General features: G+C 39.9%; 2 protein-coding genes across 2 annotated transcripts; both read left to right on the top strand.

The window, feature by feature from the left end:
- Positions 1–36,815: 36,815 nt before the first annotated feature.
- On the top strand, positions 36,816–37,828 carry LOC104681934 (olfactory receptor 7E24-like). The gene is given in 3 exon segments (XM_030918651.1): positions 36,816–37,229; positions 37,231–37,257; positions 37,259–37,828. Coding segments are annotated over 3 exon segments (1,011 nt in total).
- A 14,061-nt stretch (positions 37,829–51,889) lies between these two features.
- Positions 51,890–55,661, top strand: CALCA (calcitonin related polypeptide alpha). The gene is made up of 4 exons (XM_010388369.2): positions 51,890–51,899; positions 52,934–53,028; positions 54,062–54,223; positions 55,163–55,661. Exons 2-4 carry the CDS (start codon positions 52,943–52,945, stop codon positions 55,359–55,361), a joined length of 447 nt encoding a protein of 148 aa, XP_010386671.1. The 5' UTR covers positions 51,890–51,899; positions 52,934–52,942; the 3' UTR covers positions 55,362–55,661.
- Positions 55,662–72,089: the final 16,428 nt, after the last annotated feature.

Genomic DNA, 72,089 nt, shown 5'->3' with positions numbered 1-72,089 from the left:
GTGCTTATCAGTTTAAGAAGGTTTGGGCTGAGAATACGGGGTTTTCTAGATATAGAATTATGTCATCTGCAAACAAAGACGATTTACTTTGTCTCTTCCTATTTGAATATGCTTTATTTCTTTCTCTTGTCTGATTGTCCAGGACAAAACTTCCAATACTATGTTGAAGAGGAGTGATGAGAGAAGATATACTTGTCTTGGACCAGTTTTCAAGGGGAATGCTTCCAACTTTTGCCCATTCAGTGTGATACCAACTGTGGGTTTGTTCATAAATGGCTCTAATCATTTTGAGGTATATTCCTTCAATACCTTGTTTATTGAGAGTTTTTTAACATAAAAGGATATTGAATTTTATTGAAGGCCTTTTCTGCATCTAGTGAAATAACCATGTAGTTTTTGTCTTTAATTACAATTATGTGATGAATTTCATGTGTTAATTTGCATATGTTGAACCAGCCTTGCATCCCAGTGATGAAGCCAACTTGATTGTGGTGGATAAACTTTTTAATGTGCTGCTGGATTCAGTTTGCAAGTATTTTATTGAGGATTTTTGCATTGAGGTTCATCAGGGATACTGGCCTGAAGTGTTCTTTTTTGTTGTATCTCTGCCAGGTTTTGGTATTAGCGTGATACTGGACTCACAAAATGAGTTAGGGAGCACTTCTTCCTTTTCAATTGTTTGGAATAGTTTCAGAAGAAATGGTACCAGCTACTCTTTTAACCTCTGGCAGAATTCTAAGTCTGGTAGAATTCAGCTGTAAATTCATCTGGTCCTGGGCTTTTTTTGGTTGGTAGGCTATTTATTACTGCCTCAATTTCATAACTTATTATTGGTCTATTCAGGGATTCAACTTCTTCCTGGTTGAGTCTTGGGAGGGTGTATGTGTTTAGGAATTTATCCATTTATTCTAGATTTTCTAGTTTATTTGGATAGAGGTGTTTATAACATTCTTTTTTGGGTTGTTTGTATTTCTTTGGGATCAACAGTCATATCCCCTTCATCATATTTTGTTGTGCCTATTTGATTCGTCTCTCTTTTCTTGTTTATTAGTCTGGCTAGTGGTCTATTTATTTTATTATTTTTTTCAAAAAAAACAACTCTTGGATTCATTGATTTTTTGAAGGGTTTTTTGTGTCTCTATCTCCTTTAGTTCTGCTCTGAGCTTGGTTATTTCTTGTCTTCTGCTATCTCCAGGGTTTGTTTGCTCTTGGTTTTCTAGTTCATTTAGTTGTAATGTTAGAATGTCAATTTGAGATCTTTCTAGCTTTTTGATGTGGGCATTTAGTGCTATAAATTTCCCTCTTAGCACTGCTTTAGCTACATTCCAGAGATTCTGGTATATTGTCTCTTTGTTTTCATTAGTTTCAAAGAACTTCTTGATTTGTATATTAATTTCATTATTTACCCAAGAGTCATTTAGGAGCAAGTTGTTCAATTTTCTTGTACTTGTGTGGTTTTGAGTGAGTTTCTTAATCTTGAATTCTAACTTGATTGCACTGTGGTCTGAGAGACTGTTTGTTGTGATTTCAGTTCTTTTGTATTTGCTGAGAAAGGTTTTACTTCCAATTATGTGATCAATTTTAGAGTAAGTTCCATGCCATATGGCACTGACAAGAATGTGTATTCTGCTGTTTTTGACTGAAGAGCTCTGTGGATATCTATCAGGTCCATTTGATCTACAGCTGAGTTCAAGTCTTGAATATCTTTGTTAACTTTCTGTCTTAATGATTTTTCTAACATTGACAGTGGGGTGTTAAAGTCTCCCACTATTATTGTGCAGGAGTCTAAATATTTCTGTAAGTCTTTAAGAACTTGTTTTATGAATCTGAGTGTTCCTGTATTGGGTGCATATATATTTAGGAGAATTAGCTCTTCTTGTTGAATTGAACCCTTTACCATAATATAATGTCTTCCTTTGTCTTTTTTGATACTTGTTACTGTAAAGTTTTTTTTTTTTATCAGAAACTAGTTGTATTTGTCCATTCTTACACTGCTAATAAAAACATACCCAAAACTGAGTAATTTGTAAAGGAAAGAGGTTTAATTCACTCACAACACAACATAGCTAGAGAGGCCTCAGGAAACTTACAATTATGGAAGAAGGCACCTCTTCACAGGGCAGCAGGAAAGAGAACGAGCACCAACTGAACAGAGAAGCCCCTTATAAAACCATCAGATCTCATGAGAACTCCCTCACTGTTATGAGAACAGCATAGCAGAAACAGCCTTCATGTTTCAATTACCTCCACTTGATCATGCCCTTGACATATGGGGATTATTACAATTCAAGATGAGATTTGGGTGGGGACAGAGAAACAAACCATATCATTCTGCCCCTTAGCCCTCCCAAATCTCATGTTCTCACATTTTGAAACACAATCATGCCCTTCCAACAGTCCCCCAAAGCCTTAACTCATTCCAGCATTCACCCAAAAGTCTAAGTCCAAAGTCTCATCTGAGACAAGGCAAGCCCCTTCTGCCTGTGAGCCTGTAAAATCAAAAGCAAATTAGTTACTTCCTAGATAAAATGAGCATACAGGCATTGGATAAATATACCCCTTCCAAATGGAAAGAATTGGCCAAAACAAAGGGGCTACAGGCCTCATGCAAGTCTAAAATCCAATAGGGCAATCATTAAACTTTAAAGTTTCAAAATGATCTCCTTTGACTCCATGTCTCACATCCAGGTCACACTGATGCAAGAAGTGGGCTCCCACAGCCTTGGGCAACTCCATCTCTGTGGCTTTGCAGAGTATAACCCACCTCCTGGCTGCTTTCATGGGCTGGCATTGAGTGTGGCTTTTCCAGGCCTAGACATCCATGCATTTCCATATAGCCTTTGAAATCTAGGTGGAGGTTTTCAAACTTCAATTCTTGTTTTCTGTGTCCCCACAGGACCAACACCACATGAAATTTGCTGAGGCTTGGGGCTTGTACCCTCTGAAGCAATGCCCTGAGCTATACTTTAGCCCTTTTGGCTATGGCTGGAGCAGCTGGAAAACAGGACACTAAGTACTAAGGTTGCACACAGCAGGGGGGCCCTTGACCCAGCCCAGAGAACCATGTTTCTCTCCTAGGCCTCCCGGCCTGTGATGGGAGGGGCTGCCATAAAGGTGTTTGACATGTCCTGGAGGCATTTCCTCCATTGTTTTGGCAATTAGCATTTGGCTTCTCATTACTTACACCAATTTCTGCACCCTGCTTGAATATCTTCTCAGAAAATAGGTTTTTCTTTTCTACTGCATCATCAGGTTGCAAATTTTCCAAACTTTTATGCTCTGTCACCTCATGAAAGCTTTGCTGCATAGTCATTTCTTCCACCAGATACCCTAAATTATGTCTCTCAAGTCCAAAGTATCACAGTTCTGTAGGGCAGGGGCAAAAAGTAACCAGTTTCTTTGCTAAAGCATAGCAAGAGTCACCTTTGCTCCAGTTCCCAAGAAGTTCCTCATCTCCATCTGAGACCAGCTGAGGCTGGAATTCATTGTCCATCCATATTACTATCAGCATTTTGGTCAAAACCATTCAACAAGTCTCTAGGAAGTTCCAAATATTCCCACATTTTCCTGTCTTCTTCTGAGCCCTCTAAATTGTTACAGCCTCTGCCTGTTACCCACTTCCAAAGTCACTTTCACATTTTCACATATCTTTACAGCAGTGCCCCTCTCCTGGTAGCAATTTGCTGTATCAGACCATCTCGCACCACTAATAAAGACATACCCAAGACTGGGAAACTTATAAAGGAAAGAGGTTTAATTGACTCACAGTTCAGCATGGCTGGAGAGGCCTCAGGAAATTTACAATCATGGTGGAAGGCACCTCTTCACAGGGAAGCAGGAGAGAGTATGAGTGCCAAGCAAAGGGGGAAGCCCCTTACAAAACCACCAGATCTTGTGAGAATTCCCTCACAATCATGAGAACAACATGGCAGAAACTGCACCCATGATTCAATTATCTCCACTTGGTCCTGCCATTGACACACACGGATTATTACAGCTGAAGATGAAATTTGGGTGGGGAGACACAGCCAAGCCATATCACTAGAATTGCAACCCCTGCTTTTTTCTGCTTTCCATTTGCTTGGTAAATTTTCCTCCATTCCTTTATTTTCAGTCTATGTGTGTCTTTGCATGTGAGATGGGTCTCTTGAATACAGCACACCAATGGGTCTTGACCCTTTATCCAGCTTGCCATTCTGTGCCTTGTAATTGGGGCATTTAGCTTATGTACATTGAAGGTTAATATTGTTATGAGTAATTTCATCCTGTCATGATGCTAGTTGGTTATTTTGCAAACTTGTTTAGGTAATTGCTTCATAGTGTCATTGGTCTGTGTACTTCAGTGTGTTTTTGTACTAGCTGGAAACAGTTTTTCCTTTCCATATTTAGTGCTTCCTTCAGGAGCTTATGCAAGACAGGACTGGTGGTGATGAATTCCCTCAGCATTTGCTTGTCTGAAGAGGATCTTATTTCTCCTTCATTTATGAAGCTTAGTTTGGCCAGATATGAAATTATGGGTAGGAAATTTCCTTTTTAATAATGTTGAATATTGACCCCCAATCTATTTTGGGTTATAGAGTTTCTGCTGAAATGTCACTGTTAGTCTGATGGGCTTCCCTTTGTAGGTGACTTGGCCTGTCTCTCTGGCTGCCCTTAACATTTTTCCCTCATTTTGACCTTGGAGAATCTGATGATTATGTGTCTTGGAGTTGATCTTCTCATGAAGTATCTTACTGGGGTTCTCTGGTTTTCCTGAATTTGAATGTTGGCCTGTCTTGATAGGTTGGGGAAGTTCTCCTGGATGATACCCTGTTGGCATATCCTAAATGATATCCTTCTGGCATATGGAAGTGTGTTTTCCAACTTGGTTACGTTCACCCCATCTCTTTCAAATACCCCAATCAGTCATAGGTTTGATCTTTTTACATAATCTCATAGTTCTCAGGGGTTTTGTTCCTCCTTCTCTTTTTTCTCTAATCTTGTCTGCCTGCCTTATTTCAGCAGGATGCTCTTCAAGTTCTGATATTCTTTCTTTTGCTTGGTCTATTCAGCTGTTGATACTTGTGTTTGTATTGTGAAGTTCTCATCTTGTGTTTTCCAGCTCCATCAATTTATTTATGTTTCTCTCTGAACTAGTTATCCTGGTGAACAGCTCCTGTAATGTTTTATCCTGGTTCTTAGATTCTTTGAAATTAGTTAGAACATACTCCTTTAGCTCAGCAAAGTTCATTTTTGCCCATCTTCTGAAGCCTACTTCTGTCAATTCCTCCATTTCAGCCTCAGCCCAATTCTGTGCCCTTGCTGAAGAGGTGTTGAGATAATTGGGAGGAGAAGAAGCACTCTGGCATTTTGAGTTTTCAGTGTTTTTGTGTTGATTCTTTCTCAACTTTGTGGGTTTATCTACCTTCAATCTTTGAAGCTTCTGAGATTTGGCTGGGGTTTATGTGGGACCTTTTTCATTGATGTTGTTGTTGTTGCTGCTTTCCATTTATTTTTCTTTTAGCAGTTAGGCCCCTATTCTATAGGGCTGCTGTGGTTTCCTGGGATTCCACTCCAGACTTTATTCGCCGGAGTCCCTCCTGTACCTGGTGGTATCACCAGCGGCGGCTGCAACACTGCAAAGATGGTTGCCTGCTCCTTCTTCTGGGAGCTCTGGCCCAGAGGGGCACTCACCTGATGCCAGCTAGAGGCTTTTGTATGAGGTGTCTGGAGACCCCTGTTGGGAGTTCTCACCCAGTCAGGAGAAATGGGATCAGGGACCTGCTTAAATAGGTAGTCTGGCTGCCCCTTGGCAGAGCAGGTGTGCTGTGCTTGGCAGGGATTCCCCTCTTCCAGACTGTCCTGACTCTCCAGAGCCCACAGGCAGACTAAGACTAAGACTGGTGATTTGTGGATACCACAGCCACCTCTCCCCTAATGGCTGCATCAGATTTTGATAGCCCCTCCCCCAATTATAATTCTTATGTTAAACTGTTGTGTGTCACAGAAATGACCAGATTTCTTTTTTAATTGCATTTTTAATGATGGTTGTCCTGAGAATTTTGTCACCCACAGATAATTGTTGTCTTGTTTTGATTCTTTTCAAAAGGTGATTTATAATCTGATAGAAAACTCTGATGGGTACTCTTGAATACAGGTCTCTGACAACTTTAGAAATTGTGCTATTGGAATAGAGAAAAAAAACTTCTAAGACTCTCACGGAGAGCTGATATGTTAAACATAGCTAATCCTTTTATTTTTCAGAATTAAGATAACATTTTTCCTTTTGAGCTATTTACAACTTTTAGTGATAAAGTATACTCTTGTAAACAAAATTCACAGCATATTGTTTTCTCTCCTACCTGATTTCTCCAGAATTTAGAAACTATTTGTGAGTATACTCAACTTATGGCAGCATAGTTATTTTCATAAGTGTAATAAGAATCTGTTTTCTTTTGTAACAGAACACTATTGGAGATGCTGGTTATTTTACCAAAGATTTGACTGGAATGGTGGGCTTTTTATTTTTTATTTTTTTAGGAATCAAACTTGGCTTATAGAGCCAGTAAAACCCTATTGGGTGCCAGGCACGGTGGCTCACACCTGTAATTCCAGCACTTTGGGAGGCCAAGGTGGGCATAACACGAGGTCAGGAGATCAAGACCATCCTGGCCAACACAGTGAAACCCCATCTCTACTAAAATACTAAAAAATTAGCTGGACTTGGTGGTGGGCACCTGTAGTCCCAGCTACTTGGGAGGCTGAGGCAGGGGAATCCCTTTAACCCAGAAGGTGGAGGTTGCAGTGACCCCAGATCACACCACTCCAGCCTGGATGACAGAGCAAGACTCCATCAAAATCAAAAAGCCCATTGGGATAACTGGCCTCATACCTTGTCTACACAGTCCCTGTACAGGATTCCTGGCCTATGGTAAGTAAAGAATGTCACTTTCTGACAGACCGAGGAACCCCCAAGTTATCCTGAGATCTCAAGATAAGAAGAATTTATCCAACTAATCTAGGTATTTGATGTCACAAATTTGTAACTAGGCTCAAGGCTTTAAAGAGTGTAACCTGATTTAGCCAGGCCTGATGGCAAGCACCTGTAGTCCCAGCCACTTGGGAGGCTGAGCAGGAGAATGGCATGAACCCCGGATGCGGAGCTTGCAGTGAGTGGAGATCGCACCACTGCACTCCAGCCTGGGCAACAGAGCAAGACTCCATCTCAAAAAAAGAAAGAAAAAAAAGAGTGTAACCTGATATTCCTTATGGAACAAACATTCAGCAAAGCCGATTTTTAAAAGTTTAAGATTAATTCTACAATTTGTATGGAAAATAATTATTCCTAATGCACTTTATGCAAATAATCAGGCCAAGCATAATAAAGCTAAGATTTATATTGCAAGTAAACTTGCCCTACTATGATTTGTCTTTAATAAAAATGGGGACTGGAGAGAGAAAAAATGTGTTGCAATAAACTATAGTATATCTGTTGTTATTTGTTCTTGAATTTTTATTATTTTCTGTAGTTTGAACTAAATCCTGAATTCTTTGTGGGTTGCAAGTCCCCAAACACTCTCAGATTTTTTTTTCACTTTTTCTGACTTGAACTCAGTGAAATGGCTACTACCTTTTACCTGAGGCCCTGAAAACGGAAGCGTATTCTTTGTAATACAGGCAATAAAAACGTGTCAGATTGCCACCTCCTTCCTCCTCTATAACTTAAGAGGCTTAGCCCATTTACAATGAACTTCCTGATACATAAGATAGCTGTTTAGCTGAACTGATCTAGTCTCAGGACTAGGAAACTGACAAAAAAAGATATGGGATGGTATGTTTAAATTTGCTCTTTCCTGTCTATCCCAATCTGTTTAACAACCTCTGACCCAAATCTCTCTCTGTTAGTAACCCCATGTCGAATTTGTTCTCCGAGTTGTTCACCTGGATCCCCCAGAGTTTAAGATCAATTCTACAAAAGCTTCTGAAGCTAAGACTTTCAATGTTTATCCTGGGACTCATTATTTACCTTATAGTTCACTGTTCTTTGCTAAAACTATAGAACTATAGATGAAAATACATGCTTGCATGCCCTTGTCATGCAAGCTGTGAAAGCTTAATGAGGCACCCATGAGTATATGCAGACAGCTGCAAAGCAGTTCCACTCCTCTTACCTTGGGGTCAACATCTATCCCCCTGTCAGCAGGAAAAGCTTAGAGCAGTTTTCATTGTTTCCAACTTCATAGCCCACACTTGAAGAATAAGGTGTTATAAAATCCAAAGGGAGGGATTGAAACGACCTTTGCAAAAATCATAACTGAGAAAATTATTACAGTGAAAGAGATCTGACCTACCCAACTCCATCTTGCCTTAATTTCCAAGCTGTCCTAGGAATATGCCAAACTAACTTTGGGAGGAACTTAGATTATAAGTTAGCTTTGAAACAAAGATGATAACAGACCTTCCCAAAACAAACCCCTTCCTGCCTGGGAACTAGACTGTCTTTCCAGGACTAACAAATTCACCACAAGATTAGAAATTATGGTTTAAGACTTACGCAGCTGGAGGCTGCAAGATTCTAAGCCTCCCAAATTGCTCCTGGCAATAACATCACTATTGTAAAACCTCAGATCAGTGCTTGTGATATTTTGTAGACCCTGCATTCTGATGCACCAGCTGACCCCACCCACACCTGTAATCTGGCTCAAACAGTTCTGCAACCCCACCCAGGAACAGAAGACAGCAAGAAAAACTCACTCCAACTTGACCAATCAGCACTCCCCACTTCATGAGCCCCTACCCACCAAATTATCCTTAAAAACTTCAGTCCCTGAGTTTTCCAGGAGACTCATTTGATTAATAATAAAACTCCTGTATCCTGCATAGCTGGCTCTGTGTAAGTCTTTCTCTATTGCAATTACCCTTTCTTGATAAATCGGCTTCATCTGGACAGCAAGCAAGGTGAACCTACTGGGCAGTTACACTCCTCATCCTGTTTATCAACTTTTAAAAATTAAAAGGTACTTATAAGTCATTCAATCCAATGAATTTAGTCATAGCCAGAGTTTAGTTTATAGCTAATCTGTGATGATCAATACAACTTAAACCAGATTTGTACCTGAGTTAAGCCTGAAAAAGATCTTCAAAATATTTGTCCTCATTGTTCCTAATTCCCCTTATCAAATTACTTAAAATATTAACAACAGCAAAATTTGTAAGAATCATTCAACTTAAGTGTTTGAAATCTGGGAATTTTTAATTGGCATCTATAATGTATAAATGCAATTTTTAAAATAAAGTGTATACTGTATTAAATCATCTATGCCTATACACATATCAATTTGGGAACTGGATGTTCATAGATGGGGTGGAAATTAAATCATATATCTGGACAGAGGGATGTTTTTCCAGTCTTGTTTGTTTGTTTGTTTGTTTGTTTTTTGTAAAGCACCTAACAAATGAGACTAATCTTCCACATTTCCAATGTCTGACTGATTTCTAGGTCAGAGGACCAGAAGGTAGGTGGAAAATAACTCACCTAGGGTAAAGAACTAACTGCTTAGACAGAGTCTCATGAGATGGTATCATTGTCCAAGGTTATAGTGTCTTTTTCTAGTCTTCATTTTATCCATAAACATGAGCTGGTGGATCTCAGATTCTCAATAAATGATAAATACATAAGCTAGAAGGTCAAATTTACTAATTTAGACTATCAGTCACACTCTATACCCAAATTCACTGATCAGATCTTCCATGAAAACATGTTAATATACAATGGAACATATACCTCCAAAATGAATGGTATACTGTGTCTGCTTCCTGGCAGCTAGTTAATCAAGAGGCAATTTAAGAATTGTTGATAATTACTTGGCAAGCACAGAAATGTATAAACCACAGAGAGATTTCATTCAAGCCATAATAAAACCTGATTTTTAAAAAATCTCAGTCCTACAACAGAGATATAAGTAACAATTTGGTTTCTCTTCATTTTCTAGACAACACTGTATAAATGCTGCCAAAATCTTCCTCTTTGACACCATGTTTGTCATATTTCATGCCAACACTCCATTCTTTTGACATATCTTTCTTTTAAGTATATTAATACTGTAGAGTCCTTTTTTACCTGCTTATAACCTAGAAGATTTTCTGTATTTTAATGTGACTATGCATAGATAGTATTGATTTTATCAGTAATATTGGAAGAAGGTACTGCTCTTATGAACACTATATAACACTGGGATAGTGCACCATTCACTGGTTTTAACTGATTCTTTTTAAGATTTTATCTTGACTAATGGGTCTCTGTAGTCTTGCCCTCACCTTTTAGCCCTGTGCAAAGAAAGGGGCAAAGAACAGAGCTTGATTATTTTCTTTTCTTACTTCTTATACGATATGCCCTAGGATTGCAGGTTCTCCCAGGATTAACAACCACAGAATTCTGAGGACGGGTTACTGGAGCTTTTGAAATCTTCTGCTATGTGGACCGTTCTTGTAAAGCTACCATGGAAACAGACATCTCATTATTTTTGAACAGTACTGTTTCACATTAAATTAACTGCCATAAGAAAAGAAGAAACTCTCTTTTGTGTGAACATAGAAAAATAATGAAGTTTTGGTCAAGTTATATTTTATCCACAACCACAGGTCAAAATAAAAGTCCTAAAATGTTTGAGTCATCCTGGATCCCATGGCTTACAGAGTACTATTTATATCCTAACAAATTGTATATCAACTTTGCATGTGAAAAGCCCAGTCTGCCCCTCTCCCCAAAAGCCAACAGAATCATAGATTTGCCATCTGACATTCTGATAAAAGCATACAGTAAATATGATGAGTATTGCAAGGAGCACAAAGTGGTGACTCCCAGTCTTTCCAAATGTTTTTGTTCTGGATTTTTCCTCCAGCTTTTAGAACAATGTCTAGAACCTGATAAGTCTTCTTTCTATATATTGGATGATGAATGCATGAATGGATGAAAATTTCAATGGCCACTTACATAATAGTGGTAGCAATGTTACTTATTAATCTGAAATTATTACTAAAGTACATGTGGATTCCTAAACCTTTTTAAGTAACTCCTTGGATTCCTTGTGGTCTGCAGTCCCAAAATTAGAAACCACTTGTATAAAAGGTGTCCTTACTTTCATATAATCTAAGACTGGATGTTATCCAAATCTGTCTAAATATCTGATCTCATTTAGATTTAGTCATTTTCAAACTATTCAAATAGCTCATGTATTTCTATAACGTTTTTCCACTGGTCCCAGGAAGACTTTTCTGAATTATCTAAAGATGGGATGTGTCAAGTGGTAGTTAATTCCTTAGCGAGCCCGTAGTTGCCACAAGGACAGCGACAATATCTCTCCTCACTGCCAAAACACATTCCAGTACAATAGCACACAATGGGTACTCAATAGCTATCAGCGGAATTATTTTTAAATCACTGGATTTATCAAGAATAAGTTAGCTATCTACTAGACAGTAAATAGAATAGATTTAGGCATTGAAAGCATGTTGGACTTCAGATAATTTGTAAGGGCCTTTAAATCAGTATAAAACACATCTAAGAGTCACATAGCAGTGTGACGCCATTCAAATGGAGTCTCTTTTCTAAATTAAATTCCTAATTCCTTCAAACTCCTTTTATATGATGTAACTTTGAATCTCTTCACCATCAAATTTGACATCCAGAATCACAATATTGCAACAGTTTAAAATAAAATATGGGTATCACTCATCTTAACTACTTACAGTACTGTAGACTAAGATTGCATTAGCTCCTTTGACAACAATATGTATTCTCAACTTTGACTGCAAGTGATAGAAAGCCAACTCAAATGAGCTTAGGCAAAAAAAAAGTCACTGAAAAGATAGGAGATTTTGAAGGATAAAGAGTAAAGAAAAGAATTTTGGAAGAAGTTTGTACAGAGGATGATAACTGAGATTTTAACCCATTTATGCTGGAAGTTGCAATTTTTTTGGTGAAAAATCAGACCTTGGTGATGACCTTGAGCAGTAGGATATAAATAACTCCCACTAGCTTAGCGTTCCAATAATGGAACACTAGGCATAACTAGATACATCTTACTTTACTGCACAGAATGGGGAAACTGATCTGACAGTTGACTAGAACTTGAAAGGTGTAAATTCTTCCAGCACACTCATGCTGGGAAACATAGTACTGACAGGTGCCATATCTCACATGTTATTAACAAACTCTCTCTCCTTAGTTCTGAGTGACAAATCTTGGGAACAGAGGTTGGCTGTCCAGTCTTTATTGCGCCACCTGGGCAAGTTCGCTGCAGGTAATTTAGATAAGACATGACCAATGGAGACCTAACCCTGTGTGTTATTGTTGTTCTCAGAGAGAAGAGGGAATAGTCAGACAGTTGTCCCAATTAGTATCCACTACACTGTCATTTTGCCAACGTATCTCAAAATCAAGAATCACTAAAACCACCAAATATTTTTCACAAATGTATCTGCTTAGCCATGTCTCCCCCAAGCTTTCTGTATAGATGTATAGTTAGCTTTTGGGGACATAATTGCAAGACGCTACACTTATTCATCTTATGTTTAATTTATTAGTGACAACTAATCTCTCAAGCTTCTATTCACGTGCACTTTTCCCAAGGCCTGATCAAGAAACACCAGTTCCCAATGTGCTGAAAAGAGGAAATATATTACATTAAAATAACAACAAATTGTCAAACTAATGAATATACAGAGAAAAGCATTTTGTAAAAGATGCTATGTAAAATACATAATTATGAGATCATACATTGTCAGGAATATTTTGCATGCTATGTTTTATGACAGAATGAATTGACTCAGTAGAACGAGGTAATTTAACTTAATAAGCATCAAAAATATGTCTCAGCCAGCAAGACAATTCAAGTCAATGGCATAACAAAAAGAAAGAGACACTTTTAATATTTTTCTAGCACTAAGAATGTTATATATGGGATAGATTTTGAAGGAGGTGCGTACAGAGGATACTAACTGAGATTTTTAAGAGAATGGTTACAGCAATAAACAAAAGAGTTTTTTTTTTTTTTTTTCGAGACAGAGTCTTGCTCTGCCACCCAGGCTGGAGTACAGTGGTGCGATTTTGGCTCCCTGCAACCTCTGCCAACCAGATTCAAGCAATTCTCCTGCCTCAGTCTCCCAAGTAGCTGGGATAACAGGCATGCGCCCCCATGCCTGGCTTATTTTCGTATTTTCAGTAGAGGGGGGGTTTCACCATGTTGGCCAGGCTGGTCTCGAACTCCTGACCTCATAATCTGCCCACCTCAGCCTCCCAAAGTAGATTTTAATTGATGAGAATTTCTTGGGCATGATGCCTGCCAGTTGCCTCTTTTACACATATGGACATGACCAGAATAAATAAGCCAAATGTTTGTGAGTCTTTACTGGTTTTCTTGTGCTACTACCCAGCTTTCATGCAGGATAAATGCCATGGATTGTTTATGACAAAACTTGCTCTCCAAATAACTTTCGCGAATATTTTGGATTTCCAGAAATAATGCAAGCCTGAAACTTTAGTAACTCTTATTATTCACTACTGAAGTTGAGGAAGATAGAGCCTACCAAGAAAAGGGTAGGATAGAGAATACAAATAAGCTAAAAATATGACACTGCTTTAAGCCAAAATTCTTTGTAAAGTTGTTCAATATTATTTAGTAGGGATACAATAAAACTAATTTTCCATAAATAAAAAATAGTATGCCTTTTTATGCTATAAAAGCTATGTTTAATGTAACATTTTTGTTTATTTAAAGTTAAAATATTTGAAATTGTGTGTTTTTTTTTTGAAATTACTTCTTGAGAGGTATTTTTAAGAAATGAAAAATTCAACAACAAAGTGAATCACTTATTCCTAGTAAAAAGCACAATACCAGGCATTTTAATAGCTTAGGAATTTTAGTTGACTAGGACAACAGACTTAAGGCGTGTCAGCTGGTTGGCTTGGGGTTAATGGTACACCCTGTACAAAATTTGTCCAAAGGTGAGAATGTTCTATTTCTGTGCTATCCAGTACAGTAACATGTGGATGTTGAGCTCTTGAAGTGTGGCTAATACAACTGAGCTGAGAAACAGAAATTTTAATTTAAAACATAGGAAATTAAAATTTTAAATAGCCACGTGTAGTGGTTAGTGAGGAGCACAGCTACAGCAATTGAGGCCAGCAAGGTGGGTCTTTTTGTTTTAATTTCCACTAGAGGGCACTATCTTCTTCAGCAGAAGTAAGAACCATGTGCATTTCACCATTTTCCATCTGGTAATGGGAAACAGAACTGGCGGCGTATTTCCAATTGTCTAGAGATGTCTTAGCCTCTTTATAGGTTGGTGCTCCAAACCGCCATTCACTAAGTCTATCCCTTCAGTTATGACTTTCTCTAGCCTCATGTCATGTATTAAGAGCAGTGTTTTCAGCAAGATGTCACCAAGAACGTAAAACTGAGGTATGCCTAAAGAGCAGAAATTCATAAGCTAATATTCGATGGAAAACGTTTAAAAGTAAGTGAAGAAAAATGTATTCTGTACAAATAAATTCACTTTCCCTTAAACAAAATTTAAGATTACATTTTCATTTATGTTTTTTCTTTCAGTCTTTTAATGTCATGATTTCCAAAAAGATTTCTCAAGCTTATTTTACTACAGAGCCTTTATTCATGGATCACTAATTAACTCCACCTGAACAAAGCACAAAGCAGAGTTTTGAAAGCACTGGAAAGATTTTTCCAGAATGAAATTGATTTATTAATTAGTAACCTTCAGACAGGCCCCTTCAACATTTATTTGTCCACATTTTTGTTCTTGCATTCATCCCACAAGTTTTCACTTGGTTCATAAACATTGTCCCCTTAAACATTGTTCCTTTAAGTTTTTTTATATTTATTGATACATTGAATTCAGTAAACATCTACTGCATGCCCAACACTATTCCAGGTGGTGGATATAGTATGGTAAACAAAACTCATGATTTCTACCCTACTACATTCTAGTTGGGGACAGACAAATACAAAATAAAATATATGAAATGCCAGATGTTGTGTATTATGGAAAAATTAAGCAGGAAATGGGGATGAACTTGTAGTGGGTCAGAGGAAATCTCATTGGAAAACCTTTGTTTTAGTTTGTTCATGGGATTAAATTATATAATGATTGAAATAGGTTTGACACTCTGAACCAGACACATAAAAAATGTTTTGTACATGGAGAAGCAGGTAATTGTTTGGTTTCCTGTTCTGGTCCTGCCCCGATTAAGTAATACCCAGATATGTCTCTTCATTTCTCTGGAATTTTTGGCCTGTCCCCACACCTTACCCAGGGCTGCTAACCAATGGTGTGGCTTCCATAACCTCTCTCACTGGAGCTGGGGCAGGCCTCACACCATCTTTCTTAGAAAGGTCAGTTCAACTTGGAGACTTCACTTGAAAATGAACTTAACATTCATTGAGACCTTTTTTATTGCTAGGATGTTTGCACCCATTATTTCATTTAACTCTCACAGTACTCTGTAAATTTGATATAATTATGTCTACTGTTTCAGATTAACAAAAGTTAAAGTAATTGAGATTATTACAAGTCTGCATAGCTTAGTACAGTGATCTTCAAACAATTTTGCTCACTAACTTTTTTTAGGTGACACCTAAAATGTTTTTCATAAATTTAAATAGTTATAAATATAAACTTTCCAATATATTACAAATATTGACATTTTAAGCTATTGCATTGCTCTTTTTTTCTTTTTCCAGATGGAGTCTGCACTTCAGTCTGTTGCCCAGGCTGGAGTACAGTGGCACGATCTAAGTTCACTGCAACCTCTGCTTCACAGGTTCAAGTGATTCTCCTGCCTCAGCCTCCCAAGTAGCTGGGATTACAGGAGCATGCCACCACATCTGGTTAATTTTTGTATTTCTAGTAGAGATGGGGTTTCACCATGTTGGCCAAACTGGTCTTGAACTCCTGACCTCAAGTGATCTGCTTGTCTTGGCCTCCCAATGTCTTGCTCTTTTAAATACAGCCTTTGGAATCTAAATACCATAGCAATTTGATAATGATATCATCCATTTCAGAAATAAAGGAGCAGGCTCTTCTTTAACTGTCAAAAATTTGACATACTTCTATTTCCCTTGAATTTCATCATAATGCATTTCATTTCATTGTTGAGAGTTTTTTACTCATTCATTTTATTCTTCTTGAAAAAATAGATGAATATATATTTTCATTTCTCATATCTATAATACTTTATAAAATTTTCTTCTAAAATGAATTATTATAAATATTTATAATAGAATTGATTAAACATAAATGTATTACATTTGCATTAATTATAAAATATAGACAGTCAATTTTTACTAGAAATGCTTCCCTTAACAAGATGGATAAGATATTTTTTAATCAGTTCCATCATCCATGGACAATTATTACCTATTACTAAAATAAAAAAATGCTCAGCAGCAATTCTCACACTATCTTGTAGTTGGTGTTTTAATGGATGTAAGAGTTGAGAAACTTCATTCACATAAAAAATGAGAATGGAGCCGGGCGCAGTGGCTCACGCCTGTAATCCCAGCACTTTGGGAGGCCGAGGCAGGCAGATCACGAGGTCAGGAGATCGAGACCATCCTGGCTAACACAGTGAAACCCCATCTCTACTGAAAAACACAAAAAATTATCCAGGCGTGGTGGCGGGTGCCTGTAGTCCCAGCTCCTTGAGATACTGAGGCAGGAGAACAGTGTGAACCCGGGAGGCAGAGCTTGCAGTGAGCTGAGATTGCACCACTGCACTACAGCCTGGGTGACAGAGCAAGACTCCATTTAAAAAAAAAAAAAAAAAAAAAAAAAAAGCCATGAGAATGGAAATGGAAGAAGTTTTGTCATTGTAGTATCACAAATCTTTGAACTACTTCTGAGTTAAATGCCAGAAAGCACCTGCTGATCTACTTTAAAAATAATTTTTAACGATGTACAAGATATCTTGATTTGAATCTTTTTCAGTTTTGTTGAAAACAAATAGGTAGAAGCCATTTGACTTGCCAAAGATTTTAACAAAATCTTTAGGATTTACTTTCTCAATACCAGCAACAAAAGTTCCAAATAAACCATTTTGGCATCCCAGAGGCTTTTATACTCTAACAGGAATGCACCATTGTTAAACAAAAGACATTCTTTGCTTCCAAAATGATTCTGCTTTGGAATAGAACATGCTGGGCTCTTTTATAGTGAGTTCATTGGGACAAATGGTATTTTGAAACACCCATGTTGGATTTAACCACTTTTCTGCCCAATTAAATTTTGTGGTGTTTTTATCAAATTCTTTTCAGTTGCCTCTAGATATATCACAAAATGTTTTGGTTTCAAGTATGTAAATTCCTCTCATGTTTTGTCTGGCCACAATTCTTAAGTTGTGCTAATGACAGTTTGCACGAAATAATAAATAGTTACATAGCTATCTATACATGAGAGAGAGAATAAAAAGTCTGAAAAGATGAACTCAGAAATTTTCAGAATGTGCATGGGGTAGATTTAGGGCATAGAGTAAAATATCATTTTCAGACAGGGCCAAAAGAGAGCATCACATTTTCATTTTTTGTCCTTTTGATCATCTTTTTTTTGTGATGTTCTGAGAACACTCTTAAGTGGTATTGATCACTTAGCACTGGGTAAGGACTTTAATAGAAAGGATCAAACAAACTAGCTGTGAAAATCAGTATCTTCCAATGACATTTAGACTTTTATTCATGCCCCAAGCAAGCTATATTATCTGTGCTGTTTATAAACGAGTTATTTTTCTTTAAAATTCTCTGAAAGTTCCACAATAATTGTTTTTTATTCACCAGATAGCAAGTTACAATGTTGAAGTTTCTAATGCTAAAAATTAAAAAAAAGAAACCCCTTGATGGCTCTGGTAGACCTTTTGGGGTGTGAGCAAAAATTACATCAAAGATACAAGGAATTTTCTTTCTCAAATTGTGATCAAAATCACACATTGTAATAAATGCTATAAAGGAAAAGATCAGGGTTCAGAGATGGAGGATAACAGTGGAATCCTAATTTAGATAAGAGAATAAGAGAAAGCCTCTCTAAGTAACTATTTGGGTCAAGACCCAAGGCATAAACTGGCTTCAGAAAAGTGAATGGAAATAAATATCCAGACCTCCAATCAGAAAAGAAAAACAATTCTCAAATAAAGTGAGAAAGATATCAAACAGAATTCATTCCCAGGAAGCAAATAATCCAGAAAGTCAGCAAGAACTGTCAAATAACCCAGTCTGGATAATAACGTAGCATGGAATATGAAAACAAATTGCCTTCAAGTGCTGAGCTTTATAGATCTTCTTAGTAAATATGAAATCCGTAAATCAAGAGCTTAAAGTCTAAATGGGAAACAAAGTAACAGAAAGGAAAGAAAAATAGAAATTGTAAAGTTAAGGAAATAAAAACAAGTCAAAATAACATTGTCTATAAACTAGAAATTACCTGAACAGGATATACAAAGCCAATACTCAAATAAAAACAGTTGGAAGATTTAATCCAATAATAATAAATTAATAGAAAAAAAGAGTAAAACAAATGGTGTAAAAATAGACATAGAAATCAGAGAAAAAAAGTCTCACATTGAGGATATTTGATGTCCCAAAAATAGTGAAGCCAATGAATAGAATGCCCCCCAAAGTTTTTAGAAATAGAATCCAGAAAACACTCCTTGAAATAATAAAATCTGTAAATCAAAATCATCAGATTAAAATAGTACACCACATGCCCCCCAAAAAATGTACAGAGAAACATCAATGACAGATCCTGATCATTATTTAATACTGTAGTTTTTGCCTACAGTCATGAGGGAGTAAAAGAATGTGGATATAATCTCTAACCAGGAACAGTTAGAAATTTGGCCAAATATACTAAAATAAAAGTGTTTGGACATTGGACAAATTCAGTAAAGGGTCGTGATCCCTGACAGAAGGGAAATAGATGAATACTACAATAGCTTCCACTTTTAGCCTATAGAAAATTTATGGCCCATCAGTGCAGATATAGGGAAGCTGATCAAAGTATGAGGAGTTTTCCCTGAGTTGAAAAGACAGAGATTAGAGTTCAGGGTGGCCCAGGCAACTAGATTTTGGAAGGTAGAATATTGCAGAGAGGATGACTATTCAGAGAAAAGGGCTCTGGGTAATTGAATAGGAGTCTCTTTGAGTCTTTGACTCAATAATAACCTGCCCATGCATAGCATAAAATTTAACAAGACTTTACAAATAACAACATGTAGAAAAAGAAAAATTACCAAAAAATAGAAGCCGAACAGTATCTATAGCTTATTCAGAACCAGAATTATTCAAGTTCCTTCCAGCCAGGGCAGAATGATTTTGTTAAATGCATATGAAATTTACTAGAGATGCCAGAAGAAGCCTATCTGGAGCTAAATTTCTTTAGACAGGAAACAAAAAGGAACTACAGGAACATTGACTTTAAACACACCCTCAAAAAGCATAAAAAGTTTTAAAACAAGCCTAGAAAATATCAAACTGAATCACAAGTAGTTTAATTTCTTGCCAGAACGAAATTAATTTCCTTTAAAGAAATACAACAAAATCCAGCCCTTAACAATAAAATGTTTACGATATTTAACATTCAATCAAAAATTGATAGACATGCAAAAATAGAAGAAAACGTATCCAAAGAAAAAAATAATTCCATGGAAACAGATACAGAAATAATAAGGTGGAATTAGTAGCAAGGATGATAAAATAATCACTTTAAAAATGTGTTTAATATGCTTAAGAATTTAAAGAAAAACATGAATGTAATGAGGAGAAAAATGGAAGATTTAAAGAATGAAACTGAGTGGAACTGCAGGAGAAGAAAAATGAAGTATCTGAAGTGAAAATTATACAAATTCAATTAGAAGATTAAGAATGAGATACCCATCCCGACTCATTTTCTGAAGCTAGCATTACCCTGATTTAAAAAAAAAAAAAAAAGATGAAAACATTTTAGGAAAAAGAAACTACAGATTAATTTAATAACCATCATCTACACAGACAAAATAAATCCTTAACACTATGATAGTAACAAATTGCATCAAATAATATGTACAAAGTATTATGTATCTTGAACAAGTGGAATTTGTCCCAGAAATGCAAAGTTTGTTTAATATTTCAAATCAATCAACGCAATTCAACAAAATAACATTAAAAAAATAAAAACAGAACGTCTTAGTAGGTGCAGAAAACGCATTTGACAAAGTCAAATATATGGTAAAAATTCTCAGTTTTTATAGAATAGAAGGAATTTGATCAAAGCCATCTATAAATACCCTGAAGTTAACACCACATTTACTTGTGAATAAATGAAGGCTTTCCCCCAAAGATTGTAAACAAAGTAAAAATGTTTACAACCGTCATGTTTATTCAACATTGTATTGGATGTCAAAGTCAATGCAATAAGATAAGAAAAATAAACACAAGTTATACATATTGGAGAGTAAGATATAAAATTGCTTTCATTCACAGATGATGATACAATGTAAGTACCAAATTTGGAGAAATCTACAAAAAAACCTGTGAGAAATAGTGAGTTAAACAAGGTCACAGGATACAAGTTCAATAAGTAAAGCAGTTGTTTCTATGTTCAAATAATTAACAAATAGAAATTGTTTACAAAAACATTAACAAATATAAAATACAGGCCAGGCGCGGTGGCTCAAGCTTGTAATCCCAGCACTTTGGGAGGCCGAGACGGGCGGATCACGAGGTCAGGAGATCGAGACCATCCTGGCTAACACGGTGAAACCCCGTCTCTACTAAAAAAAATACAAAAAGCTAGCCGGGCGAGGTGGCGGGCGTCTGTAGTCCCAGCTACTCGGGAGGCTGAGGCAGGAGAATGGCGTAAACCCGGGAGGCGGAGCGTGCAGTGAGCTGAGATCCGGCCACTGCACTCCAGCCCGGGCAACAGAGAGAGACTCCGTCTCAAAAACAAACAAACAAACAAACAAACAAATATAAAATACAAAGGAAGAAATTTATAGTGAAAGCTACAAAACACTTCTGAAAGGCCTACAGGAGACCCAAATAAATGGAGAAATTTACCAAGTTCGTGGATTGGAATAGTCAGTATCACTAAAATTCCAATTATCTCTACAATTATCTCTAAGTGGATATACAAATTCAATGCAACACCAATCAAAACATCAGGGGACATTTTTCAAAATTGACAAGTTTTTTTACAATTTAAATCAAAATGTAAAGGACCTAGAATAGCCAAAACCATTTTGAAAAAGAATACATTAGGAGAACTCACACTACTTGTTTTCAAGATTTAATGTAAACTACTGTAATTAAGACAGCATGGCAGTGGAATAAGGATAAGCATACAGATCAATGCAACAGAATAGTTCAAAAATAGAAACATATGCATGTGGTCAACTGTTTTGACAAAAGTTCCAAGCCAATTCAGTGAGAAGGGGATAATCTTTTTAACAAATGGTACTGGAACAACTGAATATTCATGTAGGATTTTAAAAAAAGAAATCTTGATCCCACACCGTACCAAAACATTAACTTGAAAAGGACCATAGACCTAAACATAAAAGCTAAAGCTATAAAACTTACAGAAGAAAGCACAGGAGAAAATCCTTGTGACCTTGGAGTTGGTAAGGATTTCTTTAGACAGGAAACAAAAAGCATGAAACATTGCACTTCATAAAACTAAAACCTCCTGCTTTTTAAAGAAATGCCACAGGCTGGGAGAAAATATTCATAATACATATATCTGACAAAAACTGATATCTAAGTATATATCAGATGTATATAAAACTTACAATTTATAAGAACTCTTATGACTCAATGTTAGAAGACATCCACTCAGTTAAAAAAACAGGCAGAAGGTTTCGACAAACACATTTCACAAAAGAAGATATACAAATGGTCAATACATCAAAAGATGCTAAGATTATTAGTCTCAGGAAACAGCAAATCAAAACCACAGTGAGATACAAACACACCACTAGTAGAATGGCTAAAAATTTTAAAAGCTGACAATGCCAGGTGTTGAGGAGAATGTGGAACAAGTGGAATTGTCATAAATAATTGACGGGAATGTAAATTGTTACAATCATTTTGAGAAATGTTTTGGCAGCTTCTTACAAAATTAAACATATGCTAATCATGCAATATAGCAATGACACTTCTAAGTATTTACCCAAGAAAAATGAAAACATATTTCCACAAAATGATACGTACAAGGTTATTCACAGATTTTTTTTTATTTTTATGAAAGACAAAAACTGCAAACAGCCAAAATGTCCATCAAGTGAATAAACACAATGTGGTACATTCATACAATGAACTATTACTCAGAAGTAAAAAGAACCAAACTATTGATATACACAAGATGGATAGGTTCCAAACAGAACGCAGATAAAAGAGTATATAATGTATAGTTATGATTATTGGAAACTCTAGAAAACTAATCTAATCTACAATCATAGCAGATGAGTGGAAGTACAGGTGAGGAAAGGGTGATTGGCTGGGAAGGGGAAGAAGGGAAACTTTTGGGGTGATAGAAATATTCTACATCTTAAATATGGTGGTGATTACATGTGTGTATACATTTGTCAAAATTAATCAAACTGTGAGTGTTCTTAAAATGGGTCTATCTGATAGTATATAAATTGTAACTTGGAAAAATTTGCAAGGTGACATATAATATCTGATTCCCAGAATCACACTCCTGAAATAATGTGGTGCATTTTATGCAAGGCTTTGTTTTAAGTTTCATTCAAATTTTATGTTAATTCATTCCTGTTTTCCTACTGTAAAAAATAGTATTTGCTCTGACAAAATAAAATAATTTTATGACTAAAAAAATGAGAAGGTATGAGAAAGTGTTTTTATAGCAGGGAGTATACTCTTATTGTCTAAAGAGGACATATGCACTAAACATGCAAAGTACAGCTTCAATTCATGATAAATTGTATGATCCTGTTATTAAATATTTACCTACAATTCAGCAGTTCCTTAAGCCTATTTTATTCTAGTGAATTCAAATATAATTAATGAAGTACATTTAAAAGGCATGTATAGTATGAAACTTAATTATAAAACTATTCTTATTTATCTACTTGCCCACCACCTACGTATCAGAGTTTTTTGTCTGATTTTGTACACATAAATTTATGTTTGGAATCTTTCTTTTTTTTACTACACTTTAAATTCTGGGGTACATGTGCAGAACGTGCAGTTTTGTTACATAGGTATACACGTGACATGGTGGTTTGCCACACCCATCAACCCGTCAACTACGTTAGGTATTTCTCCCAATGCTATCCTTCCCCTAGCCCTTCACCCGCCAACAAGCCCTGGTGTGTGATGCTCCCCTCCCTGTGTCCATGTGTTCTCACTGTTCAACTCCCACTTATGAGTGAGAACATGCAATGTTTGGTTTCTGCTCTTGTTTTGGTTTGCTGAGAATGAGTTTCCAGCTTCATCCATATCCCTACAAAGGACATGAACCCATCCTTTTTTATGGCTGCATAGTATTCCATGGTGTATATGTGCCATATTTTCTTTATCCAGTCTATCATTGACGGACATTTGTGTTGGATCCAAGTATTTGCTATTGTGAATAGTGCCATGATAAACATAGATGTGCATGTGTCTTTATAGTAGAATGATTTATAATCCTTTGGGTGTATACCCAGTAATGGGATTGCTGGGTCAAATGGCATTTCTAGTTCCAAATTCTTGAGGAATTGCCACACTGTCTTCCACAGTGGTTGAACTAATTTACACTCCCACCAACAGTGTAAAAGTGTTCCTATTTCTCCACATCCTCTCCAGCATCTGTTGTTTCCTGACTTTTTAATGATCACCATTCTAACTGGCATGAGATGATATCTCATTGTGGTTTTGATTTGCATTTCTCTAATGACCAGTGATGATGAGTCTTTTTTCATATGTTTGTTGGCTGCATAAATGTCTTCTTTTGAGAAGTGTATATTAATATCCTTTGTCCACTTTTCGATGGGGTTGTTTGGTTTTTTTCTTGTAAATTTGTTTAAGTTTTTTGTAGATTCTGGATATTAGCCCTTTGTCAGATGGATAGAGTACAAAAATTTTCTCCCATTCTGTAGGTTGCATGTTCACTCCAGTGATAGTTTCTGTAGCTGCACAGAAGCTGTTTAGTTTAATTAGATCCCATTTGTCAATTTTGGCTTTTGTTGCTGTTGCTTTTGGTGTTTTAGACATGAAGTCTTTGCTCATGCTTATGTGCTGAATGGTATTGCCTAGGTTTTCTTCTAGGATTTTTATGGTTTTAGGTTTTACGTTTAAGTCTTTAATCCATCCTCAGTTCATTTTTGTATAAGGTGTAAGGAAGGAGTCCAGTTTCAATTTTCTCCACATGGCTAGCCAGTTTTTCCAACACCATTTATTAAATAGAGAATGCTTTCCCTATTGCTTGTTTCTGTGAGGTTTGTCAAAGATCAGATGGTTGTAGATGTGTGGTGTTATTTCTGAGGCCTCTATTCTGTTCCGTTGGTCTATATATCTGTGTTGGTACCAGTACCATGCTGTTTTGGTTATTGTAGCTTTGTAGTATAGTTTGAAGTCAGGTAGTGCAATGCCTCCAGCTTTGTTCTTTTTGCTTAGGATTGTCTTGGCTATGTAGGCTCTTTTCTGGTTCCATGTGAAGTTTAAAGTAGTTTTTTCCAATGTTGTGAAGAAAGTCAATGGGAGCTTAATGGGAATAACATTGAATCAATAAATTTCTTTGGGCAGTATGGCCATTTTCATGATATTGATTCTTCCTATCCAGGAGCATGGAAGATTTTTCCATTTGTTTGTGTCCTCTCTTACTTCCTTGAGCAGTGGTTTGTAGTTCTCCTCGAAGAGGTCCTTCACATCCCTTGTAAGTTGTATTCATAGGTATTTTATTCTCTTAGTGGCAGTTGTGAATGGGAGTTTACTCATGATTTGGCTCTCTGTTTGTCTGTTATTGATGTATAGGAATGCTTGTGATTTTTGCACATTGATTTTTGTATCCTGAGATTTTGCTGAAGTTGTTTGTCAGCTTAAGGAGGTTTTGGGCTGAGACGATGGGGTTTTCACAGTGTTGTACACTGTGGTCACCCCCATGCTGAACCTCTTCATCTGCAGACTGAGAAACAGGGGCATTCAAAGTGCCCTGTGGAGGCTGTGCAGCAGAACAGTCTAATCTCATGATCTGTTCTGTCCTTTTTCCTGTGTGGGTTAGAAAGGGCAACCACATTAAATCTCTACATCTGCAAATACCTGCCCCCTTTCTCACATTATTTTTGTTGCTTGATGGCTTTTATTCCTTTCCACATTTCCTATGTGAATATTGCTTTCTTTGTTATGCCTTTAACTGGAATGGGTGAGTATTCTGGGATCCTTTGTTTAGCATAAACCTCATGACTGAATCCTCTATACCTAGGTGACCTCCTTTAGTTTCTGAGCAATAACCCTGTTGTCCAGGTGGAATCACAGCCATCTTTTTATATACAGGAATTCCTCCCTTCATTTTGTAATTCCCTGAAAATTGACTTTCTGGAAACAATGTACAGCAGGTCCTCCAATACCACTGGTTTGTTCAAAGTTGTCTAGTTCTAATGTTGATGAAGAATACATTGGCTTCACTCTACATAATTTTGCGTAAAGGTTCAGTTTTCAAGAGACTATCAAAAATGTTAAGTGAGGAATACTGTATACATCAAATTCACATCCTTTCCCACAGTTCATGTGGAATTCCTTTATAAACTGCTCCTAGGGAATCTATTTAGGCAAGTTATGTGTAGAGATCCATGTCACCGCTCCTCAATCTTGGCTTTGACTGAAATCACCTGGGTAGCTTACACATGAGGAGGCTTGAGTCTCATTATTTAAGATTCTGATTTACTTGCACCTGTGTGGATATGCAGATTTTTTTTTTTTAAGCAAAAGAGATGGTTCCAGTGATGAAGTTCCTGGAGGGATCAAGCTCTGATGAGTAAGAATAAAACTTAAAACGTAATTGTAATATAATTTCTTCAAATGTTATCTTCAAATGCATTGTACTTCAACACTACAAAAAATTTTTATTATGCTGTTTTTTCTTACCACTTAGCATTTTCATTTTACATTTGTTGAAGTTACAGATTTATACACACATTGATTGCTGCTTTATTTCACACTTGTACATATATAAAATGGGAAATAGAAAAGAATAAAATGGTCACAGTATCCCTAAAGTTTCTCATTCCGAAACATTTTTAAAATATTTGTTTTTGACATTTTCGACTGGGGGCAGAGCAAGATGGCCGAATAGGAACAGCTCCAGTCTCCAACTCCCAGCGCGAGCGACACAGAAGACCGGTGATTTCTGCATTTTCAACTGAGGTACTGGGGTCATCTCACTAGGGAGTGCCGGACAATCGGTGCTGGTCAGCTGCTGCAGCCTGACCAGCGAGAGCTGAAGCAGGGCGAGGCATCACCTCACCTGGAAGCGCAAGGGGGAAGGGGATCCGTTTTCCTAGCCAGGGGAACTGAGACACACAACACCTGGAAAATCGGGTAACTCCCACCCCAATACTGCGCTGTAAGCATACAGGCACACCAGAATATATCCCACACCTGGCCGGGAGGGTCCCACGCCCACGAAGCCTCCCTCACTGCTAACACAGCAGTCTGCCGCGATCTATCCGCAAGGCAGCAGCGAGGCTGGGGGAGGGGCGCCCGCCATTGCTGAGGCTTAAGTAGGTAAACAAAGCCGCTGGGAAGCTCGAAATGGGTGGAGCTCACAGCAGCTCAAGGAAGCCTGCCTGTCTCTGTAGTCTCCACCTCTGGGGACAGCGCACAGCTGAAGACCAACAGGGGAAGTAGCAGGAGCCGGTGCAGACGCGAACAACTCTGTCTGACAGCTTTGGGGAGAGCCGTGGATCTCCCAACGCGGAGGTTGAGATCTGAGAACGGACAGACTGCCTGCTCAGGTGTGTCCCTGACCCCTGAGTAGCCTAGCTGGGAGAAATCCCCCACTAGGGGCAGTCTGACACCCCACACCTCACAGGGTGGAGTACACCCCTGAGAGGAAACTTCCAAAGGAAGAATCAGACAGGTACACTCGCTGTTCAGCAATATTCTATCTTCGGCAACCTCTGCTGCTGATACCCAGGCAAACAGGGTCTGGAGTGGACCTCAAGCAATCTCCAACAGACCAACAGACAGTCCTTCTGACTGTCAGAAGGAAAACTATCAAACAGGAAGGACACCTATACCAAAACCGCATGAGTACGTCACCACCATCAAAGACCAGAGACAGATAAAACCACAAAGATGGGGAAGAAGCAGGGCAGAAAAGCTGGAAATTCAAAAAATAAGAGCGCATCTCCCCCTGCAAAGGAGCGCAGCCCATCACCAGCAACGGATCAAAGCTGGTCAGAGAATGACTTGGACGAGAGGAGAGAAGAAGGCTTCAGTCCATCAAACTTCTCAGAGCTAAAGGAGGAATTACATACCCAGCGCAAAGAAACTAAAAATCTTGAAAAAAGAGTGGAAGAATTGACAGCTAGACTAATTAATGCAGAGAAGATCATAAACGAAATGACAGAGATGAAAACCATGACACGAGAAATACGTGACAAATGCACAAGCTTCAGTAACCGACTCGATCAACTGGAAGAAAGAGTATCAGCGATTGAAGATCAAATGAATGAAATGAAGCGAGAAGAGAAACCAAAAGAAAAAAGAAGAAAAAGAAATGAGCAAAGCCTGCAAGAAGTATGGGATTACGTAAAAAGACCAAATCTACGCCTGATTGGGGTGCCTGAAAGTGAGGGGGAAAATGGAACCAAGTTGGAAAACACTCTTCAGGAAATCATCCAGGAGAACTTCCCCAACCTAGTAGGGCAGGCCAACATTCAAATTCAGGAAATACAGAGAACGCCACAAAGATACTCCTCCAGAAGAGGAACTCCAAGACACATAATTGCCAGATTCACCAAAGTTGAAATGAAGGAAAAAATCTTAAGGGCAGCCAGAGAGAAAGGTCGGGTTACCCACAAAGGGAAGCCCATCAGACTAACAGCAGATCTCTCGGCAGAAACTCTACAAGCCAGAAGAGAGTGGGGGCCAATATTCAACATTCTTAAAGAAAAGAATTTTAAACCCAGAATTTCATATCCAGCCAAACTAAGTTTCATAAGTGAAGGAGAAATAAAATCCTTTACAGATAAGCAAATGCTTAGAGATTTTGTCACCACCAGGCCTGCCTTACAAGAGACCCTGAAGGAAGCCCTAAACATGGAAAGGAACAACCGGTACCAGCCATCGCAAAAACATGCCAAAATGTAAAGACCATCGAGGCTAGGAAGAAACTGCATCAACTAACGAGCAAAATAACCAGTTAATATCTAATGGCAGGATCAAGTTCACACATAACAATATTAACCTTAAATGTTAATGGACTAAATGCTCCAATTAAAAGACACAGACTGGCAAACTGGATAAAGAGTCAAGACCCATCAGTCTGCTGTATTCAGGAGACCCATCTCACATGCAGAGACATACATAGGCTCAAAATAAAGGGATGGAGGAAGATCTACCAAGCAAATGGAGAACACAAAAAAGCAGGGGTTGCAATCCTTGTCTCTGATAAAACAGACTTTAAACCATCAAAGATCAAAAGAGACAAAGAAGGCCATTACATAATGGTAAAGGGATCAATTCAACAGGAAGAGCCAACTCTCCTAAATATATATGCACCCAATACAGGAGCACCCAGATTCATAAAGCAAGTCCTTAGGGACTTACAAAGAGACTTAGACTCCCATACAATAATAATGGGAGACTTCAACACTCCGCTGTCAACATTAGACAGATCAACGAGACAGAAAGTTAACAAGGATATCCAGGAATTGAACTCATCTCTGCACCAAGCGGACCTAATAGACATCTATAGAACTCTCCACCCCAAATCAACAGAATATACATTCTTCTCAGCACCACATCGCACTTATTCCAAAATTGACCACATAATTGGAAGTAAAGCACTCCTCAGCAAATGTAAAAGAACAGAAATTATAACAAACTGTCTCTCAGACCACAGTGCAATCAAACTAGAACTCAGGACTAAGAAACTCAATCAAAACCGCTCAACTACATGGAAACTGAACAACCTGCTCCTGAATGACTACTGGGTACATAACGAAATGAAAGCGGAAATAAAGATGTTCTTTGAAACCAATGAGAACAAAGATACAACATACCAGAATCTCTGGGACACATTTAAAGCAGTGTGTAGAGGGAAATTTATAGCACTAAATGCCCACAAGAGAAAGCAGGAAAGATCTAAAATTGACACTCTAACATCACAATTAAAAGAACTAGAGAGGCAAGAGCAAACACATTCAAAAGCTAGCAGAAGGCAAGAAATAACTAAGATCAGAGCCGAACTGAAGGAGATAGAGACACAAAAAACCCTCCAAAAAATCAATGAATCCAGGAGTTGGTTTTTTGAAAAGATCAACAAAATTGACAGACCGCTAGCAAGGCTAATAAAGAAGAAAAGAGAGAGGAATCAAATAGATGCAATAAAAAATGATAAAGGGGATATCACCACTGACCCCACAGAAATACAAACTACCATCAGAGAATACTATAAACGCCTCTATGCAAATCAACTAGAAAATCTAGAAGAAATGGATAATTTCCTGGACACTTACACTCTCCCAAGGCTAAACCAGGAAGAAGTTGAATCCCTGAATAGACCAATAGCAGGCTCTGAAATTGAGGCAACAATTAATAGCCTACCCACCAAAAAAAGTCCAGGACCAGATGGATTCACAGCTGAATTCTACCAGAGGTACAAGGAGGAGCTGGTACCATTCCTTCTGAAACTATTCCAATCAATAGAAAAAGAGGGAATCCTCCCTAACTCATTTTATGAGGCCAACATCATCCTGATACCAAAGCCTGGCAGAGACACAACAAAAAAAGAGAATTTTAGACCAATATCCCTGATGAACATTGATGCAAAAATTCTCAATAAAATACTGGCAAACCGGATTCAGCAGCACATCAAAAAGCTTATCCACCATGATCAAGTGGGCTTCATCCCTGGGATGCAAGGCTGGTTCAACATTCGCAAATCAATAAACGTAATCCAGCATATAAACAGAACCAAAGACAAGAACCACATGATTGTCTCAATAGATGCAGAAAAGGCTTTTGACAAAATTCAACAGCCCTTCATGCTAAAAACGCTCAATAAATTCGGTATTGATGGAACGTATCTCAAAATAATAAGAGCCATTTATGACAAACCCACAGCTAATATCATACTGAATGGGCAAAAACTGGAAAAATTCCCTTTGAAAACTGGCACAAGACAGGGATGCCCTCTCTCACCACTCCTATTCAACATAGTCTTGGAAGTTCTGGCTAGGGCAATCAGGCAAGAGAAAGAAATCAAGGGTATCCAGTTAGGAAAAGAAGAAGTCAAATTGTCCCTGTTTGCAGATGACATGATTGTATATTTAGAAAACCCCATCGTCTCAGCCCAAAATCTCCTTAAGCTGATAAGCAACTTCAGCAAAGTCTCAGGATACAAAATTAATGTGCAAAAATCACAAGCATTCTTATACACCAGTAACAGACAAGCAGAGAGCCAAATCAGGAATGAACTTCCATTCACAATTGCTTCAAAGAGAATAAAATACCTAGGAATCCAGCTTACAAGGGATGTAAAGGACCTCTTCAAGGAGAACTACAAACCACTGCTCAGTGAAATCAAAGAGGACACAAACAAATGGAAGAACATACCATGCTCATGGATAGGAAGAATCAATATCGTGAAAATGGCCATACCGCCCAAGGTTATTTATAGATTCAATGCCATCCCCATCAAGCTACCAATGAGTTTCTTCACAGAATTGGAAAAAACTGCTTTAAAGTTCATATGGAACCAAAAAAGAGCCCGCATTGCCAAGACAATCCTAAGTCAAAAGGACAAAGCTGGAGGCGTCACGCTACCTGACTTCAAACTATACTACAAGGCTACAGTAACCAAAACAGCATGGTACTGGTACCAAAACAGAGCTATAGACCAATGGAACAGAACAGAGTCCTCAGAAATAATACCGCACATCTACAGCCATCTGATCTTTGACAAACCTGAGAGAAACAAGAAATGGGGAAAGGATTCCCTATTTAATAAATGGTGCTGGGAAAATTGGCTAGCCATAAGTAGAAAGCTGAAACTGGATCCTTTCCTTACCCCTTATACGAAGATTAATTCAAGATGGATTAGAGACTTAAATGTTAGACCTAATACCATAAAAACCCTAGAAGAAAATCTAGGTAGTACCATTCAGGACATAGGCATGGGCAAGGACTTCATGTCTAAAACACCAAAAGCAACGGCAGCAAAAGCAAAAATTGACAAATGGGATCTAATTAAACTAAAGAGCTTTTGCACAGCAAAAGAAACTACCATCAGAGTGAACAGGCAACCTACAGAATGGGAGAAAATTTTTGCAACCTACTCATCTGACAAAGGGCTAATATCCAGAATCTACAAAGAACTCAAACAAATATACGAGAAAAAAACAACCCCATCAAAAAGTGGGGAAAGGATATGAACAGACATTTCTCAAAAGAAGATATTCATACAGCCAACAGACACATGAAAAAATGCTCATCGTCACTCGCCATCAGAGAAATGCAAATCAAAACCACAATGAGATACCATCTCACACCAGTTAGAATGGCAATCATTAAGAAGTCAGGAAACGACAGGTGTTGGAGAGGATGTGGAGAAATAGGAACACTTTTACACTGTTGGTGGGATTGTAAACTAGTTCAACCATTATGGAAAACAGTATGGCAATTCCTCAAGGATCTAGAACTAGATGTACCATATGACCCAGCCATCCCACTACTGGGTATATACCCAAAGGATTATAAATTATTCTACTACAAAGACACATGCACACGTATGTTTATTGCGGCACTATTCACAATAGCAAAGACTTGGAATCAACCCAAATGTCCATCTGTGACAGACTGGATTAAGAAAATGTGGCACATATACACCATGGAATACTATGCAGCCATAAAAAAGGATGAGTTTGCGTCCTTTGTAGGGACATGGATGCAGCTGGAAACCATCATTCTTAGCAAACTATCACAAGAACAGAAAACCAAACACCGCATGTTCTCACTCATAGGTGGGAACTGAACAATGAGATCACTTGGACTCGGGAAGGGGAACATCACGCACTGGGGCCTATCATGGGGAGGGGGGAGGGGGGAGGAGGGAGGGATTGCATTGGGGAGTTATACATGATATAAATGATGAATTGATGGGTGCTGACGAGTTGATGGGTGCAGCACACCAACATGGCATAAGTATACATATGTAACAAACCTGCACGTTATGCACATGTACCCTAGAACTTAAAGTATAATTAAAAAAAAAAAAAAAATCTAAAAAAAAAAAAAATATTTGTTTTTAATAAGTTTGTTCCAATTAAGAAACTGTGGTATACACACACAATAAAGTATTATTCAAACTAAAAGGAATAAAATCCTCTCCACTGCCGCAAAAATGGATGAGATTGCAGGTCAGTATATTAAATGAAATAAGCCAGAGCAGAATGACAAATATTACATGTCCTCACTTATATGTAGGAACAAAAAAGAAAACCTTGACCAGGTGTGGTGGCTCATGCCTGTAACCTCAGCACTTTGGGAGGCCAAGTCGGACAGATCACTTGAGGCCACAAGTTTGAGACCAGCCTGGAAAATATGGTGAAACCACATCTCTACTAAAAATACAAAAATTACCTGGGCATGGTGGTGCATGCCTGTAGTTCCAGCTACTTGGGAGGCTGAGGCTGGAGAATTGCTTGAATCTAAAAGGCAGAGGTTGCAGTGAGCCAAGATCTTGCCTCTATACTCCAACCTGGGCAACAGAACGATACTCCAACAAACACATACACACAAAAGGAGTCTCATGAAGGTGGAGATTATAAAGGTGGTTAGCAGAGGCTAGAAAGAAAAGGGGTGGGATGGGGAATGAAGAGAAGTTGATAACTGGGTACAAAACACAGAAAGACGGAACAAATGAGTTCTAGTGTTTGATAGTACAGTATGGAAATTTTAGTTCACAAAAACTTATTGCGTATTTCCAGATGGCTTGGAAAAAAGCTTCCTAACTTTCTCATTATGATGGCTTTTAAGTTATTCTCTTTCTCCTCCAATCACACCCTTCTATACTCTTCTTTTTTAGGCTAGATTGGATCTCTTGAAATCATCCTGTATTTATTTATTTATTTATTTATTTATTTAGAAGGAGTTTCATTCTTGTTGCCCAGGTTGGAGTGCAATGGCATGATCTCGGCTCACCACAAACTCCGCCTCCTGGGTTCAAGCAATGCTCCTGCCTCAGCCTCCCTAGTAGCTGAGATTACACACCACCACGCCCACCTAATTTTTATTTTTAGTAGAGACAGGGTTTCTCCCTGTTGGTCAGGCTGGTTTTGAACTCCCAATCTCAGGTGACCTGCCCACCTCGGCTTCCCAAAGTGTTAGGATTACAGGCGTGAGCACCCACACCCAACCCATGCTACATCTTTACCTGTTGTCTGTTGTTGTTTGTTTGTTCTTGATCCCATAAATTACTTTTCACATATATGTTCAAATGGTTTTTAACATGAGTGCCAAGAAAGTTCATTGGTGGAAATGCAGCCTTTTCAACAAATGGTGTTGGAGAAACTTGATTTCCACATGCAGAAAAATGAATATGGACCATATGTCACACCAGATGCAAAAACTAACACAAACTGGATAAAAGACCTAACCCCAAGAGCTGAAACTATAATATGCCTAAAAGAAAATGCTGGCAAAACCTTTATGACATCAGAGTGGGCAATGCTTTCTGGGATATGACACCAAAAGCATAGGCAACAAAAGAAAATTAGATTCCTTGGATTACAGCTAAATGAGAAACACTTTTGTGCATCAAAAAACACTATGAACTGGAGTGAAAAAATAACCCATGGATTAGGAAAAATATTTGCAAATCATATATTTGAAAAGAGGCTGATATCCATAATATATAAAGAACTGCTAGAACTAAACAACAAGAAACACAAGGCATCCCATTAACAATGATCAGAAGACTTGAGTAGACATCTCCCTAGGAAAGATATACCAATGGCAAATAACCTTATAAAATGATATTCAAAATCACTAATCATAGGGAAGTACAAATCAAACCAAAAATGTGATAGCACACATTAGGATGAATATGATAAACAAACAAGCAATGGTGAAAATTAGAGGGAAGTAGGAATGCTCCAACATGATCAGAGGGAATGTAAAACTATGCAGGAACAGGGAAAATAGTATGGAGTGTATTTGAAAAATTAGAAACAGAATTATCAGATGATCCTGCAGTTGCATTTGTGGGTACCTACCAAAAAGAATTAGAAGCCAGGAGTGGAAGAGATATTTGTACACCCATATTCATAGCAGCGTTATTCACAACAGCCAAAATGTGGAAGCAACCCAATGGTCCATGGACAGATGAATGAAAAAGCACACTGCAGCTCATTCATACAATGGAAGGCTATTCAGCCTTAAAAAGGCAGGCACTTCTGGCCGGCTCGGTAGCTCACGCCTGTAATCCCAGCATCTTGGGAGGCCAAGGTGGGCGGATCACCTGAGGTCAGGAATATGAAACCAGCCTGGCCAAAATGGCGAAAGCTCGTCTCTACTAAGAATGATAGAATTAGCTGGGCATGGTGGCACACACTTCTAATCCCAGCTACTCAGTAGACTGAGACACAAGAATTGTTTGAACCCAGGATGTGGAAGTTGCAGTGAGCCGAGATCGTGCCACTATACTCCAACCTGGGCTCTGTCTCAAAAAAAAAAAAAGAAAAAAATTAAACATGCTATAATTCCACTTACATCAAGACTCTAGAGTAGTTAAACTCATAGAATTGCAAAATAGAATGGTGGCCCCCAGGGGTGGGTGCGAGAAAGGAATGGAAAGTTTGTAATATGGGTACAATTTCCATTTTGAAAGATAAAAATGTTCTGGAGATGAGGGAGGTGATGGTTGCTAAACAATGTGAATGTACTTAATGTCATTAAACTGTAAACTTTAAAATAGTGGAAATTGTAAATGTTTATACTGGCCATTCTACATGAAATAATATATATTTATAATTTTTAATATTTCAATATGGTATATTTTACCATAATAAAAGATGGAAATTAAAACAGTTGAATCTTTAAAAAGAAAAGAAAGAAGCGATAATACACACAGGATTTCTGCTGATTAGAGGAAGAGCCCTAAAATGGACGCTCATTTTTCTCTTCTTCTTGCTGCATTATTATGAGGAAATCCTTAGAGATGGGGGAGCTTGGGTGAATTTGGCTAATGAAGAACTTTGTGCCTTGAGCCCCCAAGGCCATGGAATAGTAAATACTCAGTCTGTACCTCCAGCCCTGCAGTGTGAGGTTCCAGTCAGGTGGGCTCCACACCCGTCACATGCATCGGGAGGCTCATGTCTGACCCTGTCTTCTTGCCAGTCTTCAGTACACAGTCTGAGCCTCCATCGTGCACCACACAGGGAGGACAGTGGACCAGTTCTCCGGGGTCATGGCCCAGCAGAGGGGAAGCGCAGTTCAGTGAGTGCTGAGGGACAGTGGGGAGCCTTGTTTTGTCTCCTCATCCTCAGGACAAACAGGGGAGTGCGGTGGGCAGATGGGAGGAGACCAATGTGCAAACTGTCAGCTCAGCGGACTGTGGGGTTTCTGTTCTTGGTTGTGGTGGGGGTCTCAGAAATCTTATTCAAAATTTTGCTTTCCTCCCCCACTGGTTGTCCCTTTCATGGACATCTCACCCATGACAGCAGCAAATGAGTCCCTCTAAACTATTCCCTAAGCACAACATAAAGATTATGAACGTAATGATGAGGATAAAGAGGATAATGACAGACACCATGGCATCATGAATCCTTACTGAGGGCTTTCTAAATGCCAGGCTCTGAGCTATGTGGTCTATGCAGCTTCTTTCATTTCATCCATGTAGTCTTCTCCCAGTTATTAGTGCACATTTCATTATTATTTTACAGACTAGAAAAGAAGCAATGCATTTTCATATAACTTGTACCAGATCATGAAGTCAAAAAGGGTGAAGTCCCATTTGAACCAGGCAGTCTAAGTCTAGACACCTAACCTAAGGACAAGAGTTATGTCTTACATGAATTTTAAAACAAGACCCACCTATTTGAGTAAGCAATTAGTCTCTTGAGGGAGAAAAGTCAGAAAACATAATGTTGAAATCACTAGAACATAACTGGCATATGGAAATATTTTCTGATTATGAACTGTCAACTTTAATTTCATTTCCAGATGGCATAGTCTCAGCTGTTATACAGTGTTTATGAATGTTCTAAATCAAGGGAATTTGTGGCAATCTATTAGAATAAAATAAAATATTTGAGTTCTTAATTTCCTTTAATTAGGTTAAACTTTTTCTTAAAGTGAAGAGAATGCTTTTATTACATATTTTTCTTCTGAACAGATGGGCTTTTATTTTCTAGCAATTATGAATTTGTTATATATGCTGATCTGGTTCTCGGAACATTCTTGAATCTAGTGTCTCTAAGGCAGGTGTGTACAGCAAGAAGTGAATAACACAAAAATCAATGATGAACGCATTATAAGGCAATTGAGTTTGTCACAACTGCAAAATATTGCTGAGTGTGGATTGCTCTGAAATCTGAAAACATTACTTGTGAATTGCTTATATCCAAAATGCAGACACAGTGCTGGGTGTTCGTTTACTTGTTTCTGATTTTTCAACTCTCTTTTCTACGCAAAAAGTGTCCAAACTCTACAGACCCACAGAATCTAACAGATGTCTCAGTAGTCCTCCTCCTAGAACTCTCAGAGGATCCAGAACTGCAGCCAGTCCTCGCTGGGCTGTTCCTGTCCATGTGCCTTGTCACGGTGCTGGGGAATCTGCTCATCATCCTGGCCGTCAGCCCTGACTCCCACCTCCACACCCCCATGTACTTGTTCCTCTCCAACCTGTCCTTGCCTGACATCAGTTTCACCTCCACCACAGTCCCCAAGATGTTTGTGAACATCCAACCTCGCAGCAGAGTCATCTATGCGGGCTGCCTGACCCAGATGTCTCTTTTTGCCGTTTTTGGAGGCATGGAAGAAAGACATGCTCCTGAGTGTGATGGCTGTAAGACTGGTTTGTAGCCATCTGTCACCCTCTATATTATTCAGTCGTCATGAACCGGTGTTTCTGTGGCTTCCTAGTTCTGCTGTCTTTTTTTCTCCATCTTTTAGACTCCCAGCTGTACAATTTGATTGCCTTACAAATTACCTGCTTCAAGGATGTGGAAATTCCTGATTTCTTCTGTGACCCTTCTCAGTTCCTCCACCTTGCATGTTGTGACATCTTCACTAATAACATAGTCATGTATTTCCCTGCTGCCGTATTTGGTTTTCTTCCCACCTTGGGGATCCTTTTATCTTACTATAAAATTGTTTTCTCCATTCTGAGGGTTTCATCATCAGGTGGGAAATATAAAGCCTTCTCCACCTGTGGGTCTCACCTGTCAGTTGTGTGCTTATTTTATGGAACAGGCATTGGAGGGTACCTCAATTCAGATGTGTCATCTTCCCCCAGAAAGGGTGCAGTGGCCTCAGTGATATACACGGTGGTCACCCCCATGCTGAACCTCTTCATCTACAGCCTGAGAAACAGGGATATTAAAAGTGTCCTGCGGCGGCCGCAAGGCAGAACAGTCTAATCTCAGTATCTTGTTATCTGTTCCATTCCTTTTGTAATGTGGGTTTAAAAAGGCAGCAACGTGAAATATGAATAATATCACAGGGTTAACACCCACTGTGATATTAAGAGTAATACTTCCCTAAGATATAAAAAAATACTATCACAGAGTATACACACATGGGGTACACACACTGTGATATTAGGAATTGTATCTCCCTAGGATATTACGAATAATATCACACCAGGTGTGTACACTCACTGTGATATTTGAAATAATATCTCCCTAGGAGATTACAAATAATAACAAAGAGTGTACATCCCATGACATTAGGAGTAACATCCTTCTAGTATATTATGAATAACATCACAAGGTGTACACCTTCTGTGACATTTTGTACACCCTTTGTGGCATTAAAAGAAACATCCCCCTAGGATATTACGAATAATATCACAGGCAGTGTACACACATGGTACACATGGCTTTCTTCAACACATGGTGTACACTTCCTGTGACGTTAGGAATACATCCCCCTATGATATTATGAATCATACCACAAGGTGTACACACATTGTGACATTAGTAGTAATATCCTGCTAGTATATTGTGAATAATATCACAGGATGTACACACCTGTGACATTAAGAGTAACTTCCCCCTAGAATATTATCAATAATATCACAGGGCATACACTATCTATGACATTAAAAGTAACATCCTTTTAAGATATTACAAATAATATCACAGGGTGTACATTTCCTGTGTCATTAGGAGTAACATCCCCCTAGGATATTATGAATAATATCACAGGATATACCTCCCCTGTGACATTAGGAGTAACATCTCCCTAGGATTTTACAGGGTATACTCCCTGTGTGACATTGTGCATAAAATCTCCCTAGGATATTAAGAATAATATCACAGGCCGGGCGCGGTGGCTCAAGCCTGTAATCCCAGCACTTTGGGAGGCCGAGGCGGGCGGATCACAAGGTCAGGAGGTCGAGACCATCCTGGCTAACACAGTGAAACCCCGTCTCCACTTAAAAAAAAACACAAAAAATTAGCCGGGCGAGATGGCGGCGCCTGTAGTCCCAGCTACTCGGGAGGCTGAGGCAGGAGAATGGCGTGGACCCAGGAGGCGGAGCTTGCAGTGAGCTGAGATCCGGCCACTGCACTCCAGCCTGGGCGACAGAGCGAGACTCCGTCTCAAAAAAAAAAAAAAAAAAAAAAAAAAGAATAATATCACAGTGTGTATATACCCTGTAAAATTAGGAGTAACATCTCTTTAGGATATTATGAATAATATCACAGAGTATGCACCCATTTTGACATTAGGAATAACATTTCCCTAGAATATTACGAATAATATCACCCACCGGGTGTACACCCCCAGTGACATTAGGATTAATACCCCCCTAGGATATTACGAATGATATCACAGGTGTACACCACTTGTGACATTAGAAGTAACATCCTCCTAAAATATTATGAATAATATCACAGGATGTACACCCCCTGTGATAGTAGGAATAACATACCCCTAGAATATTATCAATAATATTTCAGCATGACCACCCCCTGTGACACTGGGAGTAGCATTCCCTAGGATATTACAAATAATATCACAGAATGTACACCACCTGTGGCATTAGTTGTAAAGCATTCCCCTAGTATATTATGAATAGTATCACAGGGTGTACACTTACTGTGATATTAGGAGTAATACCTCTCTAGAATATTTATTCTAATATCATAGGGTGTACACCCACAGTGATATTAGCAGTAATATCTTCCTAGTATATTACAAATTCTGCTGGCACCTGACCACTTCCCCCATGGACTGAGGTCAGGTTAACCCAACCAGCTGACACCACCGCAGCCAACACCCAACTGTACGTACCTAAAGGTGGAACACATTTGCTGTTCTCCGTGGGTCCAGTTGCTTTCTTGGTAAATCCTAGTGTGATCTCCTGGACAACCTAGTTAAAGAGCTAGGATTTACTTACCATTTTGTTTCCTCTCAGTGAAAGTGGTGCACACACTAGCTGCTTCTGTCAGCCATCTTGAACAAGAACCCCCTGAAAGAAGTTTTCTTGAATACTGCTTCTTCTAAAAGTGCTTACCAGGAATTCGAGCAGACATTCACCACCAAAATATAATAAAATAATCATCACCAGTACTTCTCAACTAACCCCCTAGTAAATCTAATTGCTGTCACATAATGTCCTTCATTTGTTCTTTATTATTCTATATTCACCTCCTTCACTCCCTCTGCATTTAAATAAACTAAAAGTATAAGACTGGAAAGGGCCTCACAGCCATTTTAATTACATGTAACTATTTGTAAAACATATAAACCGAGGTCAAATCACTAGAACAACTTTCCTAACATGATCTCTATATGATCTAGCAACTGCATATTATCTAACTTTACCCCATACATAGTAGGACCTCAGAGCAGGAACATAAAAGCCAGAGGGCTTGTGGAGATATTTCCTGTTCAATAAGCAAGACAGAAGTAAAAATAAGCTTTCTCTACAGCCTCTCCTTATCCTGCTTTATGACCTGCAGGAATCTGGAATCTCTATCTTCCTACACAAAGGAAAAGGGATTTCTTAGCAGTCTTTTGGGCAATAAATCTTGGAATTTTGAGACAAAGACAAAAGGATCAAGTTACTGCCAGGCTTACCACAAGGAAAGGAGGGAAAAAGGAAGAATCATTCGCTAACCTGGGGTCTTTGCTCAGTCCTTGGACTCCTCAGGCAGCCTGCTCACCACATTCTCATTTAACTGGAGGTTATCTGTAAATAACACTTGTTGGTGCAGAAGAGAAATTAGGCATCGATTGCTTAAGCATGTTTCACTACTGCTTAAAAGTATGCCTAACTGGCGCCAAGTCTAAGGGGTTTCCAAAGGGCCTTTTAAGATCCTCTAGGGTTTTTGATTCCAAAGAATGACTTCGCAGTACAGAAATCAATATAAGATCTGAAAACCTGAAAATGGATTGATCTTTCCTCAGCTCCAAGGACCAATTAGATATTTGCCTGGAAATGAAGATACCGTTTCTACTCATATCCTATTAATTAAAGACATAATCCTCATAAAACTGCAGCCTGGATCATTGAACCCTTGTCTATGGTTTTAATGTCCCCTCCAAAACTCATATGGAAACTTAATCTTCAATGAGGCCGTATTGAGAGGTGGGGGCCATTAAGAGGTGATTGGATTATGAAAACTCTGCCTTCATGGATGAATTAATCTACTGATGGATTAATGAAATGGTTAATGGATTAATGGGTTGTCATGGGAATGGTACTAATGGCTTTATAAGGAGACGAACAAGCACACACAAACCCTTCTCCATGTGCTACCCTGTGCCACCTCAGGACTTTGCGGGGAGACCCCACCAGCAATAAGGCCCTCACAAGATGTGGCCCCTCAACCTTGTACTTCTCAACCTCCATAACTATAAGAAATAAATTCCTTTTCTTTATCAATTACCCAGTTTCAGGGATTGTGTTAAAACTAACAGATAGCAGACTGAGACACTTCCCCACATCATGGACTTTGTCTTCACCAGTATTCTACCTCCTGAAAGAAACTGCAAAACACCTACTCATCAGGTGATCAGGTGTCACTGGCCTGGCAACCTCCCTTAAACCAGACAAAGCTGAGAAAAAAAGACCAAAAAAACCGGTATATGAATAATTATAATGGTGTCACAGTGATGCGTTATTGCCATCATGACCATTATGAAGTTCTCACTCAAGGTCTACAGGCTCTTCATGCACACACAGCTCTACCATGTTTGCTTGTTCTGTTTGGTTTCCCTAAGCACAAGTCAGTTGAAGCCGTTGTCACAAAAGACCATGAAGTTCCTGACCAAAAGACTGTAAGAGCACACTCAGTATCTGCTCTGTGCCTAAACATAATTCTGACAAGCTTTGCTTCTGTTCTTTTTAGTACAAATTAGTTAAGCAGATGTCCAAAAAGTCCCCTTTCTATAGTTCTTGACCAGTATTTACAGGTCCATACTCCATGACTGTAAGTTCTTTGTTCCCACATTATTCTACTAAGCTTGATTTTTGTTTTTGTTGGTGTTTTGTTGTTTGTTTTGCTGTGTATCAAATGAAAATGGAAGTAGATAGATTACTGCTACATTACTTGAAACCAGTAATAAGCGATAGGTGACAAACTGAAGAAAAAAACAGAATAATCATAAAATTACATACATATCACACCTCAAAAAGAAAGACAGTGTGGTATGATCTTGCTTGAGGCTATTGGTCCAACATATGGGCCAATAAGTGATATTCTTATGATGATGACAATGAATTGTCAAGAAAGAATTGAAACTATATTTGGTTTATTCTTTATAAGAAGGTAGAGGTGTGTGAAATCCAATTTTTATGTTTTCAAACTAAATTGATATAGTTTGGCACTTGAAGGGGTAAGCTTTTGTCATAAAGACTATAATAGCCATCACTCTACAGTGCCTACTCTACGTATGCTGGCAATATGCCAGGTACTTAATCCTGCTGGGCAATGAGGCTGCAACACAGCCAGACATGAATCTGAGAGGGTTGAGAAAGGCAGAGCCATTCTGTTGGGGCCTTGGCAATTAGTTTTATTCTGAGAATTAAAGGCTTATAGATTGTCCTCTTAAGAAGACAGAGGAATGTGTAATGATTTTATTTAATTTACTGTATTAAGCTGATGTCATTTGGCACTTGAAGGAATAAGCTCTTGTTTTAATAATAATGGCCACCACTCTTAAGAATTTGCTCCATGCCAAGCAATGCGTCAGGTGTTCTAGCATAAAGTAGCTTTAACCCTCCTAGGTAGTTCTTATTATCCCCATTCTACATGTTGAGAAACTGTAGTTTAGGGAGATTATTATCTGCCTAAGAACAATAAGTGAGTGGTAGAGTCAAGACTCAAATCCAGTTGCACAAGACCTCAAAGCCCCACTCTTCATAATCTCAGTCAGAGTCTATTTATATAAGAAAACCCTTATATGTAATGTATTATTCCCTGGCAATACCCATAAAGGAGTCATCTCTATAATGAGCTTTCTGGTACCATGGGAAGGTTCCTATCCCTATCTCTCTTTTTCCACGGAACAATGTTCCTAGCCAGGGAGAGAAGAGCCATTCTGGATCTGGCTAGTCTGAGCCAAGGGAGAATTTTAATCATGTTAAAGGAACCCATCCTGAGTAATTCCTTGACGTCACCCACTAAGTCCATCCACCTCTCAGTGACCAGCCTGGCCCTTGTCCACTATACTCAGCTCTTTCCCTGGCAGCTGAAGTCACCCTAAAAATAGCTTCTGGACCTTGGAAGGAACCTGTCCTGGTGCCTACAGTAAATAAAGTACCACTGAGGTTGGGAAGAATTGCTCCCTGGGCAACAGTCAGCTCCACTCCACAAAAATGTCAGTTAAGCCCTCTCATTTTCCAAGAATGAGAGGCCAGGAAAACCGCCATAAAAATAAAATCCCGTTCTTTCTTTCTGTCATAAATGCTTTTCTAATTTCTGATCTAACCTAAAATGTACTGAGTCGGTGTTCCTTGTTCTAAGCTCTAATGGCAGTTAATATGTCCCATGGTAGGGAGGAGTTACACATAAAATCTTCACAAGCCCCAATACCTGAGTATGAATAATTATCAACTTCTCTCATGGGAGTAGGGAGACATTAGAAATCTTCCCCGCACTGGGTGCTGGGAAGTCCTGAGGCTCACCTACACACCCCACACATTTTAGCAACTCTCTATTGCCTGCCCAACCTTGGTGAAGCCACAAATTTTTTTAAGTGGATTTTTTTCAAATGTGTTTTAATTTGGTGATCAATTTATTAGAAACCTGCTCTTCGGTTATTTGTCACAGGAGTCTAGCAAGATATCTAAGCCATGGGTTCAAAGGCTAAGCTCCAACTTTAAGATTTAATAGCACCATCATAATATGCTAAGACATGGACTAATGTGGTGGCAAAGGTTCCATTTCCCACCCCCACTGGAATTTCACCCCAGAGATGCCTGCACCAAACCTGACACCAGTTGGCTCAATATCTCCCCTTTGTTTATAGCATATCTAAACATGAATATCAAAGGGACACATAATAAATTAGAAGTTGATAAAAGAGAAACTTCTGATACATGAGATTTCATGATTTCTAGACATAGTCCACCTAAGGATTGAATGCCAACAACAGTACGGTACATATTCAGGAGGTCTCCTTTCCCAGCAAAAGAGGCGTAGAGGATGGCACCTGATATAAAGAGGGCTTGTTTTGTCTCCTCATCCTCTTCCCCAACCCAGTAGATGGATTCTTCAACAGAGACTCTGTAATTTCCTCCATTTAGCCACTTTCTGGTTTTGGCCCCACCATCTCTGGGTGGCTTCCTAAAAGTGCTTGCAGCCACCTCTTTCTCCAACCCCCAACATTTACATTCCTTGCCAATTAGCCCAGCCTTTACTTATTATGGCAGACAGAAGAATGACCTCCCCCAAAATGTCTGCACCCTAATCCCTGAGAACAGAGCAAAAGGGACCTTGCAGATGTGATTAAATAGAGGACCCTGAGATAGATTATCCAGGATTCTCCAGGAGTTGGACCTAAGGTAATCAGAAGGATCCTGTCAAGTAAAAGAGGGAAGCAGAAGAGGAGGTCAGAGTGATGTGATTTGAGATGTATTTCACTTTGGGTTTGAAGATAGAGGAAGGGGGCTATGAGCCAACGAACTTGGGAGGCCTCTAAAAGCTGGAAATTGAAAGGAAATGGATGCTCCCCTAGAACCTATAGAAAGAAAAACAGTCCTGCAAACATTTTAGACCAGTGAGACCCATGTTGGATGTTGAACTTCTAACCTACAAAAATGTAATATAATAAATGTGTGTTGTTTTAAACCACTAAATTTGTGGTAATTTGTTACAGCAGCAATGGGAAACTAGTATACTTGTTCACTATCTTGTATTCCTCTTTCATTATTTCAGATGTGTGGGTCTTCTCTCCCTGAGAGACCACACAGTGCTTTTAGTAAATTGGTCTTATTCATTTCCACCTTTTCCTGCATATGGTGAACTCTCAATCCTGTTAACTTCATTATCTCACTTCCTCTAGAGAATGCTGACCCTCTGACAGCAATAGGTTCAGGAAGAAACAAATGAGGCATCAGGCCACCCAACTACTAGCAACCTAACTTAGCTCTCAATAGCCACCAAGAGAACAAACTCTACTATTCCCTAGTCCAGGGATCCTTACATAAAATGATGATAGCAAACATAGAAGGTGAGGCAACATGGATTTACTCACATTTCTCAGGTTATACCAGCAGGAGACCAACAGGTAGGCCCAAGATGGTCTTGAACACAAAAACTCAGCATATGTCCTTTATTTGCAATATAAGTCCTTATCCATATGATCTCAGTCTTTGTCCTCTACTCAAAATGTACTCCAAACCCACCCAAGATGATCTGAAGATCAAGGATGGCTCTACATGATTGCCTTATTTGCACGCAGCGTTTGTGGACACAACGTCATTAACACAGGAAGACAGCCTAGTTAGAAAAGCTGGTGGAGGTCTCTTCATTAACTCCAGTTAACTAGCCATACTTTTTCTTTGTTCTTTGGTAACAAAGATACAAATAGTCCTACACTTCTTTCTTTCACCTGCTCCTCATATATTTTAATAAATGTACTTACTTGGTTCATTCTATTTCTACTAATACAGAATATTTTCAAACATGTATAGTCATATAATTATAATTTTATAACCCCTCTAAACAAATGCATTTTATGTATTTATTGTATGTACTACTTAACATAATACATTTCTCTATGCATATTCAATTGATTTACCTTCCAACCAAATTATTCATTGAATATTTGTTAAAATATTGGCTGGACCTACCTGAAGGTTAGTCTCTTTTTTCATGCCTCTCACTTCAGAGGCATCTTCTGAGGAGAACTTTGCAGAGCTGATTTTCAGGCTCCATCAGAACTGTGGGTTGGGCTGTATGTGAACTCACCAAGTAGCCACATTGCAAAGTTTCTGCTGACAACTTGCAGAAAGATGGGCATCCAGACCAGGAGTTCATTGCAGATTCATTTTCACAAAGCAGAGAACTTAGTGCTCCCAGTTCTGCTGGCATCCTCTCTGTCCCCTTTCAAAGGATACCAGTATATCTTTTGTTGATAAGGACACAAGGACCAGGACATTTGTTCCCTTCTTCTCCTGTCTCTTCTCAAAATCATTTATCCCTCATATTTAAGTGAGGGAGCAGTACCTTTTCTGATTGTGTCACTGCAAAGATTGACATATCCTTCCTCCTTCATGGTGAACTCCTCAGCTGTTCTTTTAGAAGACAGTGGTAACTGTCAGGGCAAGTGGAGGAAGCCAAAAAGCAGGTGGCCTGGTGTTATAGAAAAGTACTGTAAAAACAGCATAAAATTCACAGCATACTGATAGAATGTCAGAACTAAAAAGGAATTTAGGAATCCCTCGATCTCATAAAAGTTCATATATCAGATGTGGAAACAGAGGTCCAAATGATGTCCTCAAAGTCACACCCTTAGGGGTGAGAATTAGAACCCTAACTTCTGACTCCCAGCACTGTTTCCACTAACTCCTATCCCATCCCATCTCAAGCCCCCACATCCATTGGCAAAATAGAACACTCTATAAAATCAACCACAATTTCAGACAAGATGAAGTAATGCATGATGCTAAATATAGGAAGTTAAGTCATTTGGATTTTTGTTTGTGTGAACTCAAGTGTTTTACAATTTTATCTTATGAATATTGTTATAAATCTGATTTGGGTTGTATTCTTTGGCAATTTACTTAAGTGGTGGCACCAACATTTATTTTCCTGCTGCAAAACTGCCAATGTTCCCAAATGTTGGTCCAGGAATTATAAATGATTTATGCCTGCTCATTGAGTCTCTCACTACAAATCACATTAGCCCTGAAGCAGGCAGACATGCCCATATCTTCCTCTGAGGCACGGCCATATCTTCCTCTGGATCCAGGATACCACACCTCTTAACTGATATGGCAGACAGATAAGCTATGTTTCAGGTCCTCAAAAGGAGACTGGAAAATATAATTAATTCAAGCCAAATACTCTTACTATTCCCTTGCATATACAATAAAGATAAAAATATCTATCTTATTAAACAGTTTAATAAGAAAGATAATATATACACAGTGCCTGGCACATGGATGGAACTTAGTTGATGGTAGTTACAATATTTATAATATGTTTTCTTTGTTTCAATTTAATATGATTTATGCGACTTTTCATACTTACTGCACATGCAACATCTTTTAGATAATTCTATATCTAGGTTATTAATAAAACATTGATATCCTCTCCAGTGTTTATACAGAGGCACCTCTTCTAAAGCCTTCAGCAAATTTCCCACTGGGGAATTTCAGCTGCCTCCCACTCTCTTTTTTTTTTTCACTTTTATTTCCATATTAAAGGTTTTTATTTTTAAGGTATAAAATATATTTTGATTCTTGTATACTTTGTGAAATGATTGCAACAATCAAGTTAATGAACATATTACCTCACATAGTTTCCTGTGTGTGTGCATGTGTGTGTGTGTGTGTGTGCGTGCATGTGTGTGTGCTTAGAGCTCTTGAGATCTACTCTTTTAGCAAATTTCAAGCATATGTTAACTATAGTCACCAGTCTGTATATTAGGTCTCCAGGACTTACTCACCTTAAAACTGAAAGGTTGTATCCTTTAACTAAAATTTCTCTTTTACCCCCAACTGCAGCCCCAATTATCACCATTCTATCCTTTGTTACTGAGTTCAACTTGTTTTTTGAGATTCTACATATAAGTGAGATCATGTATTATGTGTCTTTCTGTGCCTCACTTATTTGGTGTGGCAAAATATCCCTCAGGTTCAGCCATGTTGACAGAAATGACAATATTTCCTTCTTCTGAATAATATTGCTAACTAATATTCCATTGTATGTGTGTATGATAAACACACACCACATTTTCTTTAAGAATTCAATCATCAATGGACACTTAGGCTGTTTCTGTATCTTGGTTCTTGTGAATCTTGCTGTCTCTTTGGCAGTCATTTCTGTACCTCCTCCCCTAGAAGCAGCTTTACTGCACTCTAAAAGTGTCTTAGGAAAATGATTCAGAAGCAAGTACTTCTCTTGGCATGTTCTTCAGTAAACACGATGATGGAAAGCTTTGATTTCTGCCCTCCTTTAAACAGTACAATCGATTTTCAATTGGGATTTTCCAGTTAATTTGATAGCTCCACGTTTCTGCCAGGCTGAAGAAAATGTGTGTGTTGTTGGCTGTTGTATTACTGTTGCTGGTGGTGCTGTTGCTACTGCTGAGATTTTGTGGTTGAGTCTATATTATGAAGAAATTGTAGAGCAGCAATAAATTTAACCTAAGCTCTGAACTCAAGCCTTTAGGTGTGACCTTTTTAATCACATGGAAATTGACATAAGAATTTTCAACCAGATTGCATCTTTATTTTTATTTCTAAAGCAAAGGGTACAGGATTCTGGTCTAAACGAATGGGAACAAACATTGCAGTTAGATTTTATTGGGGTGTTGTAAAAGTACTGTTTTCCAAAATCAGATTGTTTCAAAACTGACCCTGATTTCCAGATTTTAAAGTTAGGAAATAAGACAGTAAAAATCAAGGGTCTAATAGTCAAGCGACTATTTTTTAAAATCAGCATTTTCCTTAGCAACTTTCTTTAGACCATGCTCCGTTTTGTACTGAAACTCAGAGAAGTTCCAGGAATAGCGGGAAGAAATCTAAGCGATCCGCCCACGGGAAGCTCTAAGCTTCCTTCAGCTCGCTCAGTAAATCAGGGATGGGCTCAGAGAATGACTTCGCATTTCGCACCAGAAGATCTCAGTCTTCAGAGAGAACCCTAGACGAAATCCTTATTTCCCTGCCTCATTCCTGAAAACTTCTGCCTGGGAACCGACTTGCTGTGACAAATAAAATGGGAGGAATCTGGCTGAAAAGTTTGTGAATTTCGGAAAACAAAGCGAAATGCCGCTCCAACCAGGTCCGAATTTTCTGCGAGCTGCCTTATGAAACTGGCGAATTTGCCAGAATGAATTTTCATTCATTTAACTTTGGCGGATCGTCTACTAGGGTGCCTGGCATGGTGCTAATTGCTGGAGAAAATGACTTTAAAACAAAAACGAAAAAAACTTTCAGCCCCCAGCAAGGCTCAGGCACTTCCTACAAACTCGAGGAGTGCTTGAGAGGTGAGTTAATGACCACCCCTCCTGTCCTAAAGAGACGGACTTTTAAAGTCTGCCTTGAAACTGCTCGGGGCTACACTAGCGCCCTCTGGAGGCAGGCTCTGGTTAGCGCTCCACAGCACCAGCCTTTCTTTGATTTGTAGACGCCAAAGATTTGATAGTGCGGAGTGCGTGTGGATTCTGAAGGCCGAAGACACACACGATAGTCAGGAGTAGAATTCCGACCCCGCAAAGTGACATGGCCACAAAATCTGCTTCTACAGTCTTTCATTTCGTGGTCACTGTGGAACGGGCGAAAGCTATGAGGTCTCTCTTTAGGAAAACATACATCACAGACACACTTACAAACGGTTTCAAGAGGTTCTTATGTTAGAAACCTCTAGTCTTGGAAAAAGTCATTTCCGCTGAAGTATGTGGTAGCTGAGTGCAAACGCTCTTCTGCTACAGCCCAGGTGGCAGAGGCGCAAACACTATGCCCCACTTAGTGCCCGCACTGCGCCCTTCGCAACTCTTCAAGCAGCTCTGCATCGAAAACCCAGGCCGCGATCGGAGTCTAAACTGCTGAAAAGCTCCAAGGCTCGGGACAGGGTCTCAGCAGGGGTTGTATTCCTTCAGGATCCGCGGCTCATTGTGCCCAAGATCCGCCATCCAAGTCCGGCTCTGCGCGAAACTTGCTTGTTCCACGCTCCGCGCCTGACGCGCGCCGGTGTCCTCCCGGTCCAGTTCCAGTCCCGGGTCCTGTGACCGCCCTACCGGCGGGCCCTGAGGAGAGCGATACCTAGTCTCAGATACCTAGTCCCCAGCCCCGAGTTATTCCCTCGCTGTAGTTAAGAGGGAGGAGAGTCAATTAAGGGCATCGCGGAAGTTAGGCGTTCCCGCTGCCCCCTTGAGCACGGAGGCCACCAACCCCCGAAGGGGAAGAGATGCAGCGCGGGGCAGGGGTGTTGTCCTAAGAAATGTAGACGCTTCTGGGGACTGAGGACAAGGGTGCGGACACTACCGCAGAGTACCTGGAGGTCCGTGACTCGCGCCACGGACGGCACACCCAGAGGCTAATTTCTGCTCCGCCTCAAAGAACCTCAAGTCAGAGTCCTTGCCTCTCCCAACGGCGCCGAGATGCAGCCGCTGCGCTCACCGCACAGGCAGCGCCCGGACCGGCTGCTGCAGATCGCGCGCTGCGCGCTCACACCCGGAGATGATGGGGACGCTGAAAAGCTTATTGCTCGCCACTCTGGACGCTGTGGGCGGCAAGTACCTTAGTCCCGACCTCTGCTGTTCTGGGCGCGTCTGGAGCTGAATGCTCAGGCACAGTGAAATTGAAACCCGGTTCTGCGGGATGTGAAAGTTGTCGAGGTCACGCGTAATTGGGTGCGATGGAGGGCGCCCGTTTGTGATGTGTGCAGGTTTGATGCAAGCAGGTCATCGTCGTGCGGGTGTGTGGATGCGACCGCCCGAGAGACTCGGAGGCAGGCTTGGGACACGTTTGAGCGACCCCCTCAGGATACTCTTCTGCGCCAGTATCTGTTTTTTAGTGTCTGTGATTCAGAGTGGGCACATGTTGGGAGGCAGTAATGGGTGTGTGTGTGTGTAAATGAGTGTGACCGGAAGTGAGTATGAGCTTCGGTCTAGGCAGGGACCACACAGCACTGTCAGGCCTGCCTGCTCTTTAGTAGAAGACTGAAGTGTGCAGGTGGGGGTGCGGGACCGGAATAGAATGTGTCTGGGACGTCTTGGCAAACAGCAGCCGGAAACTTGGGCAGCTGTGCAAACGGCTCAGGCAGGTGATGGATGGCAGGGTAGGAAGGGAGAGGGCCAGAGGCCTGGATGGAGGCTTCGTACCTTGCAACTCACCCTTCACGCCCAACAGGTCATCGGCCCCCTCCTCACACATGTGATGGATCTGAAGAGTACCCCAGGACAGTCCGGGGAGATGGGGATTCTGAAGGTATCCATGGAGATCTGACGGAATCCCCTATGCGGACCAGGAAACTCTTTTAAATCCCTGCCTATCTGGAGCCAGGCACTGGGCTATTTCTCACAACATTCCTTCAAGATAAGACTGTGGTCCCCATTTCAAAGATGAGTATATTGAAGCTCTGGGAAGTTACTTGCCCATGATCACACAACTCGGAATTGGGTCAACTGTAATTGAACTCCTGTCTAACAAAGTTCTTGCTCCCAGCTCCCTCTCTTGCTTCCCACGAGCCCTGGCCCTCTGTGGGTAATACCAGCTACTGGAGTCAGCATTCTTGGGCCCAGAACCCACCCTTAGGGGCATTAGCCTTTAAAATCTCACTTGGGCAGGGGTCTGGGGTCAGAGTTGGAAGAGTCCCTACAATCCTGGACCCTTTCCGCCAAATCCTGAAACCAGGGGTGGAGTGGGGCGCGGGTTCAAAACCAGGCCGGACTGAGAGGTGAAATTCACCACTACGTCAAACTGCCCTCAAATTCCCGCTCACTTTAAGGGTGTTTCTTTTGGTGCCCCACCATCCCCCCGCCCATTTCCATCAATGACCTCAATGCAAATACAAGTGGGACGGTCCTGCTGGATCCTCCAGGTTCTGGAAGCATGAGGGTGACGCAACCCAGCTGGGGCGAAGGACCCCTCCGCCCATTGGTTGCTATGCACTGGTTGAACTTTTCCGATCCACAACGGCGGGAATAAGAGCAGTCGCTGGTGCTGGGAGGCATCAGAGACACTACCCAGCCCAAGTGTCGCCGCCGCTTCCACAGGGCTCTGGCTGGACGCTGCCGCCGCCGCCGCTGCCACCGCCTCTGATCCAAGCCACCTTCTGCCAGGCGAGCCCCGAGATTCTGGCTCAGGTATATGTCTCTCTCTCCCTCTCCCTCCATTAGTCAGTTTCTCTCCCCCTTTCCTCCTCTCCCTCTCTCTCCATTAGTCTCTTCATCAGATAGCTTCTGTTAGTTGGCGATTTATACCGGCTCCTGCCCTAGGTTGGATCGCACAGTCTCAGCTCCCAGGCTCGCTCTTCCTGCTCGGCTGCGGACTCCAGTCTTATTCTCTCGCACTGCACACAGGCTTGGGCCAGTCTCGGGACACTCAGGCTCCCCAGGGACCGCGCACAGAGACTGAGGCAAGAGTAACTTTCCGCAGACGGTGCGATCAGGGATGGCGTCTTGCGCCTAGCAGTCCTAGGGAAATTGGTTCAGAACCTGGAACAGAGTGGATGGGTGGCAGACAGGCCCCACGACTGAGGGACAAGCAGCCCTAAACTGCAAGCCCCAGTCACAGGTTCTGGGAGCAAAGAGAGAAAGTCTTGGGTCCCAATTTAAGAGTAAAACTTCGTTCCTGCAGGGGACTGAGGTGCCAGCGGCGGAGCGGCTGAGGACTAAAATTGATTATTTTATTTCTCAGATTCCAATCGTAGAGACAATCCCTCTGGACAGATCTCCACCTCACCCCCCCACCCCCCGCCCCCACCACGGTGTATGTAAAAGCCCCACAAGAGGAGGATAGCTCTGGGCTTCCTTATGGGAGCAGCTTCTGTGACAGAGGCCTGGGAGCATGTCCTCCGCAGAGACCTGGCTAACAGGTTTATATGCATGTGTGCGGCTTTGGGAAAAAGGGTAGGACTGAGGCCTCCCCCACTCAGCTCTCCCGCTAGGATTGCTTCTCCAGCTCTGTCAAACCGTGCATGCTAGAGGCCCGCTGAACCTCCCAGGAGGAGTCCACTGTGCTGATGAGGAAACAAAGAAGAAGAGAAATGTAATGACCAGTCTGAAGCCACAAAGTCAGGGCGTTAGAAGCAAGACAGAAAGCAGGATAGGAGCCAAGGTTTGTGGGCTCTTAGAACTTTGAACTCACACAGGTAGTTTACCTCATTCTTCCCTTGCAGAGAGGTGTCATGGGCTTCCAGAAGTTCTCTCCCTTCCTGGCTCTCAGCATCTTGGTCCTGTTGCAGGCAGGCAGCCTCCATGCAGCACCATTCAGGTAAGATAGCCTGAAGCCAGAACCGCACTGGTATCAGACAATTCCATGCCTCTTAAGTGTGGTGTGCTGAATGCTTAAAAACTGACAGGGGGCAGGGGTAATGTATGTACTCGTGCACATATATAACTTTTTTCTGATATAAAGATGTGTAGTACACAATTTATAAGTAGTGCTAAATATTTAGACAATATTCTTTATTATAATTTTTTTGAGATGGAGTCTCACTCTGTCATCCATGCTGGAGTGCAATGGCACCGTGTCGGCTCACTGCAACTTCCATCTCCAGTGTTCAAGCAATTCTCCTGCCTCAGTCTCCCGAGTAGCTGGGATTACAGATGCCCACCACCCTGCCCGCCTAATTTTTATATTTTTAGTAGAGATAGGGTTTCACCATGTTGGCCAGGCTGGTCTCAGACTCCTGACCTCAGGTGATCTGCCTGCCTTGGCCTCCCAAAGTGCTGGGATTATAGCCATGAGCCACCACACCCAGCCTATTATACATTTTATATGACCCACTGAGTCTCACAAAATGCTTATGTTGCTTTTAGTCAAACTTTCGTATGTTTCACCATCCTATCTATCCTATTCAGCCATGATTTGATAAATGAATTGCATCCTATTGTGTTAAATAGTTTGCCACTAAATTTGTTATTGTTAAATCTGGTATTTTACCTGTTGATCTTTTTCTCACGCACATATAGATCTATTAAACTGAAACTATTTTCAGGTTCAGCACTAACTGTAAGTTTTAGCATTTAATTTTTAATAATGGCTGCTTCAGCTTGCAAAATTCTTGAAAATTTAACCATCAGCTTTCACAAGCCTAATCAAACTGGCTCTAGCACACCACTGCTTGGAGGCCACACCAGTGCCTGGGTCCTGGGAAGGACACTGGCCTTGTGCCCTGTCCCCTAATACTCCCACTGGCCACATTCTCAGGGGAAGAAACAAAGACCAGGAAGCCTGGCTGCTTATCCTGGGGAGGGGCAGGCAGGGGCTCATAGCCTGCACTGAGTCTGCTTACCTTTCACAGGTCTGCCCTAGAGAGCAGCCCAGACCCAACCACACTCAGTGAGGAGGAAGCGCGCCTCCTGCTGGCTGCACTAGTGCAGGACTATGTGCAGATGAAGGCCAGTGAGCTGGAGCAGGAGCAGGAGCAGGAGCAGGAGCAGGAGCAGGAGACCGAGGGCTCAAGGTGAGGCTCCCCAAGCGTCCAGCACAGGGCCTCCTTTCCCCGCAGCATACCCAGGAAGGTGGATCCCAGGACGTAGGAGAGAACACACTGGCCAGGAATCCAACAGGCTGTGTTGTTCACCGGGACCTGGGGCCCAGCTGTTCTCAGGCTCCAAGGGAGACAGAGGTGCCAGTGCCGCTGGAGGAACTGAACTGCGGTTAGACACAATAAAAGGCTCTGTTTCTGAAAGTTCTTAGGAAATGAAATGGAGAGGTGTGGAATCGCTCACTGTGGTAATTGTTCTTGCAGTACTGGTAGACTTCCCAGCACTGATTGAGTTAACACTAGTACGGGTGAAGTCAGGGATAGACATAATATATCTCAGGAAATTCTAGAAATTTGGATCCATTTTGTTAATCTGCATATTGACATCCTTTCAATAAGGAGCCTTCATTTCACATTTGCAAGGTAAAGGTAAGGCCCTTGCAGGGGATGGGGACAGATAGAGCAGTGTCTGAGGTAGGTCAAGCCTTTAAATGTGTGGCATCTGTGGAGATGTGCATATTATCAGGAAGCCAGGGAGAGCACCCTTCCCCAGATCCACATCCCTGTATACCTTGAGCCTGAACAGAGACCATCCCCTGGCCTGGCCCCAGCACTGCTCAGGCAGAGACATGTATTGCTCCTGCATCTGCCCTGAGAATCCCTCTGTCAAGCATGAAGGACTGAACAGCATGTGGAATGCCAGAAAAGATCATCCTTCCCCATCCAGCCCTTCCCTGCACTGCCCTGGCCCACTGCACATCTGAGCTGTCCTAAGGAAGGATAAGTGAGCTGCTCTCCTGCCTGCCCCTCCTGCTCCCACTCAAAGGGTCCCCTGCCTGGTCTAACCTTCTAAGTGACTGCCCATGGGGACAGATTCTGGTGCATGGTACTGTCTGGCATGTCTTTTCCCTGCAGCCTGGACAGCCCCAGATCTAAGCGGTGCGGTAATCTGAGTACTTGCATGCTGGGCACATACACGCAGGACTTCAACAAGTTTCACACGTTCCCCCAAACTGCAATTGGGGTTGGAGCACCTGGAAAGAAAAGGGATATGTCCAGCGACTTGGAGAGAGACCATCGCCCTTATGTTAGCATGCCCCAGGATGCCAACTAAACTCCTCCCTCTCCTTCCTAATTTCCCTTCTTGCATCCTTCCTATAACTTGATGCATGTGGTTTAGTTCCTCTATTGTGGCTCTTTGGGCTGGTATTGGTGGCTTTCCTTGTGGCAGAGGATGTCTCAAGCTTCAGACAGGAGGAAAAAGAGCAGGACTCACAGGCTGGAAGAGAATCACCCGGGAAAATACCAGAAAGTGAGAGCTGCTTTGAGTCCCCCAGAGATGTCATGAGAGCTCCTCTGTTCTGCTTCTGAATGTGCTGATCATTTGAGGAATAAAACTATTTTTCCCCAAAGATCTGAGCTGTGGTAGTCATTGCTCTGATCTATGTCCCAGGCTTCATAGTGTCTGAGACCTATGCTTAGAAATAGCCTTAACCCTAGGCTAGCTGGACAGAGGATATGGTGGGTGGTCCCTCTGACCAAGCTCAAGCAGCAAGAACGGGAGTCCTAAGGAGCAGGTAAGTACCTCTAGGATTTGATGCTGCAAACTCCACTCATCTTCCAGGTAAGACTGAGGAATTTTTTATTTTCCTAAGAAGGGGTATTTGGTGCCCGTGAGTGGGGTATAGATTTTATGTCCTTTGTGAATGGGGCTGGGTGTAGGGCCATAATTCACTCCAGTGTCATAAACCTCCGCTTTAATTTTTAGTTAGTTTATACAGGAAAGATTGGCTATTATTGCTCCATATTCCATAGCCAGTCATCCAGAGTCACTTTTGGGTTTTCTGACACTCCTGGGAATATCTATGGGGCGTGATCACGGCATTTTCCCTGATGGCCTTGTGATTTTCTGCTCTGATAATTGTGTTTAGGAGAAACACTTAAAGTTAATTGGTGCCTTTCAGCACAGGAACTTTACCATGAAGGTCCCATGAGGCTGACCTCTCTCCCAGCCTCTCACTCACAGATCTTCTCTTCTTTCTCCATCCTGCAAATCAGAATCACTGCCCAGAAGAGAGCCTGTGACACTGCCACCTGTGTGACTCATCGGCTGGCAGGCTTGCTGAGCAGATCAGGGGGTGTGGTGAAGAACAACTTTGTGCCCACCAATGTGGGTTCCAAAGCCTTCGGCAGGCGCCGCAGGGACCTTCAAGACTGGGCAGCTGAATGACTCAAGAAGGTGACTGCCCTTGTATGATGGGATGGGAAGATGAATGACTGGCTTTTACAGGGGTGTATTTCACCCTCTGAGTCTCCCTGAGACCATGTGGTTTAAAAAAATCCTTAAGGGAAGGTACCCACACCAGTGTCTGAGTTCCAATAGCTAAAACCCTAGAATTTGGATTCATCTCTGTTTTTTCAGTCTCTCCTTGTAACCCTGAGATCATCAGACCAAGAAATATAGATCCTGTTTATTTAAAACACTGCTCTTTGACACTTATAATTTTGACAATTCTAGCATTTGAGTTTGAAAGATAATGACACTATCATTTTAGAGTATACATTACTATGTCGTGTACCTCTAAATTAAGTGCACAGACTTGAGTTCAAGAACTGTATCTGCCCTTTACCAGCTATATGACCATGAACTGGTTACTTAACTCTCTCCAAGCCTCAGTTTCTCCATCTGTAAATTGAGGACTACAATAGTATCTACCTCCAAGCATTACTATAAAGAGTAAGTGAGATAATAGATGTTGAGTCTGACAATTAACCAGTAACTAAATTCTAGCTGTTTTTTTCTTCCTCCTAGGTCACAATGAAGCTGAACTCCTTTTAATGTGTAATGAAAGCAATTTGTAGGAAAGTTTCCATGGAAGACATACATACAGGCATCCTTCTTGATACTGAAAACTATCTTCTTCGTTTGAAATTAACTATTGCTAAATGCAGAACAAGCTCATTGCAGTTATCTGTTGTGCATCTTTTTAAATACTTGATTATGTAACCATAAATCTGACAGCATGTCTCACTGGCTTATCTGGGAGCAAATCTAGGCCCCATCAGCCATTCTGTTGACATTGGTGGCTCTGCTAAACCTCAAGGGGACATGAAATCACTGCCTCTGGGGCATCTGGGGACACATGGTAATGCTGTGCCTTGACAGAAGTATTTGTTTAAAGAAATGTCAATGCTGTCATTTGTGAACTCTATCAAAATTAAAAATGTATATTCTATACCCTTCAATGGAATCTCTGCTGCTATTTATGCTATTTTTCCCAGTCAGGGGCCTATGAGCACTCTGTTGACCAAGCTGACTCAGCACAAAGACAACATGCCCGGGATGGATCCCTAGAGTCTTGTACCCACAGTTTCTAGTGAAGCGTCCCCATTGGAATTAGAGCCCTGTGCATGTCAAAGAGAACAATTCATATTTATTTTCAGAGGGTGCCCTGGTCTCCAGCCTCAGAAGTTACCCATGTACTCCTCCTTCATGCAGGTTTGCCTTTACCCATCCCTGTCTTTCCTCCATATAAGAACCTCTTCATGCACCCCTTAGCCTGCCTTAGAAATGATGACTCAGATCCTAAAATGGGGATCACAGACTGGCCAGCCTAGAAAGGTCATCAATGCCATTCAACCCAACTTTTTTATTCTGTGAGGTTCTGTTCATCCACGACCCTCATCTCCTCCAATTATGTCTCAGATGTCACCTATCCTGACCATTCTTTCTGAAATTGCACCCCACTCCCACTAACAACATACCCTAGACCTCTTCTTTGCTTCATTTTTTTCTCCTTACTGTTTATTACCTTCTACCATATTATATGTTTTGTTTATTTATTTTATTTGTTAATTATATCCCTCCCAGACATAAGTATAAGATTCACATGGTCAGGGATATGGTTATTTTGTTAATTGCCGTATCCCCACATGCTGAACAGTGTGCCTGGCACAAGGTAGCACTCTATAAATACTTATTGAATGAAAGAGTGAATGAATGAAGTAAAGTCTTCTTCTCTTTTACTTTTGTGGTCAGCTCTTTTTTAAACCTATTTTTCTTCATGCTAAATTCTCCAAGGGCCTTAAGCTTTAACAAACACGTCTGGATAGTAAATTGTTTAACAGCCTGAAGACTGCAGTGGCCATCAGTTAGTAACTCTGTTTCCTGCCTCAAGACTTTTACACAGACTATTTCTTTTGTTTGGACACACTTTTAACCCCATATTCCTCCTCCATGTGGTTAATTCTGACAGCTTTTCTTCTTCTTCCCATGCAGTGAACAAAGCAGGAGGGTGCTCTCTAGGTTTGATACCTATGAGTGGATAGGTAACTTCAAAATCGGGAGGAGAAATAGCAAGAATACTATTTCAGTCTTTGGTCCAGAACACCTTCACCAATAATGAAGTTAATACTATATTGAATTCACACAAAGACCTTGTGGATATTTCTCAAATGACCCAGAGTTCATAGAGTAAAAGGGGGTGGTTAATTTTAATCCTCAAATAAAACATAGAGGTCATTGGATCAGGAACCTAAGAAAATATGTAAGAAGTGCATAAGACAAAGCACAAAATGAAGAAATGATGACTTTTGGTGTGGATGCATCATCAGTCTTCACTACTCACAACCCCATAGGACACTACAGAGAAAGAACGTCTTTTAATACCACTTAAGACTCATCCCAAACAATCAAAGCCTCAGTATATATGCTGTGACTGACTGAATTATCGCTCCCAGTTCTTCACTATACTATCGTAGTATTATAAACCCTTGTTATTGCCATGATCTCATGGTTGGTTCGCCATGGGTAGAAGTTGCCACAGGGAGAGAAGTTGACTTCTCTGCCTCATGACTCTGGGCTTGGCCATGTGGTTTGTTTTGGCAAATGGGCTATAGTAGACATGGTGCAAGCAGAGGCTTGAAATATGCTTATGTGGTTGGCTTTTGGGCTTTTGTGCTTCTGCCATCACCATGAAAAGAACATGCCCTAGATATCTATCTTAGTCCATTTTGGATTGCTATTATAAAATACAACAGACTTTGGTAATTTATAAAGAAAAAATTATATTTCATAGTTCTTCAGGCTAGGAAGTCAAGAGAATGGTGCCTGCAAGCATCTGGTGAGGGCCATTTTGCTATGTAATAATATGGTGGAGGGCATCACACGGTAAGAGGCAAGAGTGTGTGTCAGCTCAGGTCTCTCTTCTTCTTCTCATAAAGCCACCAGTCCCATCATGTGTATTCCACCCTGATGACCTTATCTAATCATAATTTTCCCTCAAAGGCCCCACTGCCAATCAACAAATTAATTTGGTGATTAAGTTTCCAACATATGAAATTTGAGGGACATATTTAAATCATAGCAGTATTCTTTGCCTTATTAGCCTGGACTCCAAGATAAGACATGTGGACCTAAACCTGGCCTACAGCCTGGATCTATACCCCATTAGCTGAGATCAACCTCATCCAAACCAACCCACAAACCCATAAGCAAGAAAAACAAGTATTTGTTATTATAAGCCACTGAAATTAAGTTTGCTTTTATTCAGTGTTGTGGCAATAATCAAGTGATTCATAGTATTTGGGGATGTTATGGATTAAGTTGTGTCCTCCCAAAATTTATATGTTGAAGACTTAACTCCCAATGTCCTCCCAAATTTATACGTTGAAGACCTAACTCAAGACCTAATGGCATTTGGAGATAGGGCCTTTAAGGATGTAATTAAGGTTAAAAAGGTCATAAGGATAGGGCCCTAATCTGATAAGACTGGTGTCCTTATAAGAGGAGAAAGAGACACAAGAGAGCCTTCCCTCTCTCTTCATGCATGTGCACACAGAGCAGAAGGCCAGGTGAGGACACAGTGAGAAGGCAGCCATCTACAAGCCAGAAAGAGAGGCCACCCTAGACACCAGTCTTAATGGCACCTTGATTTTGAGCTTCCAGCCTCCAGAACTATGAGGAAATAGCAATTTCTTTTGTTAAGCCAGTTAGTCTGTGGCATTCTCTTATGGCAGCCTGAGCAGATTAATGTAGGGGCATTAGTGGATAAAATCATTTTTGTTGCCACAGTTTGCTTTTCCTCTTCTTGAGCTCTAGGTAAATTTGATGATCATCCAACTTGACAAATTTACTTATTTCTTTTATTATTATTATTATTATTATTATACTTTAAGTTCTAGGGTACATGTGCACAACATGCAGGTTTGTTAACTTCTTTTTACTAATTTATTTTGCTAACCATTTTCACTCTGTCTTCTCAAAATCATCTTAAAGGATGTTTGTCTCATCTCTGTTCCAGCCTCCTGTAGCTGAAACTGAATAACATATACCTTAGATAAATTAATTGTGGTTTATTTGTATAATGGACACGCACAATACATTACACAGCACTAAATATAAATATATGTATCAACTTTGGATAAATTTCAAACATAATGATAAGTGTAAAATAAGGTAAGTTGCAAAGGATGCATATCAGGTGATGCCGTTTATTTTGAGATTAAAGCATATGTAACAATATTATACATAAGTTAAGGATATATACACATACAGCAAAAATACAAAGTCATGTATATGGATTATAAATATCACATTCAAAAGAGTGATTAACTGTGTGGGGATGGAAAGGAAATGTCATGAAGAGGAGTACACAGACAGCTTCTATCAAGGTTTTTCTTTCCTAAGGTTTTATTTTCTAAGCTGGGTAATTGGTATAGGTGGATGGCATATATAATTCATGTTTAATAGGAATAAACAAACACAAGTATGGGCCTTTTTTAAATTGAGGCAACCATCATAAATTTTTAAATAATAAATAACTTTTAAATTAGCCAAAGGGAATCTATTCTATTCGATGCAAAGTAGAAAAACAAAACACCCCAGAAATGTATAGTGGATGCACCATGTGAAAAATGACAGCAATAATAAACACTTAGATGGCTTTAAAATAATTTCAAAATAGTTAAACTCAACAATTTAAACACCAAGTCCATTAGGTTGCACTTTTAAAGGATCCAGCAATGTTTACTCCACAAAGGAAACTTTTAGAACAAAAAGATTCAAATGGATTAAAATCAAAAGGTAATGAAAGATATATAAGACAAATATAAAAAACAAGTTGTTGTCCCAGCACGAGCGACAGAGAAGACTGGTGATTTCTGCATTTTCAACGGAGGAGCACAGCCCATCGCCAGCAACGGATCAAAGCTGGTCGGAGAATGACTTTGATGAGATGAGAGAAGAAGGCTTCAGTCCATCAAACTTCTCAGAGCTAAAGGAGGAATTACATACCCAGCGCAAAGAAACTAAAAATCTTGAAAAAAGAGTGGAAGAATTGACAGCTAGACTAATTAATGCAGAGAAGGTCATAAACGAAATGACAGAGATGAAAACCATGACACGAAAAATACGTGACAAATGCACAAGCTTCAGTTACCGACTCGATCAACTGGAAGAAAGAGTATCAGCGATTGAGGATCAAATGAATGAAATGAAGTGAGAAGAGAAACCTAAAGAAAAAAGAAGAAAAAGAAATGAACAAAGCCTGCAAGAAGTATGGGATTATGTAAAAAGACCAAATCTACGTCTGACTGGGGTGCCTGAAAGTGAGGGGGAAAATGGAAACAAGTTGGAAAACACTCTTCAGGATATCATCCAGGAGAACTTCCCCAACCTAGCAGGGCAGGCCAACATTCAAATTCAGGAAATACAGAGAACGCCACAAAGATACTCCTCGACAAGAGCAACTCCAAGACACATAATTGCCAGATTCACCAAAGTTGAAATGAAGGAAAGAATCTTAAGGGCAGCCAGAGAGAAAGGTCGGGTTACCCACAAAGGGAAGCCCATCAGACTAACAGCAGATCTCTCGGCAGAAACTCTACAAGCCAGAAGAGAGTGGGGGCCAATATTCAACATTCTTAAAGAAAAGAATTTTAAACCCCGAATTTTATATCCAGCCAAACTAAGTTTCATAAGTGAAGGAGAAATAAAATCCTTTACAGATAAGCAAATGCTTAGAGATGTTGTCACCACCAGGCCTGCCTTACAAGAGAACCTGAAGGAAGCCCTAAACATGGAAAGGAACAACCGGTACCAGCCATTGCAAAAACATGCCAAAATGTAAAGACCATCGAGGCTAGGAAGAAACTGCATCAACTAACGAGCAAAATCACCAGTTAATATCACAATGGCTGGATCAAGGTCACACATAACAATATTAACCTTAAATGTAAATGGACTAAATGCTCCAATTAAAAGACACAGAATGGAAAACTGGATAAAGAGTCAAGACCCATCAGTCTGCTGTATTCAGGAGACCCATCTCACATGCAGAGACATACATAGGCTCAAAATAAAGGGATGGAGGAAGATCCACCAAGCAAATGGAGAACAAAAAAAAGCAGGGGTTGCAATACTAGTCTCTGATAAAACAGACTTTAAACCATCAAAGATCAAAAGAGACAAAGAAGGCCATTACATAATGGTAAAGGGATCAATTCAACAGGAAGAGCTAACTCTCCTAAATATATATGCACCCAATACAGGAGCACCCAGATTCATAAAGCAAGTCCTTAGACACTTACAAAGAGACTTAGACTCCAATATAATAATAATGGGAGACTTCAACACCCCACTGTCAACATTAGACAGATCAACGAGACAGAAAGTTAACAAGGATATACAGGAATAGAACTCATCTCTGCAGCAAGCAGACCTAATAGACATCTACAGAACTCTGCACCCCAAATCAACAGAATATACATTCTTCTCAGCACCACATCACACTTATTCCAAAATTGACCACATAATCTGAAGTAAAGCACTCCTCAGCAAATGTACAAGAACAGAAATTATAACAAACTGTCTCTCAGACCACAGTGCAATCAAACTAGAACTCAGGACTAAGAAACTCAATCAAAACCGCTCAACTACATGGAAACTGAACAACCTGCTCCTGAATGACTACTGGGTACATAACGAAATGAAGGCAGAAATAAAACTGTTCTTTGAAACCAATGAGAACAAAGATACAACATACCAGAATCTCTGGGACACATTTAAAGCAGTGTGTAGAGGGAAATTTATAGCACTAAATGCCCACAGGAGAAAGCAGGAAAGATCTAAAATTGACAACCTCACATCACAATTAAAAGAACTAGAGAAACAAGAGCAAACACATTCAAAAGCTAGCAGAAGGCAAGAAATAACTAAGATCAGAGCAGAATTGAAGGAGATAGAGACACAAAAAACCCTCCAAAAAATCAATGAATCCAGGAGTTAATTTTTTGAAAAGATCAACAAAATTGATCGACCGCTAGCAAGACTAAGAAAGAAGAAAAGAGAGAAGAATCAAATAGACGCAATAAAAAATGATAAAGGGGATATCACCACCGACCCCACAGAAATACAAACTACCATCAGAGAATACTATAAACACCTCTACGCAAATCAACTAGAAAATCTAGAAGAAATGGATAATTTCCTGGACACTTACACTCTTCCAAGACTAAACCAGGAAGAAGTTGAATCCCTGAATAGACCAATAGCAGGTTCTGAAATTGAGGCAATAATTAATAGCCTACCAACCAAAAAAAGTCCAGGACCAGATGGATTCACAGCTGAATTCTACCAGAGGTACAAGGAGGAGCTGGTACCATTCTTTCTGAAACTATTCCAATCAGTAGAAAAAGAGGGAATCCTCCCTATCTCATTTTACGAGGCCAACATCATCCTGATACCAAAGGCTGGCAGAGACACAACAAAAAAAGAGAAGTTTAGACCAATATCCCTGATGAACATTGATGCAAAAATCCTCAATAAAATACTGGCAAACCGGATTCAGCAGCACACCAAAAAGCTTATCCACCATGATCAAGTGGGCTTCATCCCTAGGATGCAAGGCTGGTTCAACATTCGCAAATCAATAAACGTAATCCAGCATATAAACAGAACCAAAGACAAGAAACACATGAGTACCTCAATAGATGCAGAAAAGGCTTTTGACAAAATTCAACAGCCTTTCATGCTAAAAACGCTCAATAAATTCGGTTTTGATGGAACGTACCTCAAAATAATAAGAGCTATTTATGACAGACCCACAGCTAATATCATACTGAATGGGCAAAAACTGGAAAAATTCCCTTTGAAAACTGGCACAAGACAGGGATGCCCTCTCTCACCACTCCTATTCAACATAGTGTTGGAAGTTCTGGCTAGGGCTATCAGGCAAGAGAAAGAAATCAAGGGTATTCAGTTAGGAAAAGAAGAAGTCAAATTGTCCCTGTTTGCAGATGACATGATTGTATATTTAGAAAACCCCATTGTCTCAGCCCAAAATCTCCTTAAGCTGATAAGAAACTTCAGCAAAGTCTCAGGATACAAAATTAATGTGCAAAAATCACAAGCATTCTTATACACAAGTAACAGACAAACAGAGAGCCAAATCAGGAATGAACTTCCATTCACAATTGCTTCAAAGAGAATAAAATACCTAGGAATCCAACTTACAAGGGATGTAAAGGACCTCTTCAAGGAGAACTACAAACCACTGCTCAGTGAAATAAAAGAGGACACAAACAAATGGAAGAACATACCATGCTCATGGATAGGAAGAATCAATATCGTGAAAATGGCCATACTGCCCAAGGTTATTTATAGATTCAATGCCATCCCCATCAAGCTACCAATGAGTTTCTTCACAGAATTGGAAAAAACGGCTTTAAAGTTCATATGGAACCAAAAAAGACCAAGACAATCCTAAGTCAAAAGAACAAAGCTGGAGGCATCATGCTACCTGACTTCAAACTATACTACAAGGCTACAGTAACCAAAACAGCATGGTACTGGTACCAAAACAGAGATATAGACCAATGGAACAGAACAGAGTCCTCAGAAATAATACCACACATCTACAGCCATCTGATCTTTGACAAACCTGACAAAAACAAGAAATGGGGAATGGATTCCCTATTTAATAAATGGTGCTGGGAAAATTGGCTAGCCATAAGTAGAAAGCTGAAACTGGATCCTTTCCTTACTCCTTATACGAAAATTAATTCAAGATGGATTAGAGACTTAAATGTTAGACCTAATACCATAAAGAGCCTAGAAGAAAATCTAGGTAATACCATTCAGGACATAGGCATGGGCAAGGACTTCATGTCTCAAACACCAAAAGCAATGGCAACAAAAGCCAAAATTGACAAATGGGATCTAACTAAACTAAAGAGCTTCTGCACAGCAAAAGAAACTACCATCAGAGTGAACAGGCAACCTACAGAATGGGAGAACATTTTTGCAATCTACTCATCCGACAAAGGGCTCATATCCAGAATCTACAAAGAACTCAAACAAATATACAAGAAAAAAACAAACAACCCCGTCAAAAAGTGGGCAAAGGATATGAACAGACATTTCTCAAAAGAAGACATTCATACAGACAACAGACACATGAAAAAATGCTCATCATCACTCGCCATCAGAGAAATGCAAATCAAAACCACAATGAGATACCATCTCACACCAGTTAGAATGGCAATCATTAAAAAGTCAGGAAACAACAGGTGTTGGAGAGGATGTGGAGAAATAGGAACACTTTTACACTGTTGGTGGGATTGTAAACTAGTTCAACCATTATGGAAAACAGTATGGCAATTCCTCAAGGATCTAGAACTAGATGTACCATATGACCCAGCCATCCCACTACTGGGTATATACCCAAAGGATTACAAATCATGCTGCTATAAAGACACATGCACACGTATGTTTATTGCAGCACTATTCACAATAGCAAAGACTTGGAATCAACCCAAATGTCCATCTGTGACAGACTGGATTAAGAAAATGTGGCACATATACACCATGGAATACTATGCAGCCATAAAAAAGGATGAGTTTGTGTCCTTTGTAGGGACATGGATGCAGCTGGAAACCATCATTCTTAGCAAACTGTCACAAGAACAGAAAACCAAACACTGCATGTTCTCACTCATAGGTGGGAACTGAACAATGAGACCAACTGGACTCGGGAAGGGGAACATCACACACCGGGGCCTATCATGGGGAGGGGGGATGGGGGAGGGATTGCATTGGGAGTTATACCTGATATAAATGATGAATTGATGGGTGCTGACGAGTTGATGGGTGCAGCACACCAACATGGCACAAGTATACATATGTAACAAACCTGCACATTATGCACATGTACCCTAGAACTTAAAGTATAATTAAAAAAAAAAAAAAAAAAACAAGTTGTGACAACTTCTTAATATATGGTCAAAATAGAATTCAAGGCAAAAAAATGGTTTACGGAATAAGAAATATGCCATATAGAAAAAGAACAGTAGAGCAAGAAGATATATTTAGCATGAAAACATGCACTCAACAATACAGCCTCAAATTATGTAATTACTGAAAAATTATTGATAGAGAATTAATGCACCCTTCTCAAAAAGCCATAGGATTCTAGAATCACCTCCCTAATGCGTGGTTCCAAGTTGGCTTTGCAAATACCCCCTGACAATATGACAGATCTCAGAAATCATACAGTGGTTACACTCACAAAGAGGTGAAAGATTTTATTAATTATCAGATTATGTCTTCTGTCCTAATATTATTTATTAAATAAATCAAATTGTCCTCAATTAATTTGAAATATCAAACATATCATATACTGATCATCTTCTGGCCTTCTTGTTTTTCTCTTGCATTGATATATCTGTGTACCAGTATCACAGCTTAATAGCTAGGAAAGGAAAAACACCCCCATACTCATCTTTTTCAAAATGCTCTTGACAATTTTCACACATTTACTCTTCCAGAAGGTAGAATAATTTTCAATTTTTAAAAATACTATTTGTATTTTGACTGGGATTGGGTTTCCCAGGTAGATAATTTTATTATCTATGAAAAACAATAAATCTTATTTCATAGTTTTGCTCATCCTGCATCAACTAGAGCTTCTTGAACAATGTTGAAGTAGAAATGGTAATAGCAGGCATCCTTGAAGATGAAGGCTGTTGAATTCAGAGGGAGATTTTTTATCATCTTAAGAAAGTACTAAGAAATGTTTTTAAATCATAGATGGATATTAATTTTTATCAAAACAAAGTATCTAACAAGATTATCTTATGGCTTTCCTTCTTTGATTTAGTAATATTAATATATTTTCAAATGTAGAAACTAATCATTGCAGTTGAGATTTTCAAATTCTGACTACATGCTAAGCACCGTAATAAGTACTTTTTAGATATCAACTCTTTTAATCTTTACAACAGCTGTATAAAGTACATACTATCATAAGCCCTATTTTGTGGATGAAGATACTAAGACACACAGAGATTAAATAGATTGATCAAAGCCATACAGCTTTTAGATTCATCTCAAGATGTAAACCTAATCCCAGGTTCTCCATCTAGAGTTTTCTCTCTTAAATCACTGTACTTCTTGATAAACTCTACTCAGTCGAGGATATGTTAAAATATGCTACTGAATTTAATTTGTGATTTATTTAGGATTTTGTACTATCTTTGTTATATTTAGGATTGGGGCTATATAATATGTAATATATAAAATTATATTTTTTAAGTTGTATTTCAATGAGTTTTGCAAATATGTACCATCTAATCCATGTAACTGTCACCACAAGAAAAGTATCAAATGTTTCTATTGTTCAAGAATATTCCTCATGTCACTGTGAAGTCAGTGTCTCCTAAACCCCTGTTCCATGAAATCACTGACCTGATTTCTATTACTGTGGAGTAACTTTTAGATAGATAGATAGAAAGATAGATTAGACAGGTAGATGACTGATTGATTGATTGATTGATTGATTGATAGATAGATAGATAGATAGATAGATAGATAGATAGATAGATAGAATGTATTCTCTTATATCTAGCTCCTTTCATTCACATAATGTTCATGAGACTTATTTATATTGTTGCATGTGTCATTATATAATTACTTGGGGGATCAATTAGGTACCAATTCTCAAGGATTTGGGGGAGGAAGAGGGTTAAGTATTATTTCATTGTTGGATGAATACTTAAAATGTTCCTAGGTTTGTTGGATGAATTTATCGCATGAATACTTAAATGTTCCTAGGTTTTATTATGAATGATATTCTTATGACCATTTATGTACTAGTCTTTCTGTGAACAGTTGAGTTCTCTTGGATAAATATCTAGAAGTAGTATGGTAAATGTGCATATAACTAAACTGTTTTCAAATGGCTATGCCATTTTACACTCCCAGCAGAACTGTGTGATCATTTATCTTGCTCCACACACCCTTGCAAATGCTTGGCGTTTTCAGTTCTTTTTAATTTTAGCCACTGTTTTGATTCTGTAACAGTATCTGATTGTGGGTTTTAATTTTTATTTCCCAGATGAGCATGGTGGCTCATGACTGTAATCCCAATACTCTGGGAGGCTGAGGCAGGTGGATCGCTTGAACCCAGGAGTTTGAGACCAGCCTGGGCAACATAGTGAGACCTGGTCTCCACAAGAATTTTTTTATAAAAATTAGCCACGCATGGTGGCATTTGCCCGTAGTCGCAGCTACTCGGGAGGCTGAGGTGGGAGGACTGCTTGAGCCTGGGGAGGTCAAGGCTGCTGTGAACCATGATCACACCACTGCACTCCTGTCTGGGTGACAAAGTGAGACCGTATCTCAAAGAAAAAAAAAAAAAACTTTCCCTAATGACTACTGATAATTGAGTATCTTCTTATGGCCATTTGTTTATCTTCTTTAGTAAAGTTTCTGTTTAAATATTTTGCCCACTTTTAATTGGACAGCTTTTTTTATTACTATTGAGTTGTAGGAGCTTTATGTATATTCTGCATACCAACTCTGCTTCCTCTTTGGGCATTGCTTCACCCACTTGCTCACTTTTCTCTACCTCTTGGGTCACTTCTTCTGTGAGAAGTCAGTTGCCATGTCATGAGGCCACTCAAGTAGGCTGTGGAGAGGCCCGTGTCCAAAGGGATGGAGGTCTCTGGCCAGTGGCCAGTGAGAAATGACAGCCTGCTAATAGCCAAGTGTGTGAGCTCAGAAGTGGATACTTCAAGCCCAGTCAAGCCTTGAGATCATCACAGCCCCAGTTGAAAGTTTGACTGCAGCCTCATGAGAAACCCTGAGCCAGAACCATCTTACTGAGCTTCTTCCAGATTCCGGGTTCTCAGAAACTGTGAGATAATAAGTATTTGCAGTTGTGAACTGCCAAATTTTGAGGTAACTTTCTACAGAGTAATAGATATCAAATACCTATCGAACTATGATAACTCTAGCTCAATCCCTGAAATCTGGAAAGCACAGCCTTTGGGGTTGCCTGGAGGTGCTGACCTGAGATCACACTGAAGGCCACAGTTCCCAGAAAGGAGGCTTTGTCATCAGATCTCATTCTCCTGGTTCCCAGGCCCAGATCAGATTAGGTGCAATAGCATAAGCTGCTTCCACTTCAAACGAAATTAAGTTCTTCTGTTCTTCGTCATTGAGTGCACTTTAACAGTACCCTCCTTCCCTCTCTGATGTCTCATTTCTCTCTGTTCTGTATCTACTATTTCATGTCATCCTTTCTGCCTCTGAGATTCTCATGGTGGGAAGAAACCTTTAAGGTCATGTATACCATCCACATGGTTGAATCTTCTCTCTATCTCTCACGTAGTCTTCTGGCTTATTTTTGAAATCTTGAGGTAACTATCTCCCGATATCTCATTCTATCTTTGGATCACTCTGACTCTTAAAAAAGTCCTCTAATCATGAGTGGAATTCACTTTCTCTGCTCTCTTGTTCCATTTGGTTCCCAAGATTCACTCTTGGGCAGACCCTTCATGGAGAATTGACTGTGACTGAGACCAGACATCTCAAGCAAGGATTTGGTATTAATTGCCAGAGATTTAAAGGAAATCACTTTTTTTTTCCACTATGAAGTCCCTAGCTGCACTGAGGTTTGTATGAGACATCTCATTAGCTAAATCCATCCTAGATGGTTACTTATCATCAATAATTTGTCTGATGCTGGGGGATAAGTCTCTTTAATTATTTGGATCCTCAGATAGTTCTTCTCTTGGCAAAACTTTTCTGGCTATTCCTATAGCCACTACTGCATGTAAGTGATGAGTACCATGGACAAATGTCTTGCCCTTGTCTCTGGTAGGGCCTTGAGCCAAGCACTATAAATTTGGGCCTCATCTCTCCTATTCAGACTTGCCAGGACAATGATAAGATTAATTATTTCCACAAAGAAGGTTGCTTTAGAGGCTTCCTGGAGAGCTTGGCTTATCTGTAGATCTTGGACATTTGTAGGAATGCTTCCTTGCCTTCATAAAAGCAGCCAACAATGTGCCAGGTTCTGTATAAAACCTTTAAGATAGTCCACAAAGCTCTGTATAATATGATACCTGACTACTGCTCCACCCTCATTCTCACCATGCTCTTCCTCCCACTCTGAAGTCCAATTACTCTGGCAGTCTTTTAATGAGTCACATTCAGCCTGTTCTTGCTGCCATAGGGCCTTTCAATGTGGCATTTCTCTGCTGTGAAGTCATCTTATTTCTCTATTCCCAGGTATCTCTTATCTTTCAGATCTCAGCTAAGTATTACTTCCTTAGAGAAGTCTTCCCAGATTACAACCCCTCAGTCTAGGTTTTATTTCTTTCTTATTTGATTTCAAATGGCAGAAGTATCTCCCTTTCAGCTTACTATTTCAGTTTTAGCTTATGCATTTATTAGTGCAATTATTTGATTAACGTCTATTCTTAGACATTCACACGGGACTGCATTCCTGTTGCTCTCTATCAAAGCTCTTAATGTAGTATCAAGTATAGGTGCTCAAGAAGTATTTGTGGCATGAAAAAAGGAGGCAATTAGAACCCAATGTGATAAATGCTATCCTTGCAGTAGGCACAAGAAGTTGAAGTCTAACCTGACCCAGATAGAAAAGATTTCCTAGGAAAATAATATCATATTGAATATCCAAAAATGCATAGGATTCTGCCAGGTGAACAAAGCAACTGGGGAAGTAAGAGGTAACAAGGACCTGAATGAGCTGATCAGTTATTGAATGGAAGTCATTTCCATTTTCTCCCCTCTGCAGATGAGAACTACTGGTCCTTCTATCCTGAAACAGGAAGTTACTGAAAGTTTTATGATGAATGGGGAACTTTAAAACTGGATCAGAAACAAGCTTGTAAGGTCACAGTTGAATGCCACACAGTTCCTGTGAGATAACCAGATCCCTCTCAGAGCTTCATGAGGAAGACCAGCTTTGCTAGAGAGCTGCCTCCTTGATCACTGATGACTGAGTTTCTGGAGATGGTAGAATATACAGCTGCCAGGGCTGAGGATTTCAAAACTAGATGCAATAATACCAAGTCAGGGCAGGATTACTCAGGCTTTTTGTCCTTTGGTCTCTTGAAGGCTCGGCCCAGGGTAAGACTCAGGAATGCAAAGGCAACTCCATAGAACCCTACAGAAACCAGAAGGCAATGTTACACACACCAGATCTGGGAGCTGTTAAAGACTGCTGAGCTTGCTTGTAGGACAGTTGTGTAGCACACAGTTTACAACAATAAATGTGCCCCATCCATTTCCTTTACCTAAACCTTCCATGCTAATCCCCAATCTGTGGCCCACATGACTGTTCATGTTCTCCCTTCATGAGTCCTAGTTACTCAGAATTCTGTTCTTTGTTTCCACTTAGAACTTAGAACTTTAATCATTTGTATGAACTCCAAGGTCACATTAGGAAATAATCTTTAATTGGAGATCTGAACATTGAAGGGAAGTGGCCAAAGAGAAGGGTCTTCAGGGAAAGTGCAGAGCATGCAGACCTAG

Source organism: Rhinopithecus roxellana, chromosome 15, assembly GCF_007565055.1.
Source record: "Rhinopithecus roxellana isolate Shanxi Qingling chromosome 15, ASM756505v1, whole genome shotgun sequence".
Classification (NCBI taxonomy): domain Eukaryota; kingdom Metazoa; phylum Chordata; class Mammalia; order Primates; family Cercopithecidae; genus Rhinopithecus; species Rhinopithecus roxellana.
The sequence above is the reverse complement of the archived record's forward strand: the minus strand, read 5'-3'. Positions and strand labels throughout refer to the sequence as shown.

What these genes read in the sequence shown, in the direction of transcription:
- CALCA (XM_010388369.2), top strand. Translation starts at nt 52,943, where the DNA reads ATGGGCTTCCAGAAGTTCTCTCCCTTCCTGGCTCTCAGCATCTTGGTC. An exon ending in CTCCATGCAGCACCATTCAG is followed by an intron (nt 53,029 to 54,061) that starts GTAAGATAGCCT and finishes TACCTTTCACAG; the next exon opens with GTCTGCCCTAGAGAGCAGCC. An exon ending in CAGGAGACCGAGGGCTCAAG is followed by an intron (nt 54,224 to 55,162) that starts GTGAGGCTCCCC and finishes TTTTCCCTGCAG; the next exon opens with CCTGGACAGCCCCAGATCTA.